The sequence below is a fragment of the Thalassophryne amazonica genome, chromosome 7, assembly GCF_902500255.1.
Source record: "Thalassophryne amazonica chromosome 7, fThaAma1.1, whole genome shotgun sequence".
Taxonomy (NCBI): Eukaryota; Metazoa; Chordata; class Actinopteri; order Batrachoidiformes; family Batrachoididae; genus Thalassophryne; species Thalassophryne amazonica.
In genome coordinates, this window is record NC_047109.1 from 22994474 (window position 1) to 23066562 (window position 72089).

Below are 72089 nucleotides of genomic sequence, written 5' to 3' on the forward strand. Positions count from 1 at the left end.
TCCTGGATCTGGCACGCTGATGAAGGCAGAGCAAGTGTCACAGGCTGCTGTGGTCATGTGAACTTTCCTAATGACCGTGTGGGGGACGTAACCATTGCAGGTAAGTCAGGCATCATGAAAGCTTGCATTTCTGTAGGCGAAGAAGTTGTAGAGGCCTTGGGCTTTAACAGGTGTATGAAGCATTCATGGGACCGGTGTAGACATGGCCAGTGTCGGTGCAGTGCACAGCCACAGAGCCAGCACTCCAGGCTAATTCTGCTTGGCTGGTGTCTGCGTAGAATGCCGTGGAACCATTGGAGGTGGCTGACAAGGTGTGATTGGTGTGACCAACTGAGGAAGTGAGACTGCTGTGGCAGACAGTGTGGTTACATGTGGTGCATCAAGGCAGGAATCATAAATTTCAGAGTTCATGAATTTCAAGTCCATCGGATCCTCGATGTGTGAAGGAACCCGACCTTGCCTGAACAGAGCTTTGATGTTTGCCAGTTCTGGGTAGGCTGACATGATCTCTGGCTCAACCTGCAGGATCTGGTCTAATGTAGAAAAATGATGCCTGTCCTGCCAACCTGGACTGTCCAAAAATTCATAAAATAGGTCCTGACTCTTAAAAAAATACATTGGCTGTGTTCTGTAGATCTGAACCTTACATTTCTGATGAGGTGTCATCGTCAAGGTTGATGCATTCAGACTCGTCGTCCGTGAGCAGGTGGCCGGATGGCAGGAGCAACTCGGGCTGTCTTACCCAGGCTGGAAGGCTCCCCCAGCGAATAAACCATCCAGATCCTCTAATTCTGGGAAGAACTGGTACAACCAGATGTTGGCTTCAACCAAGTCTCAACCAAAACTCAAGGACTGGACTCTAGAGTTTCTTCATAAAAGTGAGTGTCAATACAAAATCACATACTCACATAGCAGGAACAGGACACCACATGTTAGACATAGAATGTGCTCCCAACAAACAACAAATGATAATGGACCCACACCAGTCAGACGAACACAGCTGATATAAATAGCAACCAGACTGATTGCTGCAGCTGCACTGATTGTGCTGACAGGCCTGTAATAATGCAGAGGGCCCACCAGGAGGAAGCAGATATGTACATACCTAGACGTTCAACGCAAACAAAGACTCATACAGTGACTTTTACATGATGATCACCCAGAACCCTACATAACGAAGGAAAAGCAATGATAAAAGTAAACCAGGTAACAAGTGAAAAAAAAACAAACAAAAAAAAAACAAGATATAAAACAGGCAGATGCCTGGATAAGCAGAGAGAACATGAGAAAGAGAAGAATTCAGGTGAGGGAAAATCCACAGAGCATTTGAAGCAGAAGCTCCGACACGCCAGAAGGAGGCAGGAACTAAAAGATTATTACACAGACACATGCACTGAGTCACCCATGCCATACGCAGTAAGATGTGGGAGAAAAAATGATTACACACATGCATACACTCAGCCACACATACAATATACACCGCAAGATGAGGGAGAGAAAGCAGAGTGGGACCAAGCGAGGGGAACACCCACTCGCAGACCAGACAAGTATGTAAAAGAACCAAAAAGGGCAGAGGACAGCAACTGGACAGAACTCAAAAAACAACCCGACCAGGAATGGATCCCGACAGCTATAAATTAATTTGCCCATGACACAGAAGGATGGTCAGTCATTGAAACGGCTCTTGGCATGCTTAGAGGATATTAAAGCCTGGCTTGCCTTGAATTTCTTAAATTTTAATGAAAACGGAAGTTGTGGTTTTTGGACCTTGCAGTCTCTGCGAACCTTCTTCTGTTGATTTGGGACCCTTAGAAGCATATTTCGAAACCTGTTATTGTTAATCTTGGTTTTAAGATGATTGATGATCTTAAAATAAATAGTCAAATTGCAGCAGTGGTAACATCTAGTTTTTATCATTTAATATGTCTGGCAACAGTGAAACCTTTTCTTTACAGTCAACATTTTGAGATGGTTATCGTTGTTTCATCTCATCTGTACAACTGCAGTTCACTTTATGTGGGAGTAAATCAGTCGCTTCTCTCTTGTTTGCAGTTGGTTCAGAATGCTGTGGTGTGGCTTCTGACAGGAGCTCGGGGGAGGGGGCATATGACTCCTGTTTTGGCCGCACTTCACTGGTTGCCAGTATACTTTAGGGTTCATTTTTAAATTCTTATGTTTATTTTTAAGCAGGGATGAGAAGGGCAAAGAAAATTAGCGAGGACCTGGGGGCCGCCATAGGCCCCCAGCAGGGTACAGGGGCAGTGCCCCTAGTGGGGCCCACAGGTTTTGAGCATTTTACAGGTATTTCGGGGCCAATAGAGAGACCTAATTTCATGAATTCAATTTTATGTTTTTTTTGTATGTTGGGGTATATGGAAGCCTTTCTGTAATAAAGAGCACTTACTCCTTGCATTCCATTAATTGCTATTTGCTCAATGTCCCCAAAATTTGCACTGACTTAGGTAAGCAATCCTTCATGTACTTCACACCTGCTGCCTGAAACTCACTACAGAGAACTTTGAACTTGAGGGAACTAACTTATCTTGGAACATTTAAAAACATTATGAGGGACATAGTATCTGCCTCATATCATTCTTGTTCTTGCTTATGAAAGCCCCATATTAACTCTATGATGTGACCAGACTGTATTTGTCTGTTTTATTGTTCTCTGATTATGTGTTCTCCTCTTGAAACTTAATGTTTTTAAGCTGCTTTCTTGGCCAGGCTTCCCTTGGAAAAGAGATCTTTGTGTGGGATGGGATCGACCTGGTTAAATAAAGTTTTAATAATTTAATAATAATATGTCTATGTAGAATCTGTCTATGTAGTCCTTTGTCCTATGTAGTGCATAGCACATGTACTTACAGTACTATAAATGCCATAGCATTGGACAGATGTCACTGAACTTGACAAAACTATTCTTTAAGTGTCTTTCCTTAACCTGCAATGAACTCTGAAATGTGTTGGAATTTCATGCAAGTATGTGTAAATCATTGAAAAAGATTAAAACCTGTCAAAACAACATATGTGGTATAAAACAGTGACTTTATTAATATTTACATGTAAAAATGAATGCTTACAAATTATTGCCACATAATAAATTCTTAAATCACACCATGTGAGTTTGCACCCCAACTCACGGGCACATACAGCATAGCATCATTAATAAACACACATCCCGTGCACCAGCTGTACCGCAGTCTATGAAATTCACCAAAATAAAAGCTCAAAAATATAATTGATTCAGGCCGATTTCAGCATGCAGGTGCATGCTGAAACCGAAATGTGTTCATTATAAAACAACCAGTGATGGATCTTGATGCATCTTTTTTCTAAACAGAATTTTTTCTGTCTAATTGTGTGACAAATTTAAGTATTTTTAATAGTCCATAGTTGGTAGAGGTGTGGCCAAGTGGTTAGTGCTCTTGGTTTCAGTGCTAAAGGTTCCCGGTTCAAACTCCACCCCTGCTGCATTTCTCCATGTAATGTGGAGGTCCATCAGGAAGGGCATCCAATGTAGAATTTGTGCCAAATCAACATGCAGATCAACCTGGAGTGAAAACAAGGGGAACAGCTGAAAAGGTTTACTTTTTATGAATAAACACAGAGTAAAGTTGATAATTGCTAGTAAATGTTACTTGAGTTATTCTTTTTAGAAAAAAAATGAATATATGCAAGTAAAATTTATTTAAGAATTCTCCTTGTAAAATTTACTTGGAATTTCTGAGCGAAAAACTTTCCTCGTTTTTTTTTTCAAGTAAATATCACTCTAATTTTTTTTTCAGTGTGTAAATATATATATATATATATATATATATATATATATATATATATATATATATATATATCAAAACTTTTCATAGGTACTGCAAATTAGTGATGGGCAAAACATTTTGAATGCTTTGAAACGTGTTTTGAAAATTGTTCCAGAGTCTGCATGAAACGTAATGCATTATAATACAATGCTGAACAGGAATACATGGCATACAGTGCTGCCTTCTCCTGATTACTGGCACCTGTTGGACAGTTCACAATATCAAATTATGTCATATTTAAAGGTTGATTCAGTGCATGGTCTGTATAAGCACATCCATGTACATTGCTTGTGTTAATAGCTCAGAAATTGTAATACAGGTTTATCAGTGTTTAGTTTATCATTGTGCACTAGCTCTTAGAAAGATGAGAACTGCTGTCTGCAGCCTGCAGGAGAATGACAAATGAGAAGTCTCAGACCATCTCAGGGAAACAGTAGGTAGCCATGTTTCAGGAAAACAGTGAGCCATCAGCAGTCACGTTACATCTTTGTGTTCCAACTGCAATTTTTTTCCCCACTGAGTGTTGGAGAGAGCAAACAGAGACAGGGAGGTTGGAGGAAAATTACAGTCATCACCTCTGTGATGCAGGCTGTCTAATGGCATGCTTTGGAGGCAGCTGACACACCCACAGAAAAGAGCAAAGATGAAAGAGAAAATCCCTCATACCACTGATGATAAAATAAGAGCAACATTACATGTTCACAAGTAATGACTGACAAAGCAGGTGTTTGAGGGTCAATCCCAAAATACCAGACTGCACCTTGTTTGTTTGAAGATCAATTATGATATCAGTAGGATCCACTTCAACAAAAAGTAAACCTGTACAAACAATTTTCTGTTGTGAACATAAATAAGCACATATACCTGTTGCTTCTCCACTGCATCATGTGCACTCAAACGTGAAGTTATTCTTTTTAGAAAAAAAATGAATATATGCAAGTAAAATTTATTTAAGAATTCTCCTTGTAAAATTTACTTGGAATTTCTGAGCGAAAAACTTTCCTCGTTTTTTTTTCAAGTAAATATCACTCTAATTTTTTTTTTCAGTGTGTAAATATATATATATATATATATAAATAAGCACATATACCTGTTGCTTCTCCACTGCATCATGTGCACTCAAACGTGAACATGCACCCTGACTACTGACACCAGTCGACGTATGAATGCAATGAGGGCTGAACAGAAGAGGGACATGACTTGGAGTTATTTACAGCCGTTAAAGGCATTGTGTGCTTTCCAGGTGTGTGCTTCCAGCTACCTGTCTGTCTCCTTGGGCAAGACGCTCCATCTGCATTGTTCCAGTCCACCCACCAGTAAACACTGTTGCCACAGTTACTTTGAAAAGTTACTTTATTAGTTGTTTTTTTATTGTTACATTTTACAGTTCTTTACACAGTTACTTCATTAGCAGCTGCAGACAACTTGTTGGCAGCTGCTGAATGTAAGTAATAAAGTAACTAGTAATCGAACTTGGTTATTTTTAAGATGGAGTATTCAGTAAAGTTACTTTACTGAACACTCCATCTTAAAAATAATAATAATAATATTACTTACAAGCTGTGGGCAGCTGCTAATAAATTAACTGTATAAAGTAACTAAAAAAGTAACCAATAATGTAACTTTTCAAAGTAACTGTTGCAACACTGTCAGTAAATGAGTAACAGCCTTGGGACTGATGGACCATCAGGAGCTGTCTTATGTTTTTGTTGTTTTTTTTTCCAATTCACAGGCTGCACCCTTCCATACCTGTATCCTGATAATATTTGGCCTTCGGAGATCATGGAGGCCAGAAATGAGATGGCCTAGCCCACCCTGCTCAGAGTTCCGCTCTCATTGGACCAACATCTCTGCTATTTTGGCATTGTGGGATACCTCGTGCCCACAGATTGAGCTCACTGGACTACTTTCGCCACCCTGCTCAGTGTGTCGCTCTCGTTTTCTGCAACAACACACAGAATGTGTCTCTTCCCAGATAGATCTCTTTCAGTGCAGCTTCTTGTTCTGACTTTAACACGAAGTTAACACCCAGGTATTTCATTGCCAACTGTAAATGGTAATCAAACCATTCCAATCGTATCTTTCTGAACTCTTTCGCATCAAACTCCATCGTGTCAGTGTTTACATTGTGCTTGAGCAATAACAGGTGAAGTTGCCCCTAAACTTTAAGTTTCTTAAACATTTATTACGGTCAATCTTATAACTTCAGTTATCTTTATAATTTTATTACTGGTAAATATTAGAATTGATTTAGATGAGATACACTCATTATCTCCAGGGCTGGATCCAGAGTGAAAATCTGACAGATGTATTTTTGCCCAATGATAAATCGTACACATCTTTTTATTCAATAATCTTCATTCTTTTATTTGTGTGCAACATACACTGTCACACTTCTTTTAATATATTTATTATACTTCATGGGCCATAGTAAACACTTCTTATTTGTATAAATATGATGTCCTAAAAAAACAACACTATAACAAAAATTTACTATAAACAGGATCAAATTTATTGCCAAAATCTTTCAATTATACCTGAATCTATATATGATTTTTTTTTTTCAGTTGATAAAATCAATAAAAATATCACTGCATGTATTCTTAATAATAATATATTGAGATACAGACAGTTCACAGAAGACATTTTCCATTGATACCAATCAAAATTAGAAACAGTCCAGCAGGTAACAATATTCATCATGTCCATGACTAAATACACTAAAACAAATACATCACAATTGTACACATATCTTGTGACATGTGTACAATTGTGATGTATTTGTTTTAGTATATTTAGATTTTGTTGTGATTTGGCACTTTATAAGCCGATTAAATTGAAATGAAATTGAAATTGAACATTTTATTGAGTCTTAAAGGAAATAAATATGAAATTGGTCACTGGCTCCTTAAACTTTGGACATAATAAACACTACATGGTGGATCCTTGATCTCTGGACATAAATAGGAATAAACAAAATCTGTAGTTTTTGTCAAAAGCATTTCCTTTCAGACATTATTGGCATGAATGTCTTTCCATATATCTGAGCTGAGCTCTTACAGCTGACTGTGCTGCACCTCAGGATGTAATTTGTAAAGAAATACAGCCCGTCTCATTTTGGGAGGAAAAAAACGTTTTAGACAATTGTAGTTTCTTGTCTGTATTACAACGTTTGGAAAGAGGTGTCATTTTATTTAAAGCGGCGATTAATTTTGAAGATATGAATTCCAACCGGACTCTGTCTCAGCAGAGAGCCGCACAGGGTTTGGAGTTGTGCCAACGCAACGGAGGACGATTCTCGTTTCTTGACTACAAGAGGACAAGAGTCCCAGTTAGTGACTTTAATCCACACAAAAGTGACTCACGGTATTTTAATGGCTTTGAGAGGGGTTAAGAAGCGGACTTGCCGTTTCTGAAGAGCAGTGAATCAAAGAACCAACGAGCTAGTGGATCGAAGCATTGCTTCAATGGTTCACGGCTTCAAAGTGGAGTCACGCTGCAGAAACGGTTGATTACAGAGCCGCTGCAGACCAAACCCTGAATATCCGACTTTATTTGTACGTCCGTATGACTCTGAAACTTGGAAAAATCCATATAATTTCCGGACTATAGGTTGACATGAAAACCAACGAAAAGCTGTGTTCACCACGGCGATACGTTCGGCACTATTTGGGATAATTCAAGATTTTTTTTTTCCCATGACGAACGATGCGTAAAAAAATTTGACCGATGCAACTGCATCGGTCCAAACCGGTCTAGATCCAGGCCTGATCTCACAGGAATATATCACAATTATCTGGGAACTACTTTTTGCACAGGAATTCATCAAGCATGTCGGCCGCAGGCGCGTACTAACACAGAATCCCCAGAAACTGGACAGTTTTTCAGCCATAACGAGAGCGTCCACTTTTAGCTTGCCATAAGCTAAGCTAGTGGCTAAGTCAAAGAGCATTTTGCTATTGTGTCATGAGCTTTTACTGCCCCTATCCCCTTTTGCCTGGTAACCTTGACAGCTGCACACTGGGTAGTCAGTGTAACCATAATTTTTTGTTGAATCACTAGGACTGGATGGAGGACTGTTGCCAGAGTGCCGCCATCATGGTTAGCATCTAATAACCAGGTATAAATGGAAATTGATGGGCATGATCAATGTTTTCAAGACAGTTTCTGTTGTGTGGGCCGCTGAAGAGGAGGTACTGCTGGCCCACTACCAAAGGGCGCCCTGCCTGAAGTGCGGGCTTCAGGCACAAGAGGGCACTGCTGCCTCACAGGAACAGCCGGGGTGACAGCTGTCACTCATCAACTATGACAGCTGTCACCAATCACCACGTCATCACCCACACACACAAAAGCCGGACGACATCTCCAACTCGTCGCTGAGATATCGTCTACCTCTAAGGTAAAACTCTCAGCCGTTTTTGATGCCAAACAATTATTCTGAATACTTTGCAGGCGTTCCTGATACCTATCCGCAGCTGGAGGCTGGGGTTGTGGATCGTGAAGGAGACGACGTTCTTCTCTCCTCGCACCAATCCGGATAAGTAGTCAGACGCTGCACGTTTATTGTTTCTGTGTTAAAGGTGGAGGTGATGTTCAGACCTGGAAAGACGAACTTGCTGACTGTTTACTGGGTGTGTTTTCACACACTCATTACATCTGTTCTTCTGCTTCCTGCCAGCAGTACCAGATCCGACAGTCGGAGACGGTGACCACCTGGGGACTCAGGACTTGGCGGCTCCAGTATCCTTCGGGTTCGGTGGCAATCGTGTGGGATCCGGTTCTACTCGAGACGGACGTCTCCTATCCTCGAGCCTACCCACACATCACCTTGTATATTTTGATTGTGATCCAAATTCTATGTTTGTCTGTATTCTCGTTGTGCACATTTCACAACAGTAAAGTGTTGTATTTTTGGCTCATCTATTGTCCGCTCATTTACGCCCCCTGTTGTGGGTCTGTGTCACTACACTTTCCAACAGTTTCACCATGAATCTGCATTTTCCATGGAATTACTGTGCTGTTAATTTACAGTAGTGTTCAGAATAATAGTAGTGCTATGTGACTAAAAAGATTAATCCAATTTTTGAGTATATTTCTTATTGTTACATGGGAAACAAGGTACCAGTAGATTCAGTAGATTCTCACAAATCCAACAAGACCAAGCATTCATGATATGCACACTCTTAAGGCTATGAAATTGGACTATTAGTAAAAAAAAAGTAGAAAAGGGGGTGTTCACAATAATAGTAGTGTGGCATTCAGTCAGTGAGTTCATCAATTTTGTGGAACAAATAGGTGTGAATGAGGTGTCCCCTATGTAAGGATGAAGCCAGCACCTGTTGAACATGCTTTTCTCTTTGAAAGCCTGAGGAAAATGGGACGTTCAAGACATTGTCCAGAAGAACAACGTAGTTTGATTAAAAAGTTGATTGGAGAGGGGAAAACTTATACGCAGGTGCAAAAAATTATAGGCTGTTTATCTACAATGATCTCCAATGCTTTAAAATGGACAAAAACAAAACAAAACATAGATGCGTTGAAGAAAATGGAAAACAACCATCAAAATGGATAGAAGAATAACCAGAATGGCAAAGGCTCACCCATTGATCAGCTCCAGGATGATCAAAGACAGTCTGGAGTTACCTCCGTCGTGATGCGTGAAGCCTCCGCGTGGCTTTCCATGACAAAATCTCTTGTTAAAAGTGAAATCTGCCAGAAAATGGCTGATGTCCAGCTCTTGTGATAACCAGAGAAATTGCACACGACGGTCCCGGCTCCACACAGCCATCCGTTTAGAAATTGTGGGCCATCCTTAAAGCTGTAGTAACACTCCTTATTCTCTGTGCAGCCCGAAAAATTTTCACTGAAAGCCAGATAAATTTTTCGAATGGTTTCCAGCTGCCTGTCTCTAACAGTTTCTGAAAACATTCTGATGGAACAAAGCCCAAATCATTCCGCCATTTCCTCGCAATGAAACAACGACGAGAGGGGTGGACCATTGCTCACTCAAAGCCTGCCCACAGGCGAATGACGCAACCGACAGGTGTGAAAAAACTCACGCATGCACACGAAGGTTCAAGCTTGGCTGACGTAAAAACATATGAATCAAATCCATATATTTTTTGCATAAAATAAAAAGGTCGGATACTTTTCTCACAGACCTCGTAAATACTAGTTTAGTGATTCACAGGATTGCTAAAAAAGCAGTTTGGACATAATAGTTTTGAGTTTGTAGCATCAACAGCAGATGCTACTATTAGTGTGAACACCCCCTTTTCTACTTTTTTTTTTTTACTAATAGCCCAATTTCATAGCCTTAAGAGTGTGCATATCATGAATGCTTGGTCTTGTTGGATTTGTGAGAATCTATTGAATCTATTGGTACCTTGTTTCCCATGTAACAATAAGAAATATACTCGAAACCTGGATTAATCTTTTTAGTCACATAGCACTACTATTATTCTGAACACTACTGTATTCTAACTCTGTCCCACATTTGTACAGTCAATATTTGATAAAAACAAATCCAGAAAAGGATCAGACTATTTATATAATAGATTTGAATGAATTTGTTAGTCCCAGTCCAGATTATGTGAAGACTTCACCTGGATTTATGAATTTTGTTTATACTATCCCGAACAATGAAGTCATTATCTTCATCAAGATAGAAAATTATACCATCAGTTTGTCAAACAGAAACATATTTAAACACATTATGTCTGCCACAACACGCCATACTAGTCTGATCCTTAATTCATTTCATTATGAAGTTAAGTTACAGATGGGAAATGATCAGGGGTGAGAGTAAGAACCTCGCGTGCTCATTTCATATTAAAGATATTAATATTAATAACTGATCTTAACCCACCTGTGGCACCACTGTTATGCACTGCTTCTCCGCTAAAATTTCAAATAAAATAAATAAAATGAAACAGACACAACAGCCAGTTTTATTAGTACTGAATTTTTCCCCTTAAGTGTGTGTTAACTCTGATTGTGTGTACTCGGGAGCCATATGTGTGTGTGCATCAGTGTGTGCATGTTTGGAGTCCAGAGCACAGATGTCCCCTTTTTCACCCTCCAGTCTCCTCTTCCTCAGCAGAGTGCAGAGTCAACCTGTCATCTTTCTTTTTTTTTTCTTTTTTTGTCTTTTTAACATGTTTTATGTCACAGTCAAACACAGCACTTGATGCTGCAGGGGCGTACACCAGCATACCGGCTGTAGAGGACTCTCGCTTAACCAGTACCGGTTAAGCGAGAGTCCTCTACAGCTGCCGGTTTACTTCCACCCCTTTAAATTTATTCAGTCATTTCTGGACCAATATGAAAGAAAGCTGGAAGCACTACAATGGAATATGGAGTATATCATAGAGAAATGAATCCCACTCATATTAGTAAGACAATATTAATGTCAAAGATGGTTTGTCATGTCACCCACCAAATTGAGAGGGAAAAAAAAAATTTCCATTCTATGAATTTGCTCTTACAGAATATCTCAGGATGCAAAACCTGATGCGAAGAAAAAACAGAGGCTAATGAAAAAAGATAAAATGAGACTTATGAAAGTGAGACTTCTAACTGAATATTCTCATGACAAAGCATTCAGAGAGAAAAACTGAAGTCAGTACTTTACAGAAAACAGATCAACACAATAAAATAAATCATTTTCCAATCTTTTATTCAGAAATTTTAGTAATTTCCCTACATCAATATTACATATACAGTGGGGCAAAAAAGTATTTAGTCAGCCTAAATATTGACTAAAATACCAGAAAATCACATTGTAGGATTTTCAAAGAATTTATTTGTAAATTATGGTGGAAAATAAGTATTTGGTAACACACAAACAAGCAAGATTTCTGGCTCTCACAGACCTGTAACTTCTTGTTTAAGAAGCTCTTCTGTCCTCCACCTGTTACCTGTATTAATGGCACCTATTGGAGCTCGTTATCTGTATAAAAGACACCTATCCACAGCCTCAAACAGTCAGACTCCAAACTCAACTATGGCCAAGACCAAAGAGCTGGCTAAGGACACCAGGAAGAAAACTGTAGATGTGCACCAGGCTGGGAAGAGTGAATCTACAATAGTCAAGCAGGTTGGCATGAATAAATCAAGTGTGGGAGCAATTGTAAGAAAATGGAAGACATACAAGACTATTGATAATCTCCCTCGATCTGGTGCTCCACGCAAGGTGTCATCCCGTGGGATCAAAATCTGAAGTTTGCCAGAGAGCATATGGATGATCCAGAAGAGGATTGGGACAATATCATGTGGTCAGATGAAACCAAAATAGAACTTTTTGGTAAAAACTCAACTCGCTGTGTTTGGAGGAAGAAGAATGCTGAGTTGCATTCCAAGAACACCATACCTACTGTGAAGCATAGGGTGGAATCATCATGCTTTGGGGCTGTTTTTCTGCAAAGGGGACAGGATGACTGATCTGTGTTAAGGGAAGAATGAACGGGGGCCATGTATCATGAGATTTTAAGCCAAAACCTCCTTCCATCAGTGAGATCATTGAAGATGCAAAGTGGCTGGGTCTTCCAGTATGACAATGATCCCAGACACACCACTCGGGCAATGAAGGAGTGGCTCCGTAAAAAGCATTGCAAGGTCCTGGAGTGGCCTAGCCAGTCTCCAGACCTCAATCCCATAGAAAATTTGTGGAGGAAGTTGAAAGTCTGTGTTGCCCAGCAACAGCCCCAAAACATCACTGCTCTAGAGAAGATCTGCATGAAGGAATGGGCCAAAATACCAGCTACAGTGTGTGCAAACATGGTGAAGACTTAAAGGAAACATTTGACCTCTGTCATTGCCAACAAAGATTATGTTACAAAGTATTGAGTTGAACTTTTGTTATTGACCAAATACTTATTTTTCACCATAATTTACAAGCAAATTCTTTAAAAATCCTACAATGTGATTTCCTGAATTTTTTTTTTTCTCATTTTGTCTCTCATAGTTGAAGTGTACCTATGATGAAAATTACAGACCTGTCTCATCTTTCTAAATAGGAGAACTTGCACAATCAGGGACTGACTAAATACTTTTTTGCCCCACTGTAATACGCACTTATGAAAGCTCACTGCACTAGAGGATGGCATTTTTCAGGAATTCCCGTGGGTCACGTGATTCCTGCAGGATTCCCGCGGGATGGGAGTCAAAATTTTATCAATCCCCTGATTGGGATGGGACGGGAATAAAAATGAACAGGAGCGGGCAGGAGCGGGAATGCCAAAAATAGATGATGTTTTCATCTATTTAAAACAACCAAAACGCGTTTATACCGGGCGCGATCAGACGCTACAAATTTGTGGGGGTCGCGTGGCGACGGACACGCCTCCTTCGCCTGGTGTGTCTCTCTGCTTTTGCTGAGAAAATTCGCCCCGGTGCGTCATCAAATAGGAGGAGTTTCCATTCCGCTCGCTAGCTCCGGTTGTCAGTCAAGTTAACATGACGGACCTTGATCACATGGAGCGAGTTGTTGTGGAAAGCTCCCAATACAGCGAGTATCATTATTTGCTGCAGGAGCTGCGTCTGGATGACAGCTGCTTTCAGTGGTCTTTCCGCCTCTGCAGGACCCAGTTTGAGGACCTCCTGTCCCGTTCACGCGCGCACATGTAAAAAAAAAAAAGAAGAAAGAAACTCTGCTGCCTGCTGTGGAACTGCAGCTTGCTCTTCCCCCCAAAACTCTGTCATAATTGTGTTTAGAAACCAGTCGCCATTTGCTTTATTATACATCTGTGTAGTTAACAAGTAAAATAATCTCCATGGACAATTCCATCTCGAGCGCACGTAAAATAAAAAGAAAAAGAAACTCCAATCCTGCTGCTGTGGGGCTGCTGCTCGCTCCAAAAACTCTGTCATAATTGTGAAATAAAGGACAAAAGAGACATAAGTCCTGCTCACAGGCTGCGACCAGAGACAGGACATGTTCACATCTTCAGTCAAACTCCAGACATCTCCACATCACTACATATTCAGTCCCTGATTGATCATCAACTTCAACTTGGGGAGGAGGGCAACGCGACGTGATGCGACGCAATATTGCGCCACAAACGCGCCAATCGCTCAAAATCACTTAGAGCAGAAACCATGCGTTTACCACAGATCTGTGGTTAGAAGAGAGAACCAACACAAATTACATAACGGTCACCGTGCACTACATCCACAATTGGGAGATGTCAAATCGCATCCTAGCCACGAAGACATACAGGAGTGGGATGGGAGTGGGACTGATTGTGAATGGGAGCGGGATGGGATTGGGAGTCATCTTTAAAGGAGTGGGACGGGATGGGATTTATTTTTTTACTCCAGTCCAGGATTGGGACAGGATGGGATTTTTTTTTCTGGGAGCGGGATGGGATGGGAGTGAAAATCCACTCTACACTGCACAATCCGTGGTCAGCTTGTTGCTGCACCCAAACACTACAAAAATGGCATTTTCAGATCACTTTAACTCAAAGTTTATGTCAGTGCATCATCGATTTCTATTTAATCTATTGCCTGACGATGCATAATAATGCTAAGCAAGATGGCAGCTGCCTGACAACAGCTCACAGGCTGCATCTGTCATCTAATGGATTAACTAGAAATTGGTGGGTGTAACCCATAGTTTAGTAATCAGTTTTTAATACTTATTTATGCTTTACTTATAAACATTACTTATTTGTAATTGTACATATGGAGCCCAAGATTGCCATTTGCTGTTAAAATTGACAAGCAATTTTGTTGAACACTACAAATGTTGGCCACTATACAAAGACCCTACAAAATGAGATAACTGAGACATGCCACTAAGACATATACAGCGATGAATGCAGCCTTCAAAGGATGCAGACCCTGAAGTGAAACAACATTACTCTCAAGAGCTTCATATAACAATATCCAAGCAATAAGCACTGGTCTGATGGGCCTGCCTTTGTAAGAAATAAGCCAAAATACAATTAATTTCCTTTTATTTATACAGCATCAAATTACATAAGGCTGGATGCCACCCACTCCATAAGCCAGACCACATATCATATTTAGATGAACATACCCATGAGTGCACATATGGCAAAAGTACATCTTGTATGAAAGGCAAAGGTAATTGGGTATGAAACTGACCACTGCATTGGGTGGACATGAGCAATGACCCATGGAGTAAGAGAGGAGTTTAACTTGACATTAAAACTTTAGACAGTGACCTGTGGTTTCTTTTAGGATAAACAGCTGGATTTTAACTAAACCACCCATGCAGTTTAACCCTTATAGGGTCTTTGTTTTTTGTTACACAGGGAGTCTTGCTGGGTCTGGTGGACCCATTGCATTTTAGGGCTTTTAATTCAACATAATCAAACTTTTTGTTTTTTGTTAAAATATTCTGCAGATGTTTACTTCATCCCAATTTCAAGGAATATAAACAACACATTTGTTAAATGTGTTCCTTTCACCTTTGTTCAATTACATTTATGACTAGAAATGCCACTCTTTTTTATTTTTTTAATTAAAATGTAACAAAACAGATAAATGCATCATGAAACAGGGATAATTGGAAAATAATAAATGTACAAATGAAGCAGGTTTATCTAAAACTATACTGTATTATGCGGGGATATCCAACATATCAAAAAATATCACCAGAGGCCATCATAGGGTCTTACTTTTGCAGCTGTCAGCAGTCAACAGCTTATCGAGGTTGTCCACCCCTCCTTTTGTGGCATTATCATCCATGATCATTTTGGGCTTTTGATGCTCCAGGCCACAGATTCTCTCATCCCTGTGCTCATGAGCACCACTTTTTTTTTTTCCTTTCTTTGGTAAATATGATACCAGGGTTGTGTCAGCTGTGTGCACAAACCTTGATGACTGGACAGGCCTGTCCTCTGTTTTCAGCCACTGGAGAGGGAGCGCAGACATGTTTCTGCATACTGTTCCCACTATAATCAGTTTCCGCTTTAGCAGCTCCTGTCCTAGCTTGTGCCATGTGAAAAAATTGTTGCACGTGATGTGTCCAGAAAGTCCTTGAGCCATATCATGGACCACTCTCATACCTTGATTGTTCTCAGGGGGTCCGCCATTGCGTTTCCCTGTGTAGACCTGCAAGTTCCATGCATAAGATGAAGCAGCATCAGAGGCAGACCAAATCTTTATACCATACTTGGCGAGCCTAAATGGTATATACTGCCAAAATGTGCAGCAGCCCCGAAATGGCATCAGCTGCACATCATTGGTGACATTGGGCCCAGGGGTGTTCTGCTGTATCTGTTAGCTGTTTGAACTGAGCTGTTTGAGTTCTTTGAATTAACAGTCTTTTTCAAGACTTTTTTACTTTTTTTTACTTTTTCACCGTGCTCCAACGCCTAAAGAAGACCTCTAACGGTCGAAGCATCGCGACGGAGCTCTTTTATCAGCTAACCTTCATCAGCGTTGGCAAGCTAACTAGCTTGCTAACGCTTTCGTTTTTATTTTTATTTTATTTTTTAGCACTGTTGTCGTGCTGCTCCACAGCCTGCCTAGTGGATTTTTATTTTATTTTTTAGCACTGTTGTCGTGCGTTACCTGTGCTGCTCCACAGCCTGTCCAGTGGATATATATATATTTTTTTTTTAGCACTGTTGTCGTGTGTTACCTGTGCTGCTCCACAGCCTGTTCAGTGGATTTTTATTTTTTTTTTAGCACTGTTGTCATGTGTTACCTGTGCTGCTCCACAGCCTGTTCAGTGGATTTTTATTTTATTTTTTACCACTGTTGTCGTGTGTTACCTGTGCTGCTCCACAGCCTGTCCAGTGGATTTTTATTTTATTTTTTACCACTGTTGTCGTGTGTTACCTGTGCTGCTCCACAGCCTGTTCAGTGGATTTTTATTTTATTTTTTACCACTGTTGTCGTGTGTTACCTGTGCTGCTCCACAGCCTGTTCAGTGGATTTTTATTTTTTTTTTTAGCACTGTTGTCGTGTGTTACCTGTGCTGCTCCACAGCCTGTTCAGTGGATTTTTGTTTTGTTTTTTACCACTGTTGTCGTGTGTTACCTGTGCTGCTCCACAGCCTGTCCAGTGGATTTTTATTTAGCGCTGTTGTCGTGCGTTACCTGTGCTGCTCCACAGCCTGTCTAGTGGATTTTTATTTTGTTTTAGCACTGTTGTCGTGCGTTGCCTGTGCTGCTCCACAGCCTGTCCAGTGGATTTTTATTTTTATTTTATTTTATTTTTTAGCACTGTTGTCGTGTGTTACCTGTGCTGCTCCACAGCCTGTCCAGTGGATTTTTATTTTGTTTTAGCACTGTTGTTGTGCATTACCTGTGCTGCTCCACAGCCTGTCTAGTGGATTTTTATTTTGTTTTAGCACTGTTGTCGTGCGTTACCTGTGCTGCTCCACAGCCTGTCTAGTGGATTTTTATTTTGTTTTAGCACTGTTGTTGTGCGTTACCTGTGCTGCTCCACAGCCTGTCTAGTGGATTTCTATTTTGTTTTAGCACTGTTGTCGTGCGTTACCTGTGCTGCTCCACAGCCTGTCTAGTGGATTTTTATTTTGTTTTAGCACTGTTGTCGTGCGTTGCCTGTGCTGCTCCACAGCCTGTCCAGTGGATTTTTATTTTATTTTATTTTATTTTTTAGCACTGTTGTTGTGCGTTACCTGTGCTGCTCCACAGCCTGTCCAGTGGATTTTTATTTTTATTTTATTTTATTTTTTAGCACTGTTGTTGTGCGTTACCTGTGCTGCTCCACAGCCTGTCTAGTGGATTTTTATTTTATTTTAGCACTGTTGTCGTGCGTTACCTGTGCTGCTCCACAGCCTGTCTAGTGGATTTTTATTTTGTTTTAGCACTGTTGTCGTGCGTTGCCTGTGCTGCTCCACAGCCTGTCCAGTGGATTTTTATTTTTATTTTATTTTATTTTTTAGCACTGTTGTTGTGCGTTACCTGTGCTGCTCCACAGCCTGTCTAGTGGATTTTTATTTTATTTTAGCACTGTTGTCGTGCGTTACCTGTGCTGCTCCACAGCCTGTCTAGTGTCGGATTCCCTGTTTGGGAATCCGCTAGCTTAGCGTAGCTACTAGCTCTTAGCCGTTTTAGCATGGCGGCTTCTCCTGTCTCTCCCGTACTTTTCTGCTCTGGGTGTGAAATGTTTAGTTATTCCTCGGCCTCTTTTAGCAGTAACGGTACATGTAATAAGTGCAGCTTATTCGTAGCTTTGGAGGCCAGGCTGGGCGAATTGGAGGCTCGGCTCCGCACCGTGGAAAATTCTACAGCTAGCCAGGCCCCTGTAGTCGGTGCGGACCAAGGTAGCTTAGCCGCCGTTAGTTCCCCCCTGGCAGACCCCGTGCAGTCGGGAAGGCAGGCTGACTGGGTGACTGTGAGGAGGAAGCGTAGCCCTAAACAGAAGCCCCGTGTACACCGTCAACCCGTTCACATCTCTAACCGTTTTTCCCCACTCGACGATACACTCGCCGAGGATCAAACTCTGGTTATTGGCGACTCTGTTTTGAGAAATGTGAAGTTAGCGACACCAGCAACCATTGTCAATTGTCTTCCGGGGGCCAGAGCAGGCGACATCGAAGGACATTTGAAATTGCTGGCTAAGGCTAAGCGTAAATTTGGTAAGATTGTAATTCACGTCGGCAGTAATGACACTCGGTTACGCCAATCGGAGGTCACTAAAATTAACATTGAATCGGTGTGTAACTTTGCAAAAACAATGTCGGACTCTGTTGTTTTCTCTGGGCCCCTCCCCAATCAGACCGGGAGTGACATGTTTAGCCGCATGTTCTCCTTGAATTGCTGGCTGTCTGAGTGGTGTCCAAAAAATGAGGTGGGCTTCATTGATAATTGGCAAAGCTTCTGGGGAAAACCTGGTCTTGTTAGGAGAGACGGCATCCATCCCACTTTAGAGGGAGCAGCTCTCATTTCTAGAAATCTGGCCAATTTTTTGGGATCCTCCAAACTGTGACTGTCTAGCGTTGGGACCAGGAGGCAGAGCTGTGGTCTTATACACCTCTCTGCAGCTTCTCTCCCCCTGCCATCCCCTCATTACCCCATCCCCGTAGAGACGGTGCCTGCTCCCAGACCACCAATAACCAGCAAAAATCTATTTAAGCATAAAAATTCAAAAAGAAAAAATAATATAGCACCTTCAATTGCATCACAGACTAAAACAGTTAAATGTGGTCTATTAAACATTAGGTCTCTTTCTTCTAAGTCCCTGTTGGTAAATGATATAATAATTGATCAACGTATTGATTTATTCTGCCTAACAGAAACTTGGTTACAGCAGGATGAATATGTTAGTTTAAATGAGTCAACACCCCCGAGTCACACTAACTGTCAGAATGCTCGTAGCACGGGCCGGGGCGGAGGATTAGCAGCAATCTTCCATTCCAGCTTATTAATTAATCAAAAACCTAGACAGAGCTTTAATTCATTTGAAAGCTTGTATCTTAGTCTTGTCCATCCAAATTGGAAGTCCCAAAAACCAGTTTTATTTGTTATTATCTATCGTCCACCTGGTCGTTACTGAGTTTCTCTGTGAATTTTCAGACCTTTTGTCTGACTTAGTGCTTAGCTCAGATAAGATAATTATAGTGGGCGATTTTAACATCCACACAGATGCTGAGAATGACAGCCTCAACACTTCATTTAATCTATTATTAGACTCTATCGGCTTTGCTCAAAAAGTAAATGAGTCCACCCACCACTTTAATCATATTTTAGATCTTGTTCTGACTTATGGTATGGAAATAGAAGACTTAACAGTATTCCCTGAAAACTCCCTTTTGTCTGATCATTTTTTAATAACATTTACATTTACCCTGATGGACTACCCTGCAGTGGGGAATAAGTTTCATTACACTAGAAGTCTTTCAGAAAGCGCTGTAACTAGGTTTAAGGATATGATTCCTTCTTTATGTTCTCTAATGTCATATACCAACACAGAGCAGAGTAGCTACCTAAACTCTGTAAGGGAGTTAGAGTATCTTGTCAATAGTTTTACATCCTCATTGAAGACAACTTTGGATGCTGTAGCTCCTCTGAAAAAGAGAGCTTTAAATCAGAAGTGTCTGACTCCGTGGTATAACTCACAAACTCGTAGCTTAAAGCAGATAACCCGTAAGTTGGAGAGGAAATGGCGTCTCACTAATTTAGAAGATCTTCACTTAGCCTGGAAAAAGAGTTTGTTGCTCTATAAGAAAGCCCTTCGTGAAGCTAGGACATCTTTCTACTCATCACTAATTGAAGAAAATAAGAACAACCCCAGGTTTCTTTTCAGCACTGTAGCCAGGCTGACAAAGAGTCAGAGCTCTATTGAGCTGAGTATTCCATTAACTTTAACTAGTAATGACTTCATGACTTTCTTTGCTAACAAAATTTTGACTATTAGAGAAAAAATTACTCATAACCATCCCAAAGATGTATCGTTATCTTTGGCTGCTTTCAGTGATGCCGGTATTTGGTTAGACTCTTTCTCTCCGATTGTTCTGTCTGAGTTATTTTCATTAGTTACTTCATCCAAACCATCAACATGCTTATTAGACCCCATTCCTGCCAGGCTGCTCAAGGAAGTCCTACCATTATTTAATGCTTCAATCTTAAATATGATCAATCTATCTTTGTTAGTTGGTTATGTACCACAGGCCTTTAAGGTGGCAGTAATTAAACCATTACTTAAAAAGCCATCACTTGACCCAGCTATCTTAGCTAATTATAGGCCAATCTCCAACCTTCCTTTTCTCTCAAAGATTCTTGAGAGGGTAGTTGTAAAACAGCTAACTGATCACCTGCAGAGGAATGGTCTATTTGAAGAGTTTCAGTCAGGTTTTAGAATTCATCATAGTACAGAAACAGCATTAGTGAAGGTTACAAATGATCTTCTTATGGCTTCGGACAGTGGACTTATCTCTGTGCTTGTTCTGTTGGACCTCAGTGCTGCTTTTGATACTGTTGACCATAAAATTTTATTACAGAGATTAGAGCATGTCATAGGTATTAAAGGCATTGCGCTGCGGTGGTTTGAATCATATTTGTCTAATAGATTACAGTTTGTTCATGTAAATGGGGAATCTTCTTCACAGACTAAAGTTAATTATGGAGTTCCACAAGGTTCTGTGCTAGGACCAATTTTATTCACTTTATACATGCTTCCCTTGGGCAGTATTATTAGACGGTATTGCTTAAATTTTCATTGTTACGCAGATGATACCCAGCTTTATCTATCCATGAAGCCAGAGGATACGCACCAATTAGCTAAACTGCAGGATTGTCTTACAGACATAAAGACATGGATGACCTCTAATTTCCTGCTTTTAAACTCAGATAAAACTGAAGTTATTGTACTTGGCCCCACAAATCTTAGAAGCATGGTGTCTAACCAGATCGTTACTCTGGATGGCATTTCCCTGATCTCTAGTAATACTGTGAGAAATCTTGGAGTTATTTTTGATCAGGATATGTCATTCAAAGCGCATATTAAACAAATATGTAGGACTGCCTTTTTGCATTTACGCAATATCTCTAAAATCAGAAAGGTCTTGTCTCAGAGTGATGCTGAAAAACTAATTCATGCATTTGTTTCCTCTAGGCTGGACTATTGTAATTCATTATTATCAGGTTGTCCTAAAAGTTCCCTAAAAAGCCTTCAGTTGGTTCAGAATGCTGCAGCTAGAGTACTGACGGGGACTAGCAGGAGAGAGCATATCTCACCCGTGTTGGCCTCCCTTCATTGGCTTCCTGTTAATGCTAGAATAGAATTTAAAATTCTTCTTCTTACTTATAAGGTTTTGAATAATCAGGTCCCATCTTATCTTAGGGACCTCATAGTACCATATTACCCCATTAGAGCGCTTCGCTCTCAGACTGCGGGCTTACTTGTAGTTCCTAGGGTTTGTAAGAGTAGAATGGGAGGCAGAGCCTTCAGCTTTCAGGCTCCTCTCCTGTGGAACCAGCTCCCAATTCAGATCAGGGAGACAGATACCCTCTCTACTTTTAAGATTAGGCTTAAAACTTTCCTTTTCGCTAAGGCTTATAGTTAGGGCTGGATCGGGTGACCCTGGACCATCCCTTGGTTATGTTGCTTTAGACGTAGACTGTGTTTCATAATTATTGTATGGCCTTGCCTTGCAATGTGGAGCGCCTTGGGGCAACTGTTTGTTGTGATTTGGCGCTATACAAGAAAAAAGTTGATTGATTGATTGAGGGGTGTAAAACAGGGGCAGACAGACCACTCACTTGATGGCAACTAGCTTGTCTCTGTGACATCAAGCTGGTCTATTATCATGGTCATCAAAACAGATTGTCCTGGAAGTTATTTTGAATGTTTTCAGAGGTGCTGATTGGAAAAGTTCTCTGCCAGTTTCTTCATCCCACAGGGATTCTGTGGCCTCTCCTTTGGACCTGATAAAAACACCAAAGTAAGCATCCAAACTGTTTTCATCCATAAGCTTCCAGCTCTCTCCAGAAACTTCCTTCTGAATTTGTGAAATCCGGGATGAATTGCTTGATGGGGTATGGCATGAGAAGGTCAAACGAAGACTTGATGTCTTGTGCATGAGAGATTGCCACTATGTAGGCCCTGGTATCATTCTAATCACATTGGCGGCTATGTGGGGGAGGAGGGGGGTCATTTCTTGAGCATGAAGACCATTAAATTCTGCCATTTTTTGACATCCGTATGTTTCCATTTGCAAGCTGCTGACAGTCTGGTCCTATGGCTGTCTGCTTATGGGTTGGTCCTAAGGCTTGCTTGCATTTTGAAGCTGGTTGATGGGCTGGTCTTGTGGCTGGCTGCTCACAGGCTGGTCCTGTCTGCTTACATAGTCTTGGCTGCCGAAAGGCTGGTCCTGAGGTCCTTTTATGCTTCAGAGCTGACTGATGCTCATCCTCAAACTCAGTGTCAGACACTGAATTTTCAAAAATGTGATCTCCACATTCTGACCCCCTTCCTCTTCATCACCATCAAAACCCTCTGGCTCTTCCAATATCAACTGTAAGGCAGCTTGAACAGAGAATCACTTTGCCATATTGATCAGTTGTGGTATGGAACCATGCTGACAGAGCTGTTTATAATCACATTGCTCAGAGTGACGCTCTCATTGGACTGACATCTCTGCTATTTTGGCACTGTGGGATAGCTCACCCACAGGTTGAACTCGCCGGACTACTTTCACCACCGTGCTCAGAGTGACACAGAGAATGTGTCTCTTCCCAGATAGAGCTGTTTCAGTGCAGCTTCTTGTTCTGATTTAAACACAAAGTTAACAGCCAAGTCCTTCATCGCCAACTGTAAATGTAATCAAACCATTCCAGTTGTATCTTTCTGACCTCTTACGCATCAAACTCCATCATGTCAATGTTTACAGTGTGCTTGAGGAGACATGGCTCATAAACTTTAAGTTTCTTAAATATTTATTATGGCCACTCTTAAAACTTCAGTTATCTTTATAATTTTATTACTGGTAAATTTTAGAATTGATTTAGATGAGATGTACTCATTATCTCACAGGAATATATCACAATTATCTGGGAACTACTTTTTTGTGCAGGAATTCATCAAGCATGTCGGCTGCGGGCGCGTACTAACACAGAATACCCAGAAACTGGAAAGTTGTTCGGCCATAACGAGAACATCCACTTTTAGCTTGTCATAAGCTATGCTAGTGGCACTCGTGAGAGTGTGATTTATCGTGTCAGGTCCCCCAAGATTGGTTCCTGCAAAACAGACAGTGAAATGTGTGGAAATGTGGGTGCAGTTCCCGTACAAGGTTGCAGCATTGTGCTGGAACAGTGGGTTTCTCTCTCTCTCTCTCTCTCTCTCTCTCTCTCTCTGTCAGTCCCAGAGAGCACAAAATGAGTGTGCAGAGGATCTGTGATTTCCACACTGTCACTAGCCCTGGGTCCAGTGGAAACGAAGACCCTGTATGTAATATAAATGTGAAGGAGGGGTATACGGGTGGGGTGGTGGGGAGGCACTGAAAAAGTTTTCAGATTTATATTCCTCACAGAAAATGAACCAAAGCCAATGAATGTTAGTTTGAAAAAAAAAAAATATATATATATATATATATATATATATATATATATATATTTGTATCATTTTTCTTGAGCTAAAAACTGAACTGAAGACTAGGGTTGAGCCAGATACACTTTTCAGACGAGTATCCGGTATGGATAAAGCATTTTGAACGAGCACAAGCATGATCTGAATAAAACTGTGATTGCCAAGTCACTCATAGTGCCCGCCCCTCCCTACACAGACACGTCTCTGCAGCCAGAGACATCACTCTGGCACACACACAGACAGGAACTGATTTCTCTCTCTGTGATGGGCTTGACTCGAGCTCACGTTGCTGCTCTCTTCAGTACTCTTCTTCAGTTCACCTCTATTTTGGTTTGTATGGTATTTAAAGTTACTTGGTAAACTTGTTTCGTAACTTACACAGTGCATTTGACAAGACAGAGCTGAAAAGGCTTGTGTTGTGTCGGTCACTACCTCCACTCCGGTCGTTTTTTTTTTGTTTTTTTTTACTGTTTGTTTGCTCTGGTGATATAAAGTCCGTTGGAAAACTTTGCTTGTGCTGAACATGGTGCTTTTGAAAATAATACAGTAAACAAGGCTGACATATTATTTCCCTGTTTGCCATCACTGCATGAATCACCAAGTTCACACAGATCACGAAAAAATAAACAGTCTTACAGACCACTTACACACAAACACACATAAAGCTGAACACACAAAGTAGCCTATATTAATATTTGTATTAAATATGGCTGCATTGTTTAACTTTGTGTGGAAAAAAATGCCAAGAACGTTAGGTAAAAAAATCTGTTTGATCTTAAAATAATAGTAAGTCCCTTCGGCTGCTCCCTTGTTTGCACTTGTTTTCATGTTCTGAGTTCATAAAACACTTGTCCGGTAAATAGTTCTCTTACTTTTGTCATCAAAATCATTGATTTGAATCTCAAATTTGAGGCTGTTCTGTAAATAGTTTTCAAATAAACAATAAATATTGCAACTTCTGATCAACCCATATCAATTTCAGGCATAAAATAATGTACAGATTTAAGCCCTGCCCATTTCCGATTAAACCACGCCCACTTATGGTTTAGGCCACACCCACTTCAAGTACAGATAGAGATCATTCAGATGGTTGAACAGATACAGATATAAATAGTGGTATACTAGTTCATTCCTATGAAGACCTTATAACGGTTAAACGACAGAATCAGTTTAATCTACAGAAGTGGTTTAAAAGACAAAATTATAACACAGGTTTAAACATGTACCAAACTTCTACCAGGATTAAGTCACACATGTGTTGCATAATGTTGAAAGGTGAAAAAATTCACTGGCAACATTACAGCTGTCATGTCCCCTTTTTTTGCGCTCAGAATGGGATTCATATATTGCATCCTCAACATGTTGCGGCTAATATTTCAAGTAGGTCATATGTAGTAAATTTAGAAGCACTGAGAAATAAACTAGCAAATCAATCCTAGTGTATAAGGCAAAGTGCTAATTTTTTCCCACGTTAGGAGGAAACATCAACCCTGCCAAGTGCTGTTTGAATGTGCACACATGGCAGCGAAACTAGCACAAACAGCGGGGGCAGAGCTGCGCATCACATAGCTGCTGTCAAATATTCACATGAACTAAATAAGTCGAGTACATGTGCTGCACAGCTATACATTTTGGCAGCGTTTTGTCAGGAGATGAGATAAAGGGGGAGGCAGTGGGTGAGCAGTCAGACTCAGTGTTGATAATAGCAGGAGAACAAACATGGTTTCTGTTCATTTTACCACACTCTAAAAGCTACGTTAATATTAATTACCTCTGCCAACAAAGCCGGAGGAGATTATGTTATCACCTCTGTTTGTTTGTTTGTTTGTCTGATTTTGAACAGCCTGGAGCCCACAATTTTTCATATATCTTTATTAAATTTTTACTGAAGATTCATATACTGATAGGCAAGAATGTATTTAATTTCCGAGGTCATAGTTCAATGGGTATGGAACCCGGGAGAGGTCACTTAAAGTGATATATATATATATATATATATATATATATATATATATATATATATATATATATATTATTTTTTTATTTTTTATTTTTTTCTGGCCATGATAATTTGTGCACACATTTTCCTTTAATTGAGCCCACAAAATAATAAAACGTGCTCTCAAATTAAAACCCACGCAAAGACGGGGAGAACATGCAAACTCCACACAGAAAGGCCACAGGTGGGAATTGAACCCATGACCTTCTTGCTGTGAGGCAACAGTGCTAACCACTAATCCACCTTATCAACAATAATGCATGTTAATTTTGTATTAATCACCAATTTAGAACACTGACGTAGTATCACCCTCATCTCTTTTTTGTCATTAAAATGGTCACTGACAAAGTTATTTCATCTCATCTCTTCTGATGATATTAACACTAGTTTCATCCAGACAGAGGCCACCTCTTTTGTTCTGACCAAATTTTGTTCTTTGGGTCAAATTATGGTCCAAGGCAACCTTCATGAGCCCAAAGATCCTGACCAGGCAAGGTAGGTATGAAAGCACCTGGAGTTTCAGCAATCACTACAACCTGTAATAAAAGGTTTGAGTGCACTTCAGAATTTTTTTAAAATTCCAAAGAGATTTCTTAAGTTTGGGAATGTCTGAACTCATGGCAGCTGATATTCTCCTTGCTTATGCTGACCAACATATTGAGCAGTTTACCATGAAAACAATGTTATTTAATACCATTAGTTATTTGCAGTAGTTATTATTAGTTATTTGTTTGAAAGCCAAGAAAATGTAAATGTCCATTAAAGATGCTGGGGTAGCTGATAGATGGGTTCCACCATTTTTTTGGCAAATGGTGGAATAAATATCCAGATGTTTTATTCAATTGGAAAATGTAAAAATAATAATACCACCATAATACACTTTTATAATTAAACATCCTGCATCAAAAAATGTTATTTAAGTCAAAGTACAAAAGTGTTGGTGCACAGTATATCTCATGACCATGTCCTCACCACTTGATAACTTCATATCTTCTCTGGGGTGACAGGTGCTGTGATGCATATTGTTCTTTGCTTATCACGTCACACAGACAGAACAGTTTTGATATGACACATACCATTTCAGATAAACAATGCGAGCAGGTAACCAGCAAATGAATGTCAAATGCATCACATTTCAACCAATCACATAGCTCTACTGATCCACGCACAGGGCAACGGCCACCCATCTGGGTGCGGGTCTAGAACATGCAAAACACTTAGGTAGAGCATGGTGTGGAGGCGGCTTGCAAGTTGTCATATCAACCCTCTGTTCAGTGAAGGCATCATCTTTTAATATGGCATCTGAATTTGAAGTCCATTTCCTGTCAGTCTTTGAGTCTTCTGACTTTGCTCCCCACATTAAAATACCGGGAGGGGATCAGCCAGCGAGGAACTCCCCAACAAACTGGTGCCGTAACACAGATTTGAACCGGGGTTACTGCGGGTTAGAATCTGCAGTAATATGTGGCTAAAATTGATTAGTGCAGAGGCCAAGCTTGCTGGGAGATCAGACTGCATTGTTTGTGCGGGGCCCAGACCAAATCTGATATTGACTAGAACTGCATTGGAGGAGGACAATGGGGGTGGATTACAATTTAACTGTATATGGGAATTCATGATGAGTGAAAATCCAGGAAAATCTTTTTGGGACTGGGACAGAGTTTACCCCCTGACTCCCCGTGGTGACACACCACTGGTCTTTCCACCAGAGCTGATCAATCAGGTAAATTGTTGGTATTGGGTAGGGGAAAAGGATGGATGGAGTCTGGGAGATTTGGTGGATGCTAATTATCAATCAATTTCAAACAATTTTATTTATATAGCGCCAAATCACAACAAACAGTTGCCCCAAGGCGCTTTATATTGTAAGGCAAGGCCAGACAATAATTACGTAAAAACCCCAACGGTCAAAACGACCCCCTGTGAGCAAGCACTTGGCGACAGTGGGAAGGAAAAACTCCCTTTTAACAGGAAGAAACCTCCAGCAGAACCAGGCTCAGGCAGTCTTCTGCTGGGACTGGTTGGGGCTGAGGGAGAGAACCAGGAAAAAGACATGCTGTGGAGGGGAGCAGAGATCAATCACTAATGATTAAATGCAGAGTGGTGCATACAGAGCAAAAGGAGAAAGAAACACTCAGTGCATCATGGGAACCCCCCAGCAGTCTCCCATTCTACTCTTACAAACCCTAGGAACTACAAGTAAGCCTGCAGTCTGAGAGCGAAGCGCTCTATTGGGGTGATATGGTACTATGAGGTCCCTAAGATAAGATGGGACCTGATTATTCAAAACCTTATAAGTAAGAAGAAGAATTTTAAATTCTATTCTAGAATTAACAGGAAGCCAATGAAGAGAGGCCAATATGGGTGAGATATGCTCTCTCCTTCTAGTCCCCGTTAGTACTCTAGCTGCAGCATTTTGAATTAACTGAAGGCTTTTCAGGGAACTTTTAGGACAACCTGATAATAATGAATTACAATAGTCCAGCCTAGAGGAAATAAATGCATTCATTAGTTTTTCAGCATCACTCTGAGACAAGACCTTTCTAATTTTAGAGATATTGCGTAAATGCAAAAAAGCAGTCCTACATATTTGTTTAATATGCACATTGAATGACATATCCTGATCAAAAATGACTCCAAGATTTCTCACAGTATTACTAGAGGTCAGGGTAATGCCATCCAGAGTAAGGATCTGGTTAGACACCATGTTTCTAAGATTTGTGGGGCCAAGTACAATAACTTCAGTTTTATCTGAGTTTAAAAGCAGGAAATTAGAGGTCATCCATGTCTTTATGGCTGTAAGACAATCCTGCAGTTTAGCTAATTGGTGTGTGTCCTCTGGCTTCATGGATAGATAAAGCTGGGTATCATCTGCGTAACACTGAAAATTTAAGCAATGCCGTCTAATAATACTGCCTAAGGGAAGCATGTATAAAGTGAATAAAATTGGTCCTAGCACAGAACCTTGTGGAACTCCATAATTAACCTTAGTCTGTGAAGAAGATTCCCCATTTACATGAACAAATTATCAATCTATTAGATAAATATGATTCAAACCACCGCTGCGCAGTGCCTTTAATACCTATGGCATGCTCTAATCTCTGTAATAAAATTTTATGGTCAACAGTATCAAAAGCAGCACTGAGGTCTAACAGAACAAGCACAGAGATGAGTCCACTGTCTGAGGCCATAAGAAGATCATTTGTAACCTTCACTAATGCTGTTTCTGTACTATGATGAATTCTAAAACCTGACTGAAACTCTTCAAATAGACCATTCCTCTGCAGATGATCAGTTAGCTGTTTAACAACTACCCTTTCAAGAATTTTTGAGAGAAAAGGAAGGTTGGAGATTGGCCTATAATTAGCTAAGATAGCTGGGTCAAGTGATGGCTTTTTAAGTAATGGTTTAATTACTGCCACCTTAAAAGCCTGTGGTACATAGCCAACTAATAAAGATAGATTGATCATATTTAAGATCGAAGCATCAAATAATGGTAGGGCTTCCTTGAGCAGCCTGGTAGGAATGGGGTCTAATAAACATGTTGATGGTTTGGATGAAGTAACTAATGAAAATAACTCAGACAGAACAATCTGAGAGAAAGAGTCTAACCAAATACCGGCATCACTGAAAGCAGCCAAAGATAACGATACGTCTTTGGGATCGTTATGAGTAATTTTTTCTCTAATAGTTAAAATTTTATTAGCAAAGAAAGTCATGAAGTCATTACTAGTTAAAGTAAAAGGAATACTTGGCTCAATAGAGCTCTGACTCTTTGTCAGCCTGGCTACAGTGCTGAAAAGAAACCTGGGGTTGTTCTTATTTTCTTCAATTAGTGATGAGTAGTAAGATGTCCTAGCTTTACGGAGGGCTTTTTTATAGAGCAACAGACTCTTTTTCCAGGCTAAGTGAAGATAAACTAACATATTCATCCTGCTGTAACAAGGTTTCTGTAAGGCAGAATAAATCAATATGTTGATCAATTATTATATCATTTACTAACAGGGACTTAGAAGAGAGAGACCTAATGTTTAATAGACCACATTTAACTGTTTTAGTCGGTGGTGCAGTTGAAGGTGCTATATTATTTTTTCTTTTTGAATTTTTATGCTTAAATAGATTTTTGCTGGTTATTGGTGGTCTGGGAGCAGGCACCGTCTCTACGGGGATGGGGTAATGAGGGGATGGCAGGGGGAGAGAAGCTGCAGAGAGGTGTGTAAGACTACAACTCTGCTTCCTGGTCCCAACCCTGGATAGTCACGGTTTGGAGGATTTAAGAAAATTGGCCAGATTTCTAGAAATGAGAGCTGCTCCATCCAAAGTGGGATGGATGCCGTCTCTCCTAACAAGACCAGGTTTTCCCCAGAAGCTTTGCCAATTATCTATGAAGCCCACCTCATTTTTTGGACACCACTCAGACAGCCAGCAATTCAAGGAGAACATGTGGCTAAACGTATCACTCCCAGTCCGATTGGGGAGGGGCCCAGAGAAAACTACAGAGTCCGACATTCTTTTTGCAAAGTTACACACCGATTCAATGTTAATTTTAGTGACCTCCGATTGGCGTAACCGGGTGTCATTACTGCCGACGTGAATTACAATCTTACCAAATTTATGCTTAGCCTTAGCCAGCAGTTTCAAATTTCCTTCAATGTCGCCTGCTCTGGCCCCCGGAAGACAATTGACTATGGTTGCTGGTGTCGCTAACTTTACATTTCTCAAAACAGAGTCACCAATAACCAGAGTTTGATCCTCTGCGGGTGTGTCGTCGAGTGGGGAAAAAAGGGTTAGAAATGTGAAGGGGTTGGCGGTGTACACAGGGCTTCTGTTTAGGACTACGCTTCCTCCTCACAGTCACCCAGTCGGCCTGCTTTCTGGCTGCTCGGGATCTGCCAGAGGGAAACTAACGGCGGCTAAGCTACCTTGGTCCGCACCGACTACAGGGGCCTGGCTAGCTGTAGAATTTTCCACGGTGCGGAGCCGAGTCTCCAATTCGCCCAGCCTGGCCTCCAAAGCTACGAATAAGCTACACTTATTACAAGTACCATTACTGCTGAAGGAGGCCGAGGAATAACTAAATATTTCACACCCAGAGCAGAAAAGTGCGGGAGAGACAGGAGAAGCCGCCATGCTAAACCGGCTAAGAGCTAGTAGCTGCGCTAAGCTAGCGGATTCCTAAAAACACACAAAGTGAATAATGTGTAAATAATTTAGAGGTGATTCAGCAGAGGGAGTGCTTTAGTTAAGGCATGTGAAGATTACACTGTGAAACAAATCCTTATCTAGTTAACTAGATCAATCTAACTGTGCAGATTAAACAGCTAACAGATACAGCAAAACACCGCTGTGCTCCGGAACAGGAAGTGATACAATACTGCAGTGAGAGCCAACCACCAGTAGAGGCAAGCAAGAGGAATTATAACAGGACTGTTGTCATGTCAAGCTGGGGAATGCATCTGATCTCGCCGTAACCCTCTTGGATGTATGGTGGTACTGTGGCCAGGCCACCCTCTATGGAGTTCTGCCCTCAACATGAGCACATAAATGTGTCCTTGTGTCCTTGATCTCTTCTGTCCACATATTCCCGACTACAGTGACTGATATAGATGCACTTGTCTGTGACAGGAGAGGGTTGCAGGGGGTTAGGGGAACAAAATATTTCCTGAACCGGGATTTAGAGGCTGGTAGCCCAGTGTATATAGATGCGATTGGAGTACCAAGAGGGGTGCCAAATGAGTACAAACTGGTGGACCAAATTGTGGATGGGTTTGCCTCATTTTTGTGTCTCTAGTGTACCCTCAACAAAAATGTGGATAGAAGTAATTACATTCACTGTAATGTCCAACGGCTAACAAATTCCTCCCGTGATGGGTTTCATGCAGTCGATGAACAATTAGCCACTACGTCCCTCAAGGCATACCAAAATCGGTTAGCACTGGATGCCATGTTAGCTAAAAAGCATGGTGTTTGCATCATGTTTGGGCCTATATGTTGCACTTTTATCCCCAATAACACTGCCCCAGGTGGCAGTTTGACTAAAAGTTTACAGGGACTTAGGGCCCTGTCCAATGAGATGAGAGAGCATGTAGGTATCCAAAATCTTTGGGAGAATTGGATGTATAAGTGGTGTGGGAGATGGGTAGGTTTAATTGGGACTTTGTTGATTCCCCTTGCCGTCCTTGTTGCTTGTGGTTGTTGCTGCATTCCATGTGCAAGGGCTCTGTATGATACTCATTGATACTGCTATTGCTGAACAACATTCCCTTGAACTGCCTCCGTACCAAAGGTGCAAAACTGAAGCTTTGCTCGAGTTTCCAGATAATGCGGAGACGGCCCTGGCTGACGGCTTCAACCCTGTCACAGTTGGACCGAATGCTGGGGAGTTGATATAGCCAGGATAGGGTCAATGATCAGGTGTACATTTAATGATCTCAGTTTGCTGGCGAGGGTAAAACATGCTCGGGGTGTTTGCAGGCACAGCTATATAAATGCAGTAAATTAACCATTTTTTACCATTGGTACTTGAGTATCGGGTAACAATTTTGTTCTTTTTCACCATGTAAAGACACATGCTGTTGTATTTTCATATTCCATGCATTCCAATAAGCGGCATAAAATCCCACAAAAAATATTCCACACTGTACATCGCTTGCCCAAGGAGAGGCCTGGTTTGGGTTGTAGCATCAAGTCCTGCTTGGGGGCACAGACACCACTGATGAGGTGCTCTTTTTGGGTCCACACAGGCTCATGTATTCTAGGGTGTTTTTTATTACTTTTAGCAGATAGGTTAGTTTTTGGATGTTTTTTGTTGTTTGCACGCTTCACTTTTATCTTTAGTGACTTGACTTAAAGTCACATCAACAGGGGGAGTAGTTGTTGGACAGTATGTCTCATGACCCTGTCCTCAAGATATAACTTCATATCTCTGCTGGGGTGACAGGTGCCATGATGCATACTGTTCTTTGCTTGTCACACCACACAGATAGAACACAGTTTTGATATGACACATACTGTTTCAGATAAACAATGCGAGCAGGTCACCTGAAAATAAATGTCAAATGCAACACTTTTCAACCAGTCATATAGCTCTACTGATCCACGCACAGGGCCACGGCCTGCCCTTCTGGTTGCGGGTCGAGAACAGGCAAAGGACGTAGGTACAGCGTGATGTGGGGGAAGCTTGCAAGCTGTCGTATCAACTTTCTGTTCAATGAAGGCATCATCTTTTAATATGACATCTGAAATTGAAGTCCATTTCCTGTTAGTCTTCTGAGTTCACTCCCCACATTAAACTACCGGGAGGGGATCAGCCGGTGAGGAACTCCCCAACAGTGTACTAATATATTTTGTGAATTGTTGGTGACTGCTGTCAGTAAATCAATGGCAGGGATGTTCTTTGGGGCTGACGCCGTCAAAGACCAAGCTTTACTAAATTATAAATAACTTTTGAATGATATGAGACAGAAACATACTTTTTTTTTTGCTGAAAAGTTAACTCCGCGGACTTTCGAGCCAGCCATCAGCCATCTTTGTAGTCCTCATAGAAGCTGTGTGATGACATGCGCAATGAGAGTGTCCAATCAGAATTGGTTCACCGTCACATGGTTTTCCAAAATCCAATCATAGGGCAGATTTACCTCATGTGAAAAGCCAAAGATCATTTTCAGGATTGATGTGTTACTAGATGGCCCATTTGAATAGCCCCCTGGGTGCTCCAGTGAGTACATACTATTAGTACATACTCAGTGCGCCCTGCGCCATTATGCACAGTGATCAGTGAAAGCAGAGCAGATGGAGAGCCTCTGATGACAATCTCACATGCTCAAACAAAGAGTGTGCAACTATCAGGATTGCTCCACTAGTTTGCATGTGAATATAACTGGATAACTCTGTTGCTTTCTCTGCGTAAAGCACTGTTTACCATATCAATGGACAACAAAACACATAGACCATTTTTTTATCTATTGTTCAAAATGTGCATTTGTGTTAATTGTTTGAACCTTTCTGTTGTACAGTCTTTCACACAAGACCTCAAATTACCTTTATAAAGTGTCAAAACAGTTGTTTATTATAGTTTGCTGTGTGTTTTGAAAAAATGTTTGTGGAAAATTATTTTTCGCTTTATTTTTCCTTGCCTATTTTTGATTGTAAACCTTTATTACACTTATAAAACACAACAAAACATATATATTCTGAAAGCACAGGTTGTCCTGAAAAAAAAAGAGACATAAAACTTGATTGTGGGATGCAGGGAGAGCTGTTAACAGCAATAATAAAACATTTATGCCAGGTGAGTGAACTGTCCAAAAATGCCCTCGGACCCCAGTGGGTTAATATGGTCACTTTAAGATGTGCGGTAGACACTGAATATGCAATAAAACATGTTCATGCCTACAGTGCTCTTTCACAAGCTACAACATTTAATTCAGTTTTACATTTTAGTTATAATGCCTGCAGCTGCATCTGCAGGCAATTCATTGTGCAACATGTCAGTCTCATAATGGACAAAAGGTTACACGTACATATGTACGTAGACTAAATGTAGTAAGGATAACATTCCAGAACATTCCTTCAAAAAGTAACACAATGTTGCAATATATCTTGCACTGCTCAATGATATGATTCTCAAAATTTCTGACTTCACCCATTTATGTGGATTTGCCTCTAAATGTAATAAGCACAAAGTACGAGGTCTGTCCGAAAAGTAACGGACCTTTTTATTTTTTTCAAAAACTATATGGATTTGAATCATGTGCGCTTGCATCAGCCAAGCTTGAACCTTCGTGCGCATGAGTGAGTTTTTTCACGCCTGTCGGTTGCATCATTCACCTGTGGGCAGGCTTTGAGTGAGCACTGGTCCACCCTCGTCGGATTTTCATTGTCAGGGAAATGGCTGAGCGACTGCCGCTTTGCTCCATGAAAATTTTTTCAGAAACTGTGTGACAGTCAGGTGGAAACCATTCAGAAAATTCAGATGGCTTTCGGTGAAGATTCTATCGGCTTCACACAGATTAAGGAGCATTACAACCGGATTAAAGACGGCCCACACCAGCGGAGGTAATGAAAGGTAATGAAAGACGTGGAGGAATTCGTGCGTTGGGACGGAGCCGCTCATGGCGCACAACAAACACCTCCGTGTTGGAAACCATTCGGAAGATTCAGACAGCTCTCGGTGGCTTTTCAGTCGAGTGAGTATCCGAGAAATTGTGTAACAGCTGGGCATGTCACAGCTTGTCCTGTGAGACTTCCAACCATCTGAATTTTCCAAATGGTTTCCACCTGGCTGTCTCACACAGTTTCTGAAAAAAATTTCATGGAGCAAAGCGGCAGTCACTCAGCCATTTCCCTGACAATGAAAATCCGATGAGGGGGCTGGACCAGTGCTCACTCAAAGCCTGCCCACAGGCAAATGACGCAACCGACAGGCGTGAAAAAACTCACGCATGTGCACAAAGGTTCAAGCTTGGCTGATGCAAGCGCACATGATTCAAATCCATATAGTTTTTGAAAAAAATAAAAAGGTCCGTTACTTTTCAGACAGACCTCGTATCAGTTGTGAAAACAGTTTTTTTTTTTTTTTTTTTTGGTACTTCCACCAAGGATGTAATAAAATCATCTGCATTTATTTATTTATTTGTCTGTCTGTCTGTCTGTTAGCAAGATTACATCAAAACTACAGCACAGATTTTGAAAAACCACAGATAGATATTAGACCACAGCAGAATCCATTACATTTTGGAGGTGATCTGGATCAGGATCAGGAGTCTGGATCAAGTTTCACTTTATATAGGCTTTAAAGGATTACTGTTAGCAGGGTTACATAAAAAAACTACTGCACAGATTTTGACAAAATTGCCACCACAGATAGATATTAGGCCATGGAAGACTCCATTAAATTTGGAGCTGATCCAGAGCCGTATCTGGATTATGGATCGAGATTTCACTTTATGTAGGCTTTGAAGGATTACGTCAAAACTACTTCACGGATTCTCACCAAATTTGCACCACAGATAGATATTAGGGCATGGAAGACTCCACTACATTTTGGAGGTGGTCCATATCCAGATTGGCAGACGTCAGAAATCTCTTATTGCTGCTTTTTTTATTAAAACTGCTGGGTAAAATGAAGAACTAGAAACACTCGGAGAGCGCAAACCTCTGCCAAGGCCATAGGGTCACTGGTGTCACATGGAATACCCTTTGGCAAAGAGACTTATTCCACGTCGTTTCACGCATCTACCTTCATGTTTCAGATTCAGTGGTTAATCCTCTGGGGTCCGAGGGCATTTTTTGGACAGTTCACTCGCCTGGCATAAATATATTGTTATTGCTGTTAACAGCTCTCCCTGCATCCCACAATCAAGTTTTATGTCTCTTTTTTCAGGAGAACTGTACTTTCAAAATATATATGCTATAGTTGCGTTTTATAAGTGTAATAAAGGTTTACAATTAGAATAAGAAAGTAAAAGTAAAGAAGGAAATAATTTTCCACACACATTTATTCAAAACACACAGCAAACTATAATAAACTAGCAACACATCACTCCTAAAAACAATCTTTGGTGTGTCAGGCCAAGATACACCCCTGGTAAAAATTTCATTGAAATCTGTTGAGGATTTTTTGAGTAATCCTGCTAACAAACCAACCAACCAACAAACAAATGGACGTGACCGAAAACTTAACCTCCTTGGCGGAGGTAATAAACTAGGCTCAGATAGGCCTCATAGTTCCACTGCTAATTTGAGTGGAGCAAAACATAATTTGTCATTCATGTTTCAAAGCATCTTTCCATTGTAAACATTTGCTGCTATTTTTAGGTACATGTCTGAAAGTTTGGTGAGACAGAGGAAGATGCAGAGGACAAGGTGAGAAGCCAGAACCTGAAGGCAACCTTGGTTGAGGATTCAAATTCTGACTGCACCGAAACTCTAATCATTAACACAATTTCTCTTCTCCTAATTTTTTTTAACTAAAGTGCTCTGTGTTTCATCATCACATCCAGTTGGCTGCTTGTGTGGCAGCATGTATCACACTCCTCGTCCTCGTCCAATCTTCTCCTGGAAACTGTCAGCTTCAAAAACACGCACTCTGACCTCCGAGCTCTGAAGCATGCTTTTCTTTGTGCAGCACCTCTGCCCTCCCATCACCACCTCCGCTGATGTTGTTCTCTGTCTGAAAGTGTCATTCTTCTATGCCGTTTGTTCCTGATTACAATCACCACAGGAAGGCAGCTAGGAAATAATAGCAGTGCAGACCTTGGGTCCACCACTTTGTTTCCTCACATCTGAAATACTAAGATGTGAAAAACACTGTTTGCAATACAGACAAAAAAAAAAAAAGACATAACGAGAACAAGATGTTTGAAGTTGCCCTCAGATGTGGGATGCAGCGCTGGCTTTAGGTGTCTGTTGATGGTGTTTTTCCCCCATCCACCCGCTTTGCCGTACCTCATTTCTCCTCCAGAGCTGTCAGATTTACTTCCAATTAGCGTATATCTGTTCCAGTCCGACGACTCAACACAAGCGCTGCTGCCGCTGCTCCCAGCTCACAACTTCTCAAACTTTCTACTGTTGCTATGGTGCCTTCATCCTGCCACGGTGTGATTGTCTGAGTATTTTTCACCTCTGCAGAAAAACAGGCATTTCCAATGTGGGAAAAGTAAATAGTGCAAAAATTTATCTCAAGAGCTGCTCACGTTGCTCAATTTCCAAATTCATTTTGACACTGCCTGTTCTGCAAATGTGTAAATATATATATATATATATGCAGAATACCTTGTGAAACTGTAAGTGAAAAATATCCGGGATCATCACCAATTTCTCATTATGTCTGAGATACAGCTTGAGAGACCAAACAGCATTCTCTGCGACAACAGCAGTTGGTTTTGCAGCTCACTGTCAGCACATTCTGGACAGGATTCCAATGAATCCACTTTAAACTGGTATAGACATGATTCTATGTGTCCGTGTGTGTGTGCACACGCATGTGTGAGGTGCATATAATAGCAGTTAACTGATCCATGTTTGCAGAGCACAGACACAGATTTATGTGAAACATACCAAGAAATACTAACATAAATAAAATTCTATCACAAACACTGGATTCTTTGCAGCTGCACTGTACAGGAGGCAGGCGAATCTGTCAGTTGCACTTGGTCACACATAACACGAAGCTGGGTGAAAGAAGCAGAAAACGCCCAAAAATCCACAAACAAATAACAAAATGGGGAACCGTGAAACATTCACCTGCTGTCAGGAGGGACACATGGTTGGACAAACATGAACAATATCCGGTGACAGTTTCATGCGTGCTCGTGCGTGTGTGCAAGAACACAGTGCGAGCACATGGAATGTCACGCACACAGCAGCGGAGCAATTAGAAGCTGGACATATGTACATAAATGAATGACAATGTGTAACACAAAAGAATCAGAGCACAGATTCACAACATTATACGAGTGAAGTGCCGCGAAGCTCACTCATGGTAAAGGGAGTCCCAAACAGGAAGTGCCAAATTTTGAGTCCACAGTGAAAGAGGAAACATCAGATGTCAAACACTTCCTGGATTGACAGACGAGATCCCACAGAATCTTGCAGGAACTCAGTGGCGAGTTCACACTGAAACAGGAAGTGCCAAATTTTGAGTCCACAGTAAAACAGGAAATGTCAAATGAACATTTCCTGGCATGGGTGGAGCTAGAGCGGAGGCCAAGGTTGCACTGGACTCCAGTGAAATCTGATTGAACACAGATGACTGACATGTCACTTGACCACACGTCTGGTTGAAAAGAGCTGCATTTTGAAATCAGTGAGTAACACTGACTGCTAGGTTCCTCCTGTCCATATTGGTGAGTAAATGAACATATTTTATGCCAGAAATGAGGTCCATGTTGTTAAAAGCAGCATTTCTCCTTTAATTTGAGTTTTCCTTATATATGCATGTGTCTCCAATGATTTTTAAACAAGCAGGCAGCTGTTGATTAAATAACCTCTTAATGTTGTTGTCTGAAGGACTTAAATAATCTTTACATTTTGCTCTCTGAGTGACACTAGGATGATGCATTTCACTTAAAAATACACATGCCATGGAGTGTTTCTCAACTGTACTCAAAAGTATTGGAACACTTGACATTTCAAACATTTTAATTTGTTTATGCCATTTCTCATATACATAATTCTAAAGTTATCTTCCTTAAACTCAAACTGAAAGCAAATGTCTACAACTTTATATAAATTAATAAAAATATGAAATACAGCTTCCCGATGAAGTCGTGTAGAGGAGTATTTTTTGTAAAAAGAAGACCTGGACATTCAACTACAATATGCCAGAAAGCAGATCTGAGATGCAAGCCTAGATCTGATGTTTTGGAGTTTTGGTTTGGGATTTCTTCATAACTGATGTAAATAAAGTCCAAGACATATTCAGTGACTTGGAAATGTTCATGTTTCCATCCCCTGACATGTCTGAAGAAAACTGTCAATAAAACTGATTATTATTTACAGGTATTATCAAGTTTATAGATTTGCTTTCAGTTTGAGTTTGAGGAAGATAATTGTAGAAATTTTTACTCTTTTTATTTTTTGTTTTTCTTGTATTTGGAATGGCATAAACAAAGTTAAATGTGTGAAATGCCAAGTGTTCCAATACTTTTGGTGGGCACTGTACTGTAACCTTATGATGAGTGTAAAATGAGTGTGGTATTATTACTGTTTTGGTTAACAATGTTTTATTTTCACTGTTGCTGCACTTTCTGTGAAATCATAGTCATATTGTATTTCATATTGATATGACAATATAGAGATACAAAGGCAAGCTGGTCCTCGTGTAATCATGTCTGTACATAATTATCAGCATGTCATGAGAACAAGAGTGGCCACTCACACATGTTCTTTGCATGGAGTGTTGTCATGTTGTTCACGGCATGTTATGTTTTCTCTAGATGAGTTGCAGTACACAGCATTTAGCTGTTCCAGCTGTTGGGGGGGAGGGTCACACTCCACAAGCCATTTGTGTTGTGGGGAGACGCACACTGCACTCTTACATGCCATTAGACAATTTTCACAGACAGCTGGAATGCAGTCATCTGCACTCCACTATCGTGCCAAGAGCACGAATAGCCCCACCTTTTCTAAGTGCCCAGTGAGTCTTTGGATTTTCACGTGTGACACCTGAAATTTGACCAAGAGTGGGTCGAACGGCCATTCATCCGGGATTTGAAGCCTTTTGGTTGCTGGTGTGAAGGCTGCCTCGATCACGCCATTAGGCCATGGTTCAACATGGCCGATGACATCTTGCAGCTCCTCAGGCGTGGCACAATGTGTCCGACAATATGTCCGACATGCGTTTGACATGTTGTACGAATTCTGTGAACATGATAAGATGGCACTGCAACCTCATCTTGCCCGCCATTCGAATGGGTTGCCACCGCAAGTGATACGCGAATGTGCATGTGCACGAATGGTTGTGGTGACTGCTGTAGGAGGTGGCTCCAATTTTTCCACGAATGGCAGACGATTCCTCCTTTGTGCGTCATTCGGCCTCATTTGTGCTACCTGTGAAGGGGCCCTTAAACACAAGGAGGACATGCAAATTCCACACAGAAAGGCAGCAGGTGGGAGTCAATTCCATGACCTTCTTACTGTGAGGCAACAGTGCTGTCCACAAAGCCACAGTGTTGCCCAAAAGTGTAACATTTTAAGATATAATTTGAGAAACCTTCATTTTTAAAAGTAATATTTTTTGTGCAGTGAACCTATTTTATACTGTTGTACACTGACAGAAACAAATAGATTTATCCAAAACATGGTTGTATTGGAGACAGACATTAGTCAATCCATGTAATTTTATTGCCTTCACACTACATGACATTAAATGAGGCCTACAGGTGTATCAAAAGTGCAGATTATTAGAATTTTAATTACCTTAAATCTAATGTAAGCACTAACTGCATTACAGTATGGTATTTCCAGTCTTGTATAAAGTACCGCAACATAATTGCTTTGGTAAAAGTTAAATTCTCCTTTAAAATATAAAAGTTAACGTCTTAAAGTATCTGAAAGTTACTGTACTTAAGTATCAAAAGTAAATTTCTCATATAAAATGTACTTTCCGTAAAACTATTGAGTAAAAGTTAAATTCCAGACGAGTGGAGAGTGAAATTGTGACATGAAAAGAAAGCTAGTGTGGTGTCTGGATAAACTATAAAAGGCTGGACCCACCTCTGGCAGAGCAGCTGGTGTTGGTGATGGGATGAGTGAAGCGACAGGTTGACAGATGAAGCTGTAAATAAAGTTGCCATTCTTTTACCTGGAAGACCCACAAACACGTTTCTGTTAAACACAACAGTCATTTATAGCTACACAGTTGTGCCAAATTCAAGGGAAAAAAAATGTAAGCGTCATCACCACCAACTACTGCAAAGCAACCAAAGGCAACGGTTTCTGTGAAGGCTCTCAGTTGTCCAGGTGGTTTCCATATTAGAGATGCTTGAATCTTCAACTGGCTTTTGACGCGAGGACGTTTCGCTTCTAATCGCAGAACCTTCCTCTGCTAAATTTCTTGCTCTGGTAGTCTGACTTCTGTCTTGACTCTTGTAGAGAAGAACCAACTTCTTCTCACATGTTCTGCCGCATACCTGTACACTTATTAAAACATATGCAATCGACATAAAAAGCATGAATATATTGCCTGAAGTTAATTTCAGACCCTCCCCCCCAGTGCACAGTACATCATATAACATATATTTAACATATTTAACATTGAAATGAACCAATATTTTTTAAATACATGATGAAAATACATATTTCTAGGTGCCATTTTTGTTTTGTTCTTTTGTAAAAAAAAACAAACAAAAAAAAAAAAAACACCTCCGTGTTGGAAGTCTCACAGGACATGTTGTGGCATGTCCAGCTGTTACACAATTTCTCGGATACTCACTCGACTGAAAAGCCATTGAAAGCCGTCTGAATCTTCTGAATGGTTTCCAACACGGACGTGTTTTTTTTTTGTTGTTGCGCGCAATGAGCGGCTCCGTGCTGACGCGCAAATTCCTCCGCACGTCTTTATTACAAAATCTCCTGTAACAGTGGAATGTGCCGCAAAAGTGCTATGTCCAGCTCTCTTGCGATTTCTTTGGTAGTCACACGATGTCCCGGATCAACACAGCGTTCAGTTTAGAAATGATCTGGTTGTTCCAGTCTGTCGATGGCTGCTCGGTGCGCCGCGCGCCCTCCACCGCTTTGGGCCATCTTTAAAAAGGTTTTTACGCTCCTTAATCTGTGTGACGCCGACAGAATCTTCACCAAAATCCATCTGAATCTTTCGAATGGTTTCCAACTGGCTGTCTCTAACAGTTTCTGAAAAAAATTTCATGGAGCAAAGCAGCAGTCTCTCAGCCATTTCCCTGACAATAAAAATCCGATGAGGGGGGTGGACCAGTGCTCACTCAAAGCCTGCCCACAGGCGAATGATGCAATCGACAGGCGTGAAAAAACTCACGCATGCGCACAAAGGTTCAAGCTTGGCTGATGCAATACACGTGATTCAAATCCATATAGTTTTTGAAAAAAATAAAAAGGTCCGTTACTTTTTGGACAGACCACGTATATATATATATATATATATATATATACACAGTGGTGGGCACAGATAACCAAAGAATTAACTTCGATAACAGATAATCAGATACCTGAAAAGTTATCTTCGATAAAGATAAAACAATAAACCACCCAAAAAATGTATCGGAAGTTACAGATAACCGATAAATTCCAATATTATCTCTGGCACATTTACAACTACTAGTAAAACAAGTTTAAAAGCTTCTAATAATATTAAAAATAACAGACCCAATGCCAAAGCTCCGGTCATGTGGAAAAATAAAGTCATATTGAGTTATGGTGTTGATTTATAAATAACATTAATACAGATAGAATAACTCCATTAATGTCAATTCTGTTATTTGTACAAAGTTAAAATATAACATATATCTTTTAATGTTGAATAATGCACTAATTCTGACGTTTTGTAACAAAGAGACAGATTGCAAAGGATTCTGGGTAAACATACCTCTGCTAAACACTGATTGGTTCAGTCATTCATTATGTAAACCAACACGTTAATGTGACGTCTGTCGTGTGTTGGTGTTTAAATGTGCTTTTGTAAAATATTCCATTTTTTATTTGTCAAAACAGGCATTTTTACGGAGCCTTGGAAGTGTCATCGCAAAATTTTTTGCATGTGGAGAGAATGTGCGCATGTTTGTGCACATTCTCTCCACATTCTCTCTTTACAACATTCATTTGATGTTGTAAAACGTGCTTTACAGTGTACAAGATGATTTTTCATGCAGGAATTTTTTGGACCAAGTTTCAGGTTAATCGTGCGTCCTGCATTGTGTAGTGTTCATGGAGTATCAAGCTGCGGTCAACATCTGACGACCACCTCCTGATCGCCGATCATATGGTTGAATGAGAATCAAACCTGTTTGATATATTATTGTGGTCGGCCATCGTGAGGTTATCCTGCTGCTGAAAGCTACAAGCAGCATCCAACCGTTCACACTGTGCCTGTGCAAACACTGCAGAGCTATCTTGTAATAATGTTATTATTATTATTATTATTATTATTTTGCAGTTGTTTTGTTTTTAAACTTCATTTGTAAAAAAAAAAAAAAAAAAAAAAAAAGCCATTTGCAAAGCAAAAAAGTTGATTTGACAATCATCTGACATGACCGGGGTCAAAATAAATAGAACACTGCCAGACACTGCCATGAACACTACTGGCCAGTAGATGCTAGATGGCAGTAGAGGCTTTCAAAACAAATTCTAGATAATCCCTGTCTGCTCACATTTAAAATGTGTGTAATTTAAGAAACACAATTAAAAAAATCAACGTCTATAAATGCAGAGAATATATTCAAAAGAGTTTTAGGCACTAGAGTTTTTTGCTGTTGTCCGTGGAGCCTGAACAGAGTGTCTGAAATGCATTTGTCCTGTCGTGACGTACTGAGATTACATCATCCTACCCAAAATGCACTGCGGGGCACAGCAAGTGCTCACAAAACCTTAAAAATTAGCACATTACTTTAAAACTAAAACATATATCTGATATGTTTTACTTTATGAAACTTCAGACATGACAGTAATTTTAAATAACTTGTCCAAAATTAGTTTGGTTAAAATTTGAACCATAAATTAAAAATGCATGCCTCTGGATGACTTAGGTCATATTGCCAGCATATCGGTATGGTGTTAAAAGAAATGTTTATTTTTTCTTTTTCCTTTTGGGGCTGTTTTTCTTTCCTTTGCAGGGGAGTGAGATGCTTTTTATACAAGCAGTTCTCTTCTGTTTGCAAAGGTTATAACTATGCGTCTGTTACAAAACTTTTAACAGGTGGGTGCTGAACTAATTTAAAAAAATGCTTTTCACTGTTCAGCTTTGTTTTTGTTTATCAGTTTAAAAGTTATCGGACAAAAATTAATCTGAAGATAATTGGTCCGATAATGGTTTTTTAAGTTATCTAAAAAGATAATCCGATACGGAAAACATTATCTTCGATAATTATCGGATTATCGGAAGTGTGCCCACCACTATATATATATATATATATATATATATATATATATATATATATATATATATATATATATATATATATATATATATATATATATATATATATATATATATTAGTGATCGCAATTTCGAAGCCTCATGAACCAATGAGCCACTTCAACACAACTGGCTGAAAACCGACACACTGCTTCGAGGTGTTTGATACAGTTTGAAGGGTGACATCTGCTGCTAGAATGAGTCTAATGATAGCAGCATTTTAATTATTTTATTTTACAAATAGTGTATGTATCTTTACAGTGTGCTGAGCTAACATGCATCTAACAATAAGATGCAGCAGCAGAGCAGGTTGATTATATTACAAGTTGATTAAAATCTCTCAGAAAGCTCTGTTTATTTCTCACTATGGCTATTTCATTGCCACTGTTCAAACAATAAAAACAAACAGTGGAAAGACGGGGAATGGTTTCTTCATCACTGCTGGTAACTGGGTTTTGTAGTGAAGAGTCAAGACTTTAAAATCTATTCTGTTTTGTAAAGTCATACACCAGCCGTTAACTCTCCAAATATTCCTTTCAGCACATGCTCTCTATCTCAGATATACAGGCACAATGAATCAATTAAAGCTCTCAAATGATAAATTACATTTTTTCTGTGCTTATCATAATTAAACATCCCCCTTGTTGATAATGTCCTCTGCACCCATTGTGTGAGCCATTTTGAGCAGTTTGGAATTATTATGAAGTGCTAATTAACCTAGTAAGACTGTAATGGATGGATGCTTTGGAATATAATGTAGTCTGAAGGCATTTAATCCTCTTTAATGTAAGTATGATCTCTTCTGAATTGAAGCATTAAAAGGGGGAGGGAGTGCAGAAATTAATTGTTGGCAAACTGATATATAATTACACAAATAAACTAAAATCAGTGTTCATTTTGATGCCTAATTTTACATTAGTTGTAGTTTTCTCTTCTTTTTTATTGTAAAATATTTCAGCACGTTTTATTTGAGAAGATTAATTTTATTCTTGAACAAATGCAGTGCTCAGTCAATCCAAAATGTTAATAAACCTCAAACATCAATGTTTAAAAATGAAAAGTGAATTTTGGCTTTGTCAGAGAAATACACACACACACACACACACACACATATATATATATATATATATATATATATATATATATATATATATATATATATATGTACTCAGGGTGTAACGATACATGTATTTGTATTGAGCCACTTTGGTACGGGACGTTTCGGCTCGGTACAGAGCTGTGCACGGTGAGTTTGCGTTGCATGTGTTTACTGTAATTTTTGGACTATAGATCGCACCTGAATATTAGCCGCACCACCAATTTTAAAACGAAAAAAGAAATTGTACATGAATAAGCTGCATTTGTCTATAAGCTGCGGGTTTCCATGTTGTAACATGAGATATTTACACAGAAAGATATTAGAAAGATTTTTTTACTTTTAATTAAATATGTACCATAAATGCTTTTATTCCCTGAAGGGCTACACGTAAATATTGACACGTACATCATCCAGCGCATGTGTACGGTGTATAATTTTATAACTTTTTTCTTGAGATTTCACTGCGTGTGCAGCCAGGATCGCATGGAGGCTGTAGTAAATGAGATGTCATTGAGGCGCTGTAACTTTTTTGACTTGTTGCGCCAAGACAGAGAACCGGTGGGGAAGGAGGGGGGGCAGAAGGCTCCGCTCCACTAACTGATCTGATGGCACAAAGTGCCACACAACTACTTTTCTTCACTAAAATGCACAGGTAAGACCTTATATTTACACTGTGTGTGTGTGTGTGTGTGTGTGTGAATTCACACCACATGAGGAGCGCAGCTTTCAGGAAATCATTTGACAGCAACAACTGACATATTTGTTGTTTATTTGAGAACATTTTATTTCACTTATTACCAGGCAGCACTTTGCAATTATTTTATTTTCGTGTTTGTATAATGTTACGATAAACTGTTGGTTTAAACAACAAGCAAATTTAGGTTTTGCATTTTGTTCCCATACTGTACCGAAAATGAACTGAACCGTGACCTCAAAACCGAGATACGTACTGAACCGTGATTTTTGTGTATCACTACACCTCTAGTGTGTACAATGATTTGGTAACTATTAATGTGCAGTTAGTATGCAACTAAATGTAAAACCAAAATGTTCCTATCTCCCTTTCGTATTTTCTTTTACTAGTGTAAATATAACGTAAAAAATTAGAAATGAATAAATACAAACATTTGACATTTCAAAAAAAAAAAAAAAAAAAAAAAAATATATATATATATATATATATATATATATATATATAAAATCCTTTTTCCAGACCATATTGTATTTGTAACAGGGTCGCACAGATACATACACATAGCAAATGAAACATATGTGGTGGAAAAAGTACCGGTGATGGCTGAGCTTGACAAATCATATAATTTATTAGTTTATGATCCATATTTCTTAAATATACAACATAAGATGCTAAAACTGAAGATTTATTTTTAAGAAGTGTATATGCCAAAATGTCCTCTAATTATGGAACGTCCCTAATGCTTCAGCCACAGGTCCATTCATCTGGTCCATCAAGAGTCACTCTCATTTCAACTATCCATAAAATCTTTGAAAAAAAAGCACATAAAAAGTGATTTTACACAACATTACACTATAATAAATATTTAATTATGCCTATTTTCATTTTAAAATCTGTTCCTGGAACATTAAATTCTGTCTGAGAAACATCACAAATCAACCATTCCTACAACATACACAGTATTATACATTTACGAGATATGTGACTGTGGATCATTCACAACTGTTAATGTGATTTTACAATTAAGCCTTTTGTGTGTTTTTTTTTTTTTTTTGCTTTATAATTCAAATGCAGACTCTTATTAGAGCTTTAACAAGGATTAATAATTAAGTAATATATTCTTCTATATTATAATAGCCAAGTGTTCTCTGTGTGTGTGTGTGTGTGTGTGTGTGTGTGCGTGCATGTGTATGGCTTTGATCACGCAAACACCGGGGAAAGCTGACATTTGCCCCTGCGTGTGAATGTGTGTGCATGCATGCATGTAACTTCGATCATAGAGAAACTGTGGACAGCCACCGTTTGCCTTATGCTTATGAATTTTTATGTCAAGGATGAACACTGCCAAAGTGGAATGTAGATAGGACTAATATTTTTGGAGAAAGTACAGACATTAGCAAACAACACTGAAAAATGGATGTTGCTAACTGCATTATGGACTCACATGGCATTCCAGCAGGGAGCGGTAGATCATCTTTATATTAAAAGCATGAGTGTGTGATTTTATTTAGTTAGTACATAATATAATTGTAAATACATTAAAAATACATGGATGACACAAGAAAATGATACAGTCATTTCCATTGTGGTCCATTTAAAAATCAAATGACAAAATCAAAGTATGCCATGGTGCAAGGTAACATGGCTCAGAGAGTGGGTGGACACAATGGCAGACTCACTGACAAGAAGATAAATCAAAAGTTTTTATCTGGTAAAGAGGCAGAGGTTCAGTACACAGGGAAGCAGTCAGCAAGGTGACAGTAATAGGCAGGCGTTTGGCAGAGGCATGGCCAAAAAACAAGCAAAGTTCAAAACATGGAGATTATAGACGTCAATCGGCTGAAACAAACGCAAAATCTAAAAAACAAAGAAAACTGGACTACAAAAAGAGAGCTAAAACAGTGACATGAAGATTAATGAACTGGCAGTGAGAAACCAGACACACAAGGTTTAAATACACAGAGGGTAATATGGGTGTGATGTGAGACAGGATCGGGGAATATTCAAGAAGAGGGCATGGTCGGACAGAGACAAGGGAAGACAGGAGACAAGAGAGCAGAGTGACAGGTGGGTGTGACAAACAGGAGCAAAGTAAAAAAAGAATAAGTGATCGTTACACCACCCAAAACCAACAGGGAGAAAAAAAATTTAATACCTAAGAACAAAGAATTAAACTAGGAAACAAATCTAAGAACCAAAAAGCGATAAACAAGAAAACAAAAACCTAAGACTAAGACCCTCGTCACACATAGCAGGAATGAGGCCGAATGGTGTCAGAGTGACAAATCGGCCCACAGCCGAAAACTGTCGAGGTCCAGTCTGAAAACATCAGACAGCAGTTTCAGAGAAGTTTACATTGGCGGGCCCATTCGCACAGGTGCTTCGAGTGTTTTGCACATGTGGAAAATGCTCGTGGCACAGTCTAGGTGGGACACCCTTCCAACGGCACTCTGTGTGCAGTCTGAGCACAATGACACTGCTATCTACGTATTCATATGGTGTCATAACAGCATTCGGAACAATATGATCACATGTCAGATCCTGCTGGCATGTCCCGCTTGTGCCATGTATGTGAACTTCCACTGGATCCCATTCAGGGAGCGCAAAGGATATGTTGATATGCAACATGTGTGTGGCATGTGCAGTGGATGTGAACATTGCACAATCAAACCATAAGCACTGTCTGTCACTGTGAGTCCATGCTTTATTGTGCATGTCAGAGGCTCGGTGCAGCACCCGCAATGCAGCTGAACTGGATGTCATCCCAAAAATACACAGATTATGACATTTACCATCTAACTTGGTTGGAGGACTGATGGTGGAACTGTTTTGCCAGCCCATGACACCATAAATACACGTGACCTCACCTTTGATATAGCCTTAGATGTTTGTCACAGTGCAGTGCGGACGATGGCCAGGGAAACCCCTCTCGCCCCAGCTGGGCTATGTGCTGATGACACCGGCTCACAAATGCCTTGTCCACCATGTCATAAATATATCCCATGTCAGGCGCCATCCCGCAGTGCACCGCTCACCAGAGATCTGACCGGGCAGTGTGGGGCACAGCTCTTCCATCCACTCCATTTGCAGACAATACCGGCTCACGAATGCCCCATCCACCATGGCATAAAAATATCCCATGTCAGGCACAGTCTCGCTGCTCGGCGTGCGCCGGTGAATCGACCAGGTAGTGTGGAGCACAGCTCTTCTGTCCACTCTGTTTGCTCAACACATCACCATCACTGTGCTATTTCCGTGATCACAGTGTTGACAGTCCGTCATGTGTGGGAGACGCAAGTCCATCCTGCCACCACAATGTCCTGGTCAGAGGTCAGTGAACGCGATGGAGTGAGTGGCTAAGTGAATCGGTGCATGAGTGGGTGAGTGAGTGACAGCACTCGAGTACATCTGTCCGTGAGTTTGGGTGATTTATTTATGTTCCTGTGCAGTCTGACAGCAGTCTGTGTCTCCGTACTTTTGTCCAACAATGTTTTGGCTGCAATTGTGCATGACTCAGTCTGGATCTGCCCACATTCTACGTGGTTGTCTGGCAGTCCTACATGGCTGTCTGGCTGTGCCTTGAGGTTTGTTTTTTTCCCGTTCTGGCTGATTCTACTTGATTCCTGCACATTCTTGCTATGTGTGACAGGGGACTAAACTAGAATGGAAGTCACCATATGGCTAAAGTATAACAAACAGCTAAGGCTGAGACTGACAATAGATCAAAGACAGAGGAGCGGCGGCAGACAGAGGACACCACCATTACACAGACCAGGACAGGGTCAAACCATGACAAAAACAAACTAAAATAATAATAATAATGTGTATATCATAACAAGAACCTAAATTTTACAAATAGAATAAGACAGTAAATGGACATTAAAAAATTATGTAATTAACAGGAAATAAAAGGGTTGAGTTCTTCTTCTAAAAACTGTTGAGATCTAATATTTAAATGTTCTAAAAACATTCTGGGATCACACGACATTCCGACTCATTATAGGAAGTTTGCACAATTTATTACCACCCTTGAAAAATGTCAGTTACCTATTTTATAAATACTACCCAATCTGGAGCCCGTGGATCCCCACAGGCAATGTGCTATATTAACACATACACTAGATATGAACAGTGGTTTAATTATGTTAAAAGTGCTAACAGGTTTAGTTCTTCACTGTCAGAGCAATACTTACACTGATTGGCCCTTAAAGTGTTTTGAATTGATCCCATTTTGTTCTAAAATTATACAGTTTATGATGTTTATGTTTCTGTGAAGTCCTCCACATCACTCATGGATATTGATTAAGTTGATACTTTCCTTTTGCATTTTATTAAATTATGATAAATTTAAATGAAATTAAATCATAGATTTATTATAAAAAGAACAGATTACATGAACTGGTGTGCATGTGGTTGTGAATGTGTTTGTCTATATGTGGCCCTGCGATAGACTGGCATCCTGTCCAGGGTGTACCACACATCACACCTTATGACTGCTGGGATAGGCTCCAGCCATGTCCCCACACCCCCGGCTTGACCCTCAAATGGAGTAAACGGGTATGGAAAATGTCCTCGCAGCAAAATGTCCTCCACCCATGAGCAGCATGTCTTCTAAGATTCAATTTCTACTTCACTGACTTATCCTTGTGACTGGAATGTTCATGTGCACACAGATGCTTTTAATGAGTCATAGTTTCAGGACTGATGGCATGGTTAATTGGAGGCTATGTGTGACTGTTATTTGAAGACAATAATTCAAGCAACATGATTTGGGATTGAAAATCTTCAAGTTGTGTGAACATTTCTCAGTGTCAATACTGGTGCATTGACAAGAGTTTAGGGCCCTGTCCCACTGGCGTTTAGGAGGATTTGCGGATGGAATGCGCACAAAAGTGGCCCACATCCGCCAAACAACCGCAATAACCGTGTAACATTCCTGTATGAGTCGGCCGCCATCCGAACACGTCCGTGATCATCCGCAGAGGTACGCATGTCCATTTTGAGCCGCTCAAAAATCCTGCTGCGGATGAGATCCGCATCACTGCCTGAACACATACTGAAGACATACGCAGGACATACACAACTAACGCGCCGCATATCCCCTGTCATCCGCTGACATCCGCAACCAATGGGTTGACGTGGCTTAGCAGGACCAGGACAGCGTGCAAAACAGATATGACGCGTGCCCAGCATGGCCACATCACGGTCGCAAATGGTATGACACGCATGCAGACAGAGTGGGCACGGATGGAGCAAGTGCATCACAGCCGCTGTGCCCCTCATGGGGGCGCCTCCACGGTCACCTTCGCTTCTGTTCCCTGTTATATCCACTTTTCTTCCTCATGTATTCGCTGATCCACCCCGGGACATTTGTCATTTCCGCCCACCTTTGTTGCGGACGCTCAGCTTATGTCTCCTCATTTCATGCGCAAATCCTCCTAAACGCCAGTGGGACAGGGCCCTTAATACCATGGTCAAAGTGGATCATGCCAAAACCAAATGTGTAAATTAGACCACCCAAGTACATTGCTGATACAGTGAAATACATTTTATACACTCCGTATAATCACAGCAGCAGTTATCCACAGTATGTATGAGTTTGAAATACTTCTTGAATGTCAGTTTACAGCATTTACTCATTTTCAGAGCCAAGGAAGCCACCCCATCTCCTACAGGTGGATTGATGTCAACATTACCATCATGAAAATGAAAGTTCAACGCAGCAGTTTTGTTGTCTGGCTACAATACAGTTGCTCACATCACAGGCTCTGTTCCCTGTCACCAAACACTGTGGAAAGAACCTTCTGGTGTGATGTGTCCAACCTTGGGCAGTGTCAGTGTTTCCACATGCTTCCTCAACTGCCTGGAGAAATGACATGCAGGCATAGCATAAATTTCAATGAAAACTGTTGCATCATTTAAAAAACGGGTGGGCAACTTGTTCCAAAAAGGGCCAAGAGGGTTCACGTTTTCTTTGCAGCCACTGACTCAACCAGGTGATTTCACTTATTAATATCACTTTGAGCAGATGGAATCAGTTAATCAGTGAAATCACCTGGTGGAGTCAGTGGCTGCAAAGAAAACCTGCACCCTCTTGGCCCTTTCTGAAACAAGTTGCCCACCCCTGATTTAGAATATGATTTCATATCTCATGATTTCTAATATTTGCTAAAACCATATTCATAATCGCTGCCTATTGTACCTGTACACATTGGAGAAGATTCACAATCATGATTCTGTTTTTTTCTCTCTGTTTGAGGGGCGGCTCCATCTGGAGATGGGAGTGGTGTATACTTTGTTGCTGCAGTAAATGACAAACTGGGAATTCAACGTCAACTCCTTCAGCCCAGAAGGACAGACGGTGCTCCATCAGTCCATCATTGATGGGAACCTGGAGCTGGTAAAACTGATGGTGACCTTTGGCACAGATATCCGAATGGCCAACAGGGAAGGGTAGAGAACAGTCATTTATAGCTACACAGTTGGGCCAGATTTAAGGAAAAAATAAAAAAATCAATCACTTTGCAAGTATCACCACCACCAACCATTGCAAAGCAACCAAACACAGTGCTCTTTGCGCTCTCAAATCCAAAACGTGGTGCTATTTTTATGCAGTGCCTCTCTGCAAAAAAATTCAAATAAAATAAATAAAAAAAATAGCCACGATGGCCAGTTTTGTTGGTAGTGAAGTTTTCCCCTTTACTGTCTGGAGTTGAATGACGTACCCTTCCGTCAAAAGTCACATGACCTAATTAAGCAGACGTAGCACACAACGAGCTCCGCTCTGAGTGTCTGTTTGAATGTGTATTGAACGTGGAGACTTCAAGTATAACTTGAATTATGATTAATAATTTACTTGAGTTTTTTGGGGGGTTAATATTCTCATATTCGCTGTGCATTTTACAGACACCTGCAGACTCATTTCCTCCTTTCAGCTGGAGGAGCGAGAGTGCTGGAATGAAACAGGACTCTCTCAACTGTAGCAGGAGAAAGGGATGTTACCATTGGTGGAAAAATCAGAGACTAACCAATCACAATCACCAACTGTGTGTGTGTGCACGCGCGCACGTTTTGTGAACGGGAATTTTCTTCCATGTCTCTCTGTCTGTGACAGCAAACAAGTAAAAAAAATACACATTTTTTTTCCTTTATCACTGGTGTAAAATATATTACCAAATAAACAATGATCCCCAGTCCACGTAATATGCTTGCTGAGAGAAGAACACAGTGGTTTCATGTAGAGCAAAAAGCAGACACAAACAGTTGTAAAAGTTGTGATATTTGCCATGCTTGGAGTTTGTTTTAGTGTGTGTGGTGGAGTGTTTTAGCTTGTGTGGTTAGTGTGTAGTGTATTTTTTTTTTTTTTTTTTTTTTTTTTAGTGCATCAAAATAATCAGGCATCTTGGAACAGTGTGTCAAGTCTGTCTTTTTTTTTTTTTAACTGCATAAAGACTGAAGCACGGAACGCATCATCAGAGTCTGACTTTGGACTTGTTCTGGTCTGGATGAATGACAGGTGGATTCATGATCTGTGCACACAGATCATGAATCCACAACTTGTCAGCAGCTGCTGAATGTATCTAATATGGTAACTAGTAATCTAACTTGGCTTTTAAGCTTGAGTACTCAGCAAAGTAACTATTAGTTACTTTGCTGAGTACTTTGCTGTTAAGTTGAATTCTGCTTTAGGAAGAAAAGATATTCCACCATCTACCCCTGTCTGCACATTGACTCTATGTATGTTTGAACTCCTCTGTTATCAGTAAAGTGTTGTTTTAACTCCATCTTCATGTCTGGCTGACCTGCAATTTGGGTTTCATTAGTTCGTCTGGCCACCCAACCCTAACAGAATGGGTCCACCATAGCAGAACCTTGTAGGCAGCCTTCCTAGTCCAGTTGTGTTTAAGACTTTTTGTGAACAATTTAGTATATGCTTTAACTCCTTTCACAGCTTCCAGAAGAAGAAGACAAAGAAAAAATAGCGAGACAAAGCACAGAATTGTTAATGGCCCCTTCACAATGGATGGAGTTTGGACGAAAATGGCGAAACAGTGCAAAACAGTTCAAAATTAGTGCACAAAACATTGTGCTGACGGGCAGGCATGCATGAGCCTGGTGCGAGTGTTCGTGCATGCACCGGTGTCCGTCTGGCAGGAACACTGCCAGGTGACTCCATGGCACTGCTTATGTGGAAGAAATAAAAACCAGCTGCTATGTGTGGAACCACATTGCACCGCTTATGTGGAATAAATAAATAAATTAAAAACAGCCGGTACCTGTGGGACCACATCGCGGTGCTTATGTGGAATAAAAAAAAAAAAAAAAAAAAAAAAACACCACCCGGGATGTTAACTCATGCCTTTCAAAAGCTCTGGCTCCCAGTCAGAGACTTTACCACTGAGCTACCCAGCGCTGCGGGAAGCTGCCTCATATCAGGAAGAACATGGAAGTATTACATAAACAAATTAAAATCCCAAACCATATAAAAACACCACATTTATCAAGCAAGCAATACAAATATAACCCGTCTGTTCCTCTGGTGATGACCCATGTTCACAGACATACAATCATGAAATGACATGAATGAGAAGCAGTGTGCTCTAATGTCCACATCGAGTGGTCAAGTGCCTCCAGTCGGCCGTGCGTGTTCTGCTTGACACGTGTGTCTTGTGGACAGTGCGCCACAGCACAGACACCACATCATGTGGAACAGAGCTCATGTGGGTGATGTGACTGTCAGATCACTCGCTGCGTGTTCTGATCTGACGGTCCGTTTCAACCTGAGGGGCTGTCAGCGTCCGCTCCCTGCATGTGCTTGCTTGCTGCAGATTGTTTTTATGTTTTTATTTATATCTACATAAATACAGCAATCAAACACACGTGCCTCACAGTGGGCAGTTGTTAGTCCATGACTGTCCAAACACAGAAGGTGTTGTCTAGCTGGAATGTCCAGAATGACAGATCACCACAGCTGCTTCTGTCAGGAGCACACACCCACATGTCAGTGTGTGTGTTTGCAAAGTCACACTCGTGGGAAACTTGGACAAATTAAATAGCAATACGACAGTGGTTGTCTGCAGTTTGTTGTCATGTGAAAAGTGTCATTTTCTAAGTCCCATGCCATCGGTGCTAGATGTTCATGCATGTCACCTGGATTTTGGCTGGCTCCTGCCGCAAGAGGGTGCGATGGGTTTGCACAGCAGACATTTTGTCTTTCAGCCGCTTGTGTGCGCAAATAGTTGTAGCAACAGGTGTACGAGGCATTGGAGGCAGGGACGACATTACATGGGTTGCACACAATTCCTGCATCATGCGCACTAAGTGTGCACTTTGTCCAAACTTCGCATTATGTGTGAAGGGGCCCTCAAGCCCACCCATAGGCTGTGAAGATTTTTTTTCTGAACTAGCTACTGTGGAAAAGGTGTTGGAGAGGGACAAACCCCTGGACTGGTCCTGTGATCCCGTGATGTTTTTTTTCAGGGACTGTACCACCAGGCATTGCCCAGCCATGAAGAGCCTCCCGCAGCACCACCCAGCTTCACTGTGGTCTCTCAAGTTTTGCCATCCCACACAACTCCTCCATCTCCCCAGTGGATGTGCCGGCTGCCATCAGTGGCTCAGGCAGGACCCCATGGCCAGAGAAGAGGAGCTGTGCTAAGGCCGTCACTGGAGAGCTCAGCAGGTGACAAACACTCTCACCAACCCTAGTGATGTCCATGAGGATATGCCTGTTCCAGCTGTGGATGACATCACAGAGTGGTAAGTCACCTCCTCTCCTGAGGACTCCCCCGTGCTGATCGACTTCATCCGGTTACAACCGCTCATATCTTTAGCCTGGAGCATTCTGGCATTGGATTAGGCTTCTTTGACCACCCATACTCCAGTGTTGTGGGAGCACTTTTCTCAGCTTCAGGAACCTTCTAATATGCCAGATCCAGTCACTGTCTCCTGTTTTGTGTCCTTGGTCAGCACAACTTTCAATCTCCTCAACTGTGCCCTTGCTTTGCCTGCAGGCCTCCAACCACCTTCGCAATTGGCGGACTTCACGCCTCCATATCACCTCAGTGCAAGGGCCCAGCTATTCATTCCTGGTCTCCACCCTTGCCGGACACCAACTGTGGTTCGGGTAGTACCAGGAGGAAGAGGAACAAGCGCTGATCTACATCCAGTGGTCGCAAGCATCAGCCGGCAGTAACAGCAACTGCCCCTGTACCGGCAACTGAGCAGTGCGAGAAGGAGTTGGATGATCCCTTGTCAGAGCCTCATCTCTTGGCTTTCTTGGGGGGTTACTCTAAACCATTCAGATTTTTGTTCCAGGTTGATTGGCAAGCACATTCGAGGCGGGGAATGCCTACACTGGTACTGTTGACATCATTGAGGGGAATTCCCTTCCTACTCATGATGGTGTCAGGGAGGTGATTACCCGCCTACTGTCCAGAGGAACCTGCTGAGGGGACATTGCCTACAGTCCTTGATGACGGCCTGGAGGGACTGTTGAGCCTGGCAGTTAAATCACTTCCTGGCTGCAGGGCAGGGGCGGGAAATCCTAACCACTATGTTGAGTGTTTCAGATCGGGGAAGGCGCACGAGGGCAGTCTATCTCCAGCAATCTTGACAGAGGATTTCCAAGTTCGGGTCCCTGATGGTGCTTTAGAGGAGTCTCCAAACCCCTCAACTGCACAGTTTTTTTTAATTCAAGACTTGTTAACATCTGTCTCATATCTTGTGGGGTGGAGGAAGAAAAGGCTTTCTGTCTGGGTACAGGAAACATCACCGGGTTGTCAATGGTCTTGGATCACAATGACACAACCCAGGACAGCCTCTGCACCACAAGTTTTTACTTGTGAGCAATCCGTCATCTCACACAAGGCCACGGACCCGAACACCACCAGTGATGATGCTGCCATATTGTCTCTTCACATGGCTGCCAAGGTGTAGATGGGGCTGATCATTCCTGCTTCTGGTGACATCACTACAACCCAGGGGTCTCCATATCTCACCTCATCAACGGGGAAGGGTCAAACTCCACACCCGAGGGTGTCGGTGTTGTGGGGCTAGACATCTTTACTCACAAAGACATCGGTGGGTTTTGGCTTCACATCCCCACTCACAAAGACATAAGTGGTGTGGTGCTGAATTTCCCCACTCCTGAAGACTACGGAGGAGCAGGGCTGGATATCCCCATCCCAAACCCAGTCGTCCCAAACCAAGGGTAGAACACCGGGGAGTCACATGCTTACCCTCCTGCCTCCACTGGGGACTCCAACCCGTGGTGCAGCTGAACGTCAGTCTTTGCCGGTCTGGTTAGACAGTGTCAGAGGTCATTTCAGTACCAGTCTGACAATGTAGATTTGATTAATGGTTTTCGTGACACTGTAGATTCATCACATGGTTTTCAGGCAAGCTCACTCCATGAGTGGGATGGTATTGTTGTCTCATGGTTTTTAGTCTGACCTGCCCCAATTGTGCAGGGCTCTCCTACACGTGCGTGATCCTGTGTCATCACCTCCTGGTTTTCAGACCTGTTCACTCATGTTAGGTTGGCCTTTCCTGCCCAGGTGTAATACTACTTTTCCATCTTTTGGTTTTCAGGCCACTTTGCCCCTTTTAGGTGGGCCTTTTTTGCCCTTGTTTATCCCTGTTTTTTTAGCCTGGGTTTTCAGACTAGTCTGCCCCTGTTGGATAGGCCTTTCCTGTCTGCTGGTGGTCCTCTGTGGTCGTCCTATTGTTTTCTGGGTAGGTTTCTCCCGGTGTTGCAGCTTCTGCCTTGGGCCCAGCCCTGCCTCCTGCCTGGTGTTTCTGTTGCTAGGTCTGTTTTTTGTTTTTTCATCGTGTGGCGTCCTCATGATTGTCTCATATCTCCAGGTTTAGTCCATTGTTTTCCTGGAATGGGGGGAAGGGGAGGTTGATTGTGGGCTGTCAGGTGACAGCCATTGAGGGGGTCCATTTGTGGTTCAGTCGAGGATGGAGATTTTGTTGATTTGGTCTGCCTTTGTTCCCCACTGATGATGTTTTTCTCATTTCTTCTCTTCATGTGCCTTTTATTTTTTTCCTCTTTCAAGCTATGCTTTGATATTTGGTGTTCCCTTTTATTTTCTTCTGTTAAGCCTTGTCTTGATAATTGCTGCCCTTTGGTGTTCTTTTAGCTTCCTTACACATCTTTAGCCCTTGATTAATGTCACCTGGTGAATTCTCCACCTGCTTTTCATTTTCAGTCACTGCATTTCTGCCTTTAGTTTATGGGTCCACTGCATGTACAAGGTCTGTTACAAAAGTATCCAACCTTTTTATTTTTTTCAAAAACCATACGGATTTGAATCATGTGTGATTGCATCAGCCAAGCTTGAACCTTCGTGCGCATGCGTGAGTTTTTTCACGCCTGTCGGTTGCGTCATTCGCCTGTGAGCAGGCTTTGTGTGAGCACTGGTCCACCCCTCTCGTCGGATTTTTATTGTGAACATGTCCTGTGAGGCTTCATCACGGCGTTGCTTTGTGCCATGCGGCTCCGAACCGATGCGCAGAATTCCTCCGCTCGTCTTTCCATGACAAAAACTCCTGTAACAGCAGAATGTGCCATTAATTTCCAAACTGGATGCTGTGTTTTATCTGGGACGTCCTCTGACTAGCACAGGAATTGCGGAAGATGTGGACATCAGCACTTTTTCGGCACATTGAGACAGACATGCGGAGGAATTCCGCGCGTTGCGGTGGAGCCGCATGGCGGCAAAGCAATGCCGTGATGAAGCCTCACAGGACATGTTCTGGTATGTCCAGGCTCATCCACAATTTCTCGGTTAGTCACACGACTGAAAACCCACTGAAAGCCATCTCAAAGCCGTCCTGTGAGACCAACACGGAGGTGGTTTTGTGCCGTGCCATGAACGGCTCCGTGGCGCATCCGTCCACTTTTCTTTCCATGAAAAAAACTCCTGTAACAGTGGAATGTGCCAAAAAAGTGGTGATGTCCACGTCTCCTGCCATTTTTGTGTAAGTCAGACGACGTCCCGGATCAACAAAGCCTTCACGTTGGAAATGATCTGGTTGTTTCAGTGGGGTTTGAGCCTGTTGATCGGCGCTCGGAACGCGGCGCGCTCTCAGCAGCTGTGGGCAGTCTTTAAACCGGCTGGAGCACTCCTTAATCTGTGTAATCCCCATAAAATCGTCCCTGAAAGCCATTTGAATTTTCCGAATGGTAACCACCTGGAGGTCTCTCACAGTTTCTGGAAAAAATTGATGCAGCAAAGCTCCAAATCGTTCAGACATTTATTCGCAATAAAAATCCGACGAGAGGGGTGGACCACTGCTCACACAAAGCCTGCTCACAGGCGAATGATGCAACCGACAGGCGTGAAAAAACTCACGCATGAGCACGAAGGTTCAAGCTTGGCTGATTAATCACACGTGATTCAAATCCATATGGTTTTTGAAAAAAATAAAAAGGTCGGATAATTTTCTAACAGACCTTGTATGTTGTTGGTGTCCTGCCCTTAGTTTTTCTAGTGATCACCTCTAGTAGTAAGTACTGTGTTTGGTTTTTGCTCTTCTGTAATCTTTCTGTGTTTTTTCTGCACTTCCTGGAAACTCTGTAACCCTGAGTGGGTAGTATTTTCCAGTGAGTTCATCCTTATTGATGATGTTTTTTTTTCCCTCAGTTTATCCGAGCCTCCCTGTTGACTTTGTGTTTTGTATTGACCTTCTGTGAAGAAGACATCTGACATTTGTATTTATCTGTTTTGTATTTACCTGTTATGAGGAAGAAGTTGATTTTGTGTTTGAACTTGTCTTCTATGTGGAAGAAGGCTGGCTTGGTGTTTGAACTACCTTTTTTTTTTTTTTTTTTGAGAAATAGCCTGACTTTTTGTTATGACCCCACTTTTAATGAAGATAACTCCTCAGCTGATCTCACCCTCTTTGAAGAGTGATTCCTCAGTTGTATGAAGAGATTCCTCCATTTTGCACAGCTTGTTTTTAGAAGCGAAGATTCAGTTGTTTCCTATCCCTCTACATTTGGATTCAACATTGGGTGAAGAAGAGGCTATCTCCCTAAGTTAACTCACCTTTCGGAAGAAAAGATATTCCACCATCTACCCCTGTCTGCACATTGACTCTTATGTATGTTTGAGCTCCTCTGTTACCAATAAACTGTTGTTTTAACTCCATCTTCATGTCTGGCTGACCTGCAAGTGGGTTTCCATTAGTTTGTCTAACCACCCAACCTTAACAAAAACAGATATGTAACTTTAGTCAGTGAGGCTAATGTTGAAATTCCAACTTCCTACACTACCTGACAAACTACTTTCAAGGAGAAAGTCATGAGCTATATTCAAGATGTGTATGAATGCACTGTTGTCAGAGATCAAGCTGTTGGTGAAAGGCAAACCATATTTGTCCCACCAAAGATCAGTCAGATTCTGATGATGAAACGTCAATGATACCTCCTTTCAAACCTAGGGAAGAAGAGTTTTATTAATGGTACACCTGGCCATGAAGCTGATATATCACATTCAGTCACATCCTGTCCATGAAGGTGTCAATGTGAGTGAAGAAGAGGCCGTTTCAATGTGTCCCTCCAAGCCTTTATATTTTCTTTGTCTTCTTGGTGGTCAGGATGTTTTGGAGGAAGAAAAAAGTGAGACTCAAGAATCTCAGAAATGATCAAGGGTCCGTCCTCACTATTGCTCAAGACATGATTTACAGTGTGAGTGGAGGAAAGAATTGGACTCCAAAGCACCTAGGCCTTGGTTCCACCTTGCATCAAGCTACCAGATCCAAACACCTGGTGGAGTTATTTCATAAAGCAGGACACTCAATAAGTTACAAAGACATTATTCAGTTGGATACTGCTCTGGCAGAGAGTATACTGGGATCTACTGATGAGGAAAGTGGTACAGTTGTGCCATCCAACCTGGTGACAGGACGATTTGTATACTTTTCAACAGATAACATTACATCAATGGCTCAACACTGGATGCCAAACATACATTCCATGCTATACAAGCTGCAGCATGGCAATGTGGACCTGCACCAGATGCCCAGCTCAGCATGAAAAAAAAAAGTGCCTTCCAGGAATATTCCAGTGCACTCTCTTTGAAATAAAATGGACAAACCCAATTATTGGTGGGGAAAAGAAGAGATTTCACTACATCTGCTGTTTTGTGATTCACAGAGACGTGGCTCTGTGGCTGGCAGGCTTCCAACTTTTCACAGCGGACCCAGATGCAGGACTCTCCAGCAAAATGAAGGGTGGTGGAATCTGTTTTTACATCAACAGTGGCTGGTGTAATGACATGACAGTGATCCAACATCACTACTGTCATGATCTGGAAGTTTTTTTTTTTATTAATTGCAAACCATTCTACTCACCCCGTGTGTTCTACTCATTCATTCTGGTTGGTGTTTATATTCCACCACCAGCTAACGTGCAGAAGGTGCAACGCACGCTCGCCGACCAGAAACTGCATTTGGAGCAGACTAATCCAGACTCTTTAGTTATTGTCCTGGGCAACTTTAACAAAGGTAATCTCTCCCATGAACTTTCCAAATACAGACAGCTTATTAAATGCCGGACCAGAGAGAACAGAACTCTGGATCACTGTTACAAAACTATGAACAATACTTATCATCCTGTCCCCAGCGATGCTCTGGGCCACTCTGACCATGCAATGGTCCACCTGAGTCCAACCTACAGACAGAAACTACAGCTTTGCAATCCTGCAGTGAGGACATCTAAACAGTGGAGTAGTGAGGCTGTGGAAGATCTTCAAGCATGTTTCGAAAAAATGGACTGGGATGTGGTCAAGACTGCCACCAACAGTCTGGATGAGTACACAGATGCTGTGACTTCATATATCAGCTTCTGTGAGGACTGCTGCTTTCCATCACGAACCACAGTGAGGTATAACAACAAAAAACCCTGCTTTACTCGTAAACTCAGACAGGTGAGGATGCAGAAGGAGGAGGATTTCAAGAGTGGGTACAAGGTCAGGTTTAAAGAGTCAAAGTTCAGATTTGTGAAGGCAGTCAGAGAAGCTAAATGGCTGTACTCTGAGACACTCCAACATAAGTTCTCAGCTAACGACTCCACTTCTGTCTGGAATCACAACTACAAACTAAACCTCCCCCACTCTGCCAAGGACCCTCGTTTAGCAAACCAGTTGATCAAGTTTTACTGAAAGACAATGAGACAGTCCTATTACCGTTTCCAATAACAACCATCAGCATTACTGTTTCCAATAACACCCATCAGCTCCAACCCGCCAGCACCTCCCCCCTCTCTGCCTCTCTCTATTCATGAGAGAGATGTTAACAGGCTCTTCAAGAGACAAGAGCCACGCAAAGCAGCTTGACCTGACTGTCTCCCCATCCATGTTGAACTGTGCAGATCAACTGTCCCCGGTGTTCACAGACATCTTCAACACCTCACTGGAGACATGTCAGGTGCCATGTCTCTGACCCACACCTGGATCCCCTGTAGTTCGCCTACAGAGCCAACATGTCAGTAGATGATGCTGTCAAGACGGCCCTTCACTCATCCTCCAGGAACCTATGCCAGGATTCTGTTTGTGGATTTCAGCTCTGCTATCAATATGATCATCCCAGCCCTGCTGCAGGACAAGCTCTCTCAGCTTGGCGTGCCCGATTCCACCTGCAGGTGGATCACTGACTTCCTGTCCAACAGGAGGCAGTATGTGAACCAGGGAGGGCACGTCTCCAACACACGGTCCATATCGGATCCCCCCAAGGCTGCGTTCTTTCCCATCTACTCTTCTCCATGTAAACCAACAGCTGCACCTCCAGTCACCAGTCTATAAAGCTCCTGAAGTTTGTGGATGAAACAACCATCACTGGACTCATCTCTGATGGGGATGAGTCTGCTTACAGATGGGAGATCCACCACCTGTTGTCCTGGTGCAGACAGAACAATCTGGAGCTCAGTGCTCTCAAGACAGTGGAGATGGTTGTTGACTTCAGAAAAAACCCAGTCCTGGCCAACCCCATCACCATGTGTAACTCCCCAGTCAGCACTATGGAGTCCTTCCTTTACCTGGGAATCACCATCACCCAGGACCTCAAGTGGGAGTTGAACGTCAGCTCTCTATTCAATAGAGCACAACAGAGGATGTACTTTCTGCAGCAGCTGAGGAAGGTCAACCTGCAAAAAACAATGATGGTGAACTTCTTCACTGCCATCAATGAGTCGATCATCTCCTCTTCCATCACCGTCTGGTACGTTGCTGTCACTGCTAAACACAAGAGGAGACTGCAGTGTATCATCCATGCAGCAGGGAAGGTGATCGACTGCAATCTTGCATCCCTACAGGACCTGTACACCTCCAGGACCCTGAGGCGAGCAAGGAAAATTATGGCCAATCCCTCCCACCCAGGACACAAACCTTTTGTCACCCTCCCCTCTGGCAGATGGCTGAGGTCCATCAGGACTAAACCCTCAAGACACAAAAACAGCTTCTTTCGAATAAATAAAGCCCCCATTTACCCTGGGCCCCCATTTACCCTGCTCCCTCCCCCCACTTCCACAAAGTACAGATTGGTCATCCCTGGACTGAAATGTACTGTACATCTGCACACCAATCACATGCTTTTGCAGAGTCCCATTCAAATACTGTTTTGGTTTGGGCTCTGTTCTTTATGTCATCTGTTTTTTTTTCTATTTGAGTTCTGTCACCTGTCATTCTGCTGTCAGTTGTGTGTGTGTGTGTGTGTCATGCCTTATCCTGCAGTGTTCTACGTCGGTGTGAATATGAGCGCGTGTGGTTCTGTCGTTCCTCCATTTGTCCTGCTCGTGTGTGGGGATGTGTGTGTGTGTGTGTGTGTATGGGCGTGTGTGCCTGCAGGTGTGTTTCTCCCTTCGTATCTTCATCCTGTGCTCCAACTGCATGCAGTCATCTTTGAAGGCTGCATATGGCAGTTCCATGTTTCAGGGTCCCACCCCTCAGGCTTGGGTAGTGTTTCCGTGTTAGTCCTTGTCATTTATTGCCACATTTGTTATATTTTGGATCATTCAAATTGTTCTCCACTGTGTGAGTTTCTCCGTATATCATTGTTCTGGTTCTCATGTGATTATTTTATTCTTAGCGCTTCTGCTCGGTATTGGTCACTGCAGCACACCTGAGTTGTCATTCATCTTCCTGTGCTCAGTCGAGTCTCACATGCACTGGTTTGTCTGTGTTTGCCGGTCTATTGTCTTACACTCTGTCTCACGTTCTGCCACATCCATAAATTTACCTATGTTTTTTTTTTTTTTTTTTGAATTCCAACGCGGCTTTACCGAGGCCCGAGGCGTCAGCGCACATCCACCGGCGCTACTCCACCTGAAGCCCGAGGCGTCAGCGCAGTTCCATCGGCGCGGCTTTACCGAGGCCCGAGGCACCAGCGCGGAGTTATCTGACCATGGGTCCGAAGAAGGCACTGACGGCGGAGGAGGGAGACGATTACAAGAAGTCCCTGGACTTTTTGTCTGAGGAAATCTCTGTGGTTAAAATGCAGCAGAAATCCATTATGGAGCTGGTGGAAGAAGTGAAGGCTCTCCGGATCCAGAATGCCGAGAAAGACCGGCGTCTGGTGTACCTGGAGAACCGTGTTGCGGAGTTGGAACAGTACACAAGGATGAACGACGTTATTATTACAGGAATTCATATTAAACCTCGATCCTACGCACGGGCGGTGTCAGAAGACAGCGGAGGGGAGGCCAGTGAGCAGGAGGCCAGCTCAGTGGAACAACAGGTGGCTGACTTCCTGCAATCTAAAGGTATTCAAATGGACTGTAATAACATTGAAGCGTGCCACCCCCTGCCCAGGAGAGAGGATGGAGACAAGCGAGCTGTTATAATGAGGTTTGTCAACAGAAAACATAAAATGGCATTGTTAAAACAGGGACGGAAACTCAAAGGAACAAACGTATTCATCAATGAACATCTGACCAAAAGAAACGCAGACATCGCCAGGAAAGCTCGTTTCTTAAAAAAGCAGGGAAAAATTCAACAGACATGGACATCCAACTGCAAAACATTTATCAAATTGAATGGAACACCAGAACAAGCGAAGGTTATGGTAATCAGGAACATCGAGGATCTGGACAAATATGACCAATAAGGTATGAGGACACAAACACATCACAACACCATGACACAGACCAGAGGAACCTATTCATCTACTACATCATCTACATCTGGAGACAAGAAGGATATAACTCAAAGGATTGCTGATCATGGAAAAGTAGAACTGAGAACATTTAAATACACAGACCACAATGTACTGGACTTGGAGCACGATATAGACCCGGACAATAATTTCTTCTCAAATATCAATGACAGTTGTTGCTATTATACAGATGAACAGTTTAATCGGATCATTAGAACAGATAACAAATTATCAATAATCCATTTCAACAGCAGAAGTCTATATGCAAACTTTAACAACATTAAAGAATATTTAAGTCAGTTTAAAAAAAAATATTTAACATAATTGCTATATCAGAAACATGGATCAATGAAGATAAAGGAATGGATTTTGAACTGGATGGATATGAATTTAATTGTGTAAACAGAAAGAATAAGAGTGGAGGAGGAGTGGCTGTGTATGTGGATAAGAACATGGATTATAAAATAGTAGACAATATGACAACTGTGATTGATAACTTATTAGAATGTATAACTATTGAAATATGTGAAGAAAAAAGCAAAAATGTATTAGTCAGCTGTATATATAGAGCACCAGTGAAACATTCACTGACTGTATGGGAAAAATGTTCTCAAAAACTAATCAAAAAACTGTGTTCATTTGTGGTGACTTAAATATCGATCTGCTCAATCCAAATAAGCATAAAATAACAGATGAATTTATCAGTATAATGTACAGTATGAGTTTATATCCAAAAATCACCAGGCCAAGCAGAATTACATCCCATAGTGCTACCTTAATTGATAATATATTCAGCAATGATATTGAGAATAACACTGTGAGTGGATTATTAATCAATGACATTAGTGATCATCTACCAGTTTTCATCGTTTATAATAGAAACCATCGGCGGAATCAGCCAGAGGAGAAAATAAAATACAGGCGAGTGCGGACAGAGGAAAACATGAACACACTAAAGAAGGATTTACAGGAGCAAAACTGGGAAAAGGTATACAGTGCAAGTGATGTTGATAGTGCATATGAAACTTTTTTACAAATATTTACATCATTATATGATAAAAATTGTCCAATTAAACAAGACTACAGAAAACAAAAAATCCAAGCTCGACCATGGATGACGAAAGGGTTACGAAATGCATGTAATAAGAAAAATACACTGTATAGAGAATTCATAAAACTAAAGACTAAAGAGGCAGAAAATAGATATAAGAAATACAAAAATAGATTAACTAATATTATACGGGTATGTAGGAAGGAATATTATAGTAACATATTATATAATAACAAAAACAATATTAAAGGAATATGGGATATATTAAATAGCATTATCAAAAATGGTAATAAAAAACAGAGTTACCCTCAATATTTCATTGATAATAATGTCAAGAAGGAAAATAAGGATGAGGTAGTCAACGGTTTTAATAATTTTTTTGTAAATATTGGACCAAGCTTGGCAGAAAAAATTCCTGATTCCCAACCTGAGGATTGGGATAATAATCTCATAGAAAGAAATCCCTGTTCAATGTTCCTCACAGCAGTGGATGGAAAAGAAATTATAGACATTGTGAATAATTGTAAATATAAAACATCTACCGATTTAAATGAAATTGATACGGTGGTGGTAAAACAGGTCATTGAATGGATTGTAGAACCATTAACATACATTTGTAACTTATCATTTCAAACCGGTAAATTTCCCAATCAAATGAAAATAGCTAAGGTTGTGCCGCTGTATAAGACTGGGGATAGACACCACTTCACAAATTATAGACCTGTTTCTTTGCTTCCACAATTTTCCAAATTATTAGAAAAGTTATTCAATAATAGATTAGACAAATTCATAAATAAACATAAATTACTTACTGATAGTCAATATGGATTCAGAGCACATAGTTCAACATCACTTGCATTAATAGAATCAGTTGAGGAGATTACAAACGCCATAGACCACAAATTACATTCAGTTGGAATATTTATAGACCTTAAAAAGGCTTTTGATACAATCAATCATGACATATTAATCAATAAACTTGAACAGTATGGGATTAGGCGGTTGGTGTTGCACTGGGTGAGAAGCTACTTAAGTAACAGAAAACAGTTTGTGAAGTTGGGGGAATATACATCATCATGCTTGGACAATGCTTGTGGCGTCCCACAGGGGTCAGTATTGGGTCCAAAAGTGTTTCTAATTTATATAAATGATATTGTCAATGTTTCCAAAATATTAAAATTAGTATTATTTGCAGATGACACAAGCATTTTTTGTTCAGGGGGGGATTTGCAGGAGTTACTGAGGAGGATCAGTATAGAAATGGGAAAATTGAAAATATGGTTTGACAGAAACAAATTATCATTAAACTTAAGTAAAACAAAATACATGTTATTTGGCTATTGTAATACAGACATACAGGTTCAGTTACAAGTCGAGGGGGTAGATATTGAAAGGGTACATGAAAATAAGTTTCTGGGGGTGATAATAGATGATAAGATAAACTGGAAGACTCATATAAAACATATACAAAGTAAACTGTCAAGCAGCATTTCAGTTCTAAACAAAGCGAAACATATTCTGGACCACAACTCACTCCGCATTCTTTACTGCTCACTGGTTTTACCATATTTACAGTACTGTGCAGAGGTATGGGGTAATACTTATAAAGGTACAACACAATCACTATCAGTAATGCAAAAAAGAGCTATAAGAATTATTCATAATACTGGCTATAGAGATCATACAAATCCACTATTTTTACAATCCAAATTCTTAAAATTCACAGACTTGGTTCATTTTCAAACAGTACAAATTGTGTATAAAGCAATAAACAATTTACTTCCAGCAAATATTAAAAATATGTTTTTTAACAGATCAGGGGATTACAGTCTGAGGGGGAAATTTAATTTAAAGCATCAGTGGGCACAAACAACATTAAAAGGTTTCTGTATTTCTGTCTGTGGGGTGAGGATGTGGAACAGATTGGGAGTGGGGCTCAAGCAATGTCCAAGCATGAACCAGTTCAAACAGCGGTACAAAAATATATTTTTTCTGGGTATAGGGAGGAGGAAGGGTAATGAGGGTTAGGGTGTTTTTGTTTTTTGCTTCGGCTTGTAAATATATAGTATTTTGTATGTAAGTAGGTATGTGTAGGTGTATATTTATGTTTGTGTATATATATGTGTATATACGAGGGCTGTCAATAAAGTTACGGTCCTTTTTATTTTTTTCAAAAACTATATGGATTTCATTCATATGTTTTTACGTCAGACATGCTTGAACCCTCGTGCGCATGCGTGAGTTTTTCCACGCCTGTCGGTGACGTCATTCGCCTGTGAGCACGCCTTGTGGGAGGAGTCGTCCAGCCCCTCGTCGGAATTCCTTTGTCTGAGAAGTTGCTGAGAGACTGGCGCGTTGTTTGATGAAAATTTTTTCTAAACCTGTGAGACACATCGAAGTGGACACGGTTCGAAAAATTAAGCTGGTTTTCAGTGAAAATTTTAACGGCTGATGAGAGATTTTGAGGTGAGACTGTCGCTTTAAGGACTTTTCACGGTGCGAGACGTCACTCAGCGCTCTCAGGCGCCGTCGTCAGCCTGTTCAAGCTGAAAACCTCCACATTTCAGGCTCTATTGATCCAGGACGTCGTGAGAGAACAGAGAAGTTTCAGAAGAAGTCGGTTTCAGCATTTTATCCGGATATTCCACTGTTAAAGGAGATTTTTTTAATGAAAGACGTGCGGACGGGTCCGCGCGTCGGGACGCAGCCGCCGCGACGCTCCGCCACAGGAAAAACACCTCTGTTGAAAGCCTTAAGGACAAGTTGGAACATGTCCTGCCTGTTAAACAATTTCTCATATACTCACTCCACTGAAAGCCATCAAAAGCCGCCTGGATTTTACAAATGGTTATCAACACGGAGGTGTTTTTCCTGTGCCGCCGCACCGCGTCGGCTGCGTCCCGACGCGCGGATCTGTCCGCACGTCTTTCATTAAAAAAATCTCCTTTAACAGTGGAATATCCGGATAAAATGCTGAAACCGACTTCTTCTGAAACTTCTCTGTTCTCTCACGACGTCCTGGATCAATAGAGCCTGAAATGTGGAGGTTTTCAGCTTGAACAGGCTGATGACGCCGCCTGAGAGCGCTGAGCGACGTCTCGCACCGTGAAAAGTCCTTAAAGCGACAGTATCACCTCAAAATCTCTCATCAGCTGTTAAAATTTTCACTGAAAACCAGCTTAATTTTTCGAACCGTGTCCACTTCGATGTGTCTCACAGGTTTAGAAAAAATTTTGATCAAACAACGCGCCAGTCTCTCACCAACTTCTCAGACAAAGGAATTCCGACGAGGGGCTGGGCGACTCCTCCCACAAGGAGTGCTCACAGGCGAATGACGTCACCGACAGGCGTGGAAAAACTCACGCATGCGCACGAGGGTTCAAGCATGTCTGACGTAAAAACATATGAATGAAATCCATGTAGTTTTTGAAAAAAATAAAAAGGACTGTTACTTTATTGACAGCCCTCGTATGTATATGTGTATATATGTGTATGTATATGTGTATGTATGTTGATGTGTGTATGTATATATATATGTGTATGTGTATGTATATGTATATATATATATATATATATATATATATATATATATATATATATATATATATTGATATCGGTTTAGGTGTGTAGGAATCTATGTGTATATGTGGCAAAGGGTATTACTGGTTGTGGGGAAGAAGGGGTAGGGAAAAATAAGCTGATGCTTCGCCCTACCCCTTTTCGGACATGTTGGGTACACAGTAGGAACTTTTTTGTTGTTGTCTTTACTGATCTATCTTGTAATTGTTGTTGTATCAAATGTTCGAAATAAACAGTTTTCATTCATTCATTCAATTGTGACCATTACCACTTTGTTAATTTGATCACTTTGTCAGTCGTAATTTTGATTGGGACCCAATCCTGCTCGGCGCTTTTTTCACTTTTTTCACATTTTTTTTTTTTTTTTTTACTTTGACAGATTGTGATTTTGTCACTTGGTGGAGTTTTTGCCACAATTGTTTTTGTACTATGACCTTGGAGGATTAAAGTTCTTTGTTGTTGCACCTAACCCTTTTGTGTCCAGCTGCCTTGCATTTTGGGGTCCAATCCAAGTTAAGAGTGGTTCCAACCACAACAGAACAAACCGGCCACAACAGACCCTGTTGACCCCCTGATGTCCCCATTTTGAGAAAATTCTGTGATCAACCAAGACTGTTATTTAACCATGTCCACTGTTGTTCAAGACTCATTTCCTGAACTATATTCGTTGCACACATTATTTGAGGATAGGCTCCCAGAATGGTTGTACAACACAGAAGAGCATTGGTAATCATCTGACTTATATAATTTGAACTCAGAGATGACACACCCACAGGTGATAGAGCACACCAGAACAGTGGCCTAACTCTGGGTAACTGCACCCCTGACCACAGGCCTGAACTCCGTCCCACCTTACCAGTCCAGGCAGACCCATCTGCTGCTACCAGTTTTATCTTCTGCAGTCACTCTTAGCCTCCGCACAGGAATTTTTGTCCTTAGATTTGGTCTTCCTTCTTCGCCACACAGCCAAACTGCGATGGCTAACAGCTGAACTCGTCACTCTCTGTCACACAAGATCCCACCACCATTTCCAGTTTTATATAAACATATCACTAAATCTTTCACCTGTTCAAATCAGCCTTACCTCAGTCTGCTAAACTTCAGCTCTGCTCAGCCATTCCACTGTCTTGCCCCACACTCCAGGACCTTTCACAACCAGCTCCCTTCCCGCCTCTCCAACCACAAGTATACACCTCCTCACCGTACATGGCACTCTTCCCGGGTCACCGCTTCCTCCAGATATTACCAACAGCTAGGGCAGGAGAAAGGGCCGCTTAAAGGCCGATGGAGAGGAGCGCCAGCCAGCTGCTGGAGCAGCTACAGTCACCTCCACCGGTGCCCACCTTGGGTCCAGTCCAGGAAGAGACACCAAAGCTCCCAGGAGAGACGTCTCTGGACTCCAGGGTGGGTGGGGGTAGCAATAAATGCTGTGTTCTATTTTGCAGGTCTGGGGTGAGCAGGGCAGCTCATTACTGGAGGAGGAAACCAGCTATGCCCCTGCAGATGTCACCGAGGTGTTTCCCAGTCCAGTCCCTGGTGACATCACGGAGGAGTGACCTGTTTCCTCTCTGGAGGATGCTTGTGTCTCCCACCCAACAGTGTCCCAGAGAAGCTGCAGGGTTTTACAGCCGAACAACCTTCTGACTGCAGGGTCGGAGTGGGGATGTCTAATGTGTGTGCCATATTTTGCAGATCAGTGGACCGATCCAGAGTTATGCCATCAGATGTGGAGAGGATGGACTCAGCTTCAGCAGACATCACTGAAGGGTCCCGAGTCCAAGCCTGCTGCTTTGTCGGACCTCAGCAAGTCAATGGTCCAGTCCTCCGAACTCATGGACTTGGCTTCTGTCAGCCGCCTGCCTCTGCTTTTGGTGGAGGTTGGTCTTTGTGGTCATTTCCTGTTTTTCCATCTATGTTTGATGTTCCTGGTCTCCGGGGTGGTGCGTCTTGGTTTGGAGGCCTGTCTGGCCCCCATCTCCTGAGCGGTGGGTGTCTTGTCTTTGGGGGTCGTGGGTTCTTTTTACTTCTTTGTTTGGTGGTCCCGTTTGTG